The following is a 72,089-nucleotide window of genomic DNA, read 5'->3' as shown; positions in this document are numbered from 1 at the left end:
TTCCCCATCAAACCACCTGGTACGGGGCAGGAATTAGTGACACAGTGTCGTGGGGAGGGCATGTCTGTAAATCACAGTGGATGCCTGAGAGTGGGCAGGGAGAGGATGGGTCAGAGCCCAGGGCACCCAACAGGGGCACCAGGAGGAAGGAGGGTGAGAAGGAAGCTGGCAGGTGGCAATACTGAGACTTCCAGCCTCCGGCTGACACAGGCTCTCTCCCTCCAGCTTGCTTCCTGCTCGTCTGCCCTTGGAGAGCTGAGTTAAAGGACATTCAAGTTCACATTAAGGTCATACTTTTGTCCAAGCAGGGATATTGACATCTTCAAATACCTAAAAATCCCTCTTCCAGGTCACAGGCGATGTCAGTGACAAAACAAAACTGAGGACCCTGGACTCCCAGGGTCATACATCCATCTCCAACCATATTTCCCCTGAAGATTCTAAAGGGTCATCATTCATCAGAACAGTGAACTCACTGAGGGTAATTTGTTATATCGTTCACCAAGTCAGAGGCCAAGTGTGTTAATACTTTTTGAAAAAATTGAAATATAGTTAATTTACAATGTTGTGTTAGTTTCAGGTGTACATCAAAGTGGTTCCGTTATATACACATATATTTTCAGATTCTCTTCCATTATAAGTTATTACAAGATACTGAGTATAGTTCCCTGTGCTATACAGTAGGTCCTTGTTGTTTATCTATTTTATATATAGTAGTGCGTATCTGGTTTTCTTTTTAATATTTATTTATTTATTTAATTTTTGGGTTGCCCCAGGTCTTAGTTGCGGCATGCAGGATCTTTCATTGCAGCACACAGGCTCTCTAGTTGTGGTGCACAGGCTCAGTAGATGCGGTGCGTAGGCTTATTTGCCTCGAGGCATGTGGGATCTTAGTTCCCCGATCAAGGATTGAACCAGTGTCCCCTGCATTGCAAGATGGGGTCTCAACCACTGGACCACCAGGGGAGTCCCTGTACCTGTTAATCCCAAACTCCTAATTTATACCTCCACCCCACTCTTTCCCCTTTGGTAACCATAAGTTGGTTTTCTATGCCTGTGAGTCTATTTCTGTTTTGTAAATAAGTTTATTAGTACCATTTTTTTAGATTCCACATATAAGTGATATCATATGATATTTGTCTTTCTCTGTCTGGCTTACTTCACTTAGTATGATACTCTCTAGGTCCATCCATTTTGCTGCAAATATTTTTTTCAAGGCTGAATGAATCCCTGTTGGCTTTTTGAAGTGAAGATAAGAATGCAAACCCAGTAGTGAGGGAAAATTTAAGACCGAGGCAATATTAGTAAATCTTAATTGCTTTATTATTCATATTGACAAAGCAAGCGAAGGCCATAAGGAAAAGTACTGCAGGAGCCATTGTGCTGTTTTGTACCAGTCTGTGTAAAATTTGTCGCTTTGAGCTTCCTGATCGCTTTCAGTATTTAGCTACGCATCCGTGATGTCTCAACAAAACCAACGTCTGCCTCAAAGTGGCCTTTAAAGTGATTTTCCAGGTTATTTCAATGTGTCTCTCAGGAGGAGTGTAATGGCGCCTAATCCGAGGTTACCCTTCAGTTCATCAGTGCAAGTTTTTAAATTCAATTCCTCTCTCCCCTTCACTCCCTACCCCACAAACTCCTGACCAGTGTTTTGGAAATATATAGGATTTTTCCTGGAGGAGAAGCAACGTTCTTGGAATGTAAATGAGAACTAAATGTCAAGCTTTAAAAAGGACAGTATGTCTTCTCAAATATGAAACAAGGGGCATTTCCAACAGAACATTTTTCTTCTCTTGACCTTCAGTTCCACGACCTACTGGAGGTCATTTCATTTAAAGCCCTCGGAAGAGAAAGTGGTTACATTTTTACAGACCTGCATGCCCAGGAGCTAGAGAGGGAGACAGGCAACTCACCTAATCTTCTCCTCAGAAACTGCTCCAAAGAGCTCTTGAATGATCGTGAAGACAACTTAACAGGAGATTATGCTTAAAGAATGTGTATACATGTATAATTGAATCACTTTCCTGTACAGCAGTAATTAACACGACACTGTAAATCAACTATACGTCAATTAAAAAATTAAACAGTAGATTATGCTTCCTTACAATGAAGTACAGTAATAACTGCTCAATTCTTAGAATGCCAGTCCTCATATTTTTCCTGAAGGAGAGCATACAAAATACAAAAATGAGGAATAATGATGCATTTTTAATAAAACAACAGATAGATCTCTCTCCTAATTTGACTACTTAAAATTATAAATTGGATATTATATGTAATCACAAGAGAAAACGTATACTGCTTGGTGTTAGTTTTGTCATATTTTATGACAAAATTTCATTGTCAGTTACTCGCTTGGCATTTTGCCCTGACCAATTAAAGCAATCACTTCATTAAAGAATATACTGTTAAAGAAACAAATGATAAGGGCAGGGTGGTCATTTTTCTAGTGTTTATTCTTGATTAAATCTACTAGTTTTACTGAATGAGACACTTAAAATGACCAAAAGACAGAAGCAGTATTTATTTTCCCAACTACTGGTAGATCATTTGAGTTTTAAAAGATACTCATTAAAAGGTGTATAGGGTGCGTGTGCATGTGTGTGCTCGTAGGTGGGTGTGCGTGTGTGCATGTGTGTATGTGTGTTTGCATGTGTGTGTATACACAACTTGGGGGTAGTGTCTGATTAGTGGTTGCACTTCTAAATATAGGAAGCTCTCCAAGTTCTCCTGGGACCCTTCTAGTCTCCACAGACAGAGAGATTGCTTACCACTTGGCCTAAACCAGGAATAAGAATGATTTGCTCTACAGTGGGCAAATGATCTGCAGTAAGATAAAAATAACAGTATCGACTATTAAGACAGTTGTCATAGGTCGTGCTTTATATTTAAAAGTTAGTTTCTGGACACATACTAATAGCAGTAATATTAGCTACTCACCCAGGGTGAACATATTTCAATAAACAGCAATGATGATAAGACAGTATCATAATTATGTACAAGGAATGAATGGGTGAACAAGGCAGCTAAAATCCTGCACTCTTATTTGTTGTAAATTCTCTGAAAATAAGGACAGGGTCGGTCTCAACTCTGGGCCAAGTCTCAACTCCTACCCAAAACTGAAGTACCGAAACATTTTGGTAGTAGTAGGAGATCATTGGTTATCTTTAAGGAAATGTTAACTCCTCGCCAGATACAATTCCTTACAAGGTCTGAGAGCACATTCCAGAAGGCTATGATTGTAAGAGGATCTCTTTATGACCAAGACCACCTCAGCTGTCATCACAGCTCTTTCTGTGAAGGTCTGAGCATGGGCCGTGTCTGGTGGTGGTCAAGCATTCTTGTGGGCTTTACTGAGCACGTAAATCTCTCACACTATCTTCCTGCACTTGGCAATGAGAAAAGAACACCTCAAATGTCCTCTTCTGTCACAACTCTACTCCCTGTTCTACAAACTGCCAAGAGGACGTGTAATTACCCAAGCTTAGCAGATGCTGACTGATGGCAAAAAGGACAGGAGCCCATCTCAGATAATGTTGGCTTAGCTGCTACTCTGCTATCTTATACCAGGAACACTTCAGAATTTTTTTCGCTGTCCTTCTCTTTGTTTGGGTAACCCAGTTTTGCTCTAACTGTTGTAACTTGACAAGAGCCAGGAAGAGAGCTACCGCAAAGACTACAACAGAACAGAAATGTGAGCGTCTTGGTCTTCATCCTAGAGAAAGAGTAACTGCACAGATTCACCTGTTGCCTCTACAGAGAAACGAGTTATTTCACTGCTATGAAATGTGAGTAACCGTAACTAACACAGTATTAACCTGGCTACTACAGAACTGCAGAACTGCAATGCAGAACTGCAGTTTAGGTGTGCTTTGTTATACAGCAAAAGCTAATTGATAAAAGCAGCAGCATTTTCTTCAGGTAAAATGCTTGAAGGTAAATATACTGCCATATGCTAAATTATATTCTCCATAAACTGCTTAACTTCTCACTAATGTAACTCGTTCATAAATTTTAGTAATAAACTTTCCTGAGAATATAGAATATATATGCATGTTAAATGTGAAGAGGGTAGAAAATTGGGAATTCAGATGAGATACATTTCTGAAAAGCCAACGTGATAAGATACATCCAAGTTGAAATTTATTAATATAAAATATGATGTCCTATATCTTTGGCTATATTTACAGCACAGATATAACATGTCTTCTTGTGTCTTGACTGAAGCATTTGAGGATAAACATTTAGGCCAATTTTTCCCCTCAGGGCAGAGGAGATAAGGGAAAAACACAAGGACATGCCAAGGTCACCTTGAGGACACCATTGGATACTATATCAGTGAAAGCTGCCTAACTGGGCAAGGCTGGGAAGGTGAGCAGACTGACAGAGTGGCCCTCTTCCCCACAATCCGTAGGGAATCCAGGCTGACGGAACTCTGTCATCTCCAGCATGTGGCATCATTATCCCTTGCCCCTAACATCCAATTCAGTCCTACATCCCTTGTCTATTTCACTGGGCTAGAGGGGGAAGGAGCGTGAAGGATCTTGTGTAGGAGATACTCATGTAGCTTTGAACTAGCTCAGACAACAGCTTGTACTCAGTTACCTGGCTATCCAACTTTAAGGGAGGCTGGGAACTCTAGTCTGACTATGTGTTAGGAAGAAAGAAACGTGGAACTTGTCAAGTAGTCAGCCTTTCCCACCGCAGCATCTCATAGGTGTGCACACTTGCCCAGCACTCCTTCCCATCCTCATCTTCTGAGGACCCACTGCTTTCCCTGCTCCAATCTTTCACTTTATTTATTTTTTATTTTTGCGGCACGCGGGCCCCTCACCGCTGCGGCCTCTCCTGTTGCGGAGCACAGGCTCCGGACGCGCAGGCCCAGCGGCCATGGCTCACGGGTCCAGCCGCTCCGCGGCACGCGGGAACCTCCCAGACCAGGGCACGAACCCGCGTCCCCTGCATCGGCAGGCGGACCCTCAACCACTGCGCCACCAGGGAAGCCCCAATCTTTCACTTTGAGTGAGTCACTACCATTAACGTGCAGGAGGCTGCATTACTCAGTTGCAGAGAAAACTGTTGCAGATTAGAAATTGTTCAGGTCCATTAACTCAGAGAGCTTTATTCAGTACAAATCAATAGTGGATATGACTGCAAACAAGCAAAAAAAAATCATTGATATCAACATGACATCCAGAATGAGAGAGATGTGACACTTTTTCTTCACCGATTATCTCAAACATAAAATATTTCATTCAGTTGTTTGTATCACATTTGCAAAAGGATAAGATGGATCACAGAACAAAGCCATAGGAGAAGAGATAAAAGAACTGGAGTTATTCAGGTAGAAGAGCAAAGAAGGATGAAGGAAGAGGCTATCATTGCCTTTAAATGCATATTTTCAAAAATCAGCTTTTTCTGACTACAAAACTACCAAAGAGAGAAAAGAAACTTCACCCATATTCCCACCACCCCAAGACAAGCACTATTAACATTACTTTTTATATCAATCTTTCTGGACTATTTTCCATGCATAATCTCTTAAGATATTCTTGCATTTTATCTATTTCTCTAACTTTCGCATGCTTTGGTCAATTATATGGGCATAGCGTTTGACCATGGTTTTAAAAAGTCTTCACAAACACGTTTTCTAAGAACACATACTGTTTCACTGTGAAGATATTTTATAGACACTTACTTACTGCTGACTCAGATTGCTTCCAAGGTTTCACTATTTTAAATATCACCTGTATGCATCTTCCTGTGCAGAAGCCTTTTTCCAATCCAGTTAATCAAAGTACTGTCTACAAAGTCTTTTCCTACATATGCTATATTGTTTTATAATATTTTTCTCCCACTGGTAAATGGGAGGCTAGGAACCCATGTTTCATCAAACCTTCTCTAGCATTTGGTATTGTCTAAAAAGTACTTTCCGATGGAGAGAGAAAATTCATATCTTATTTTGTTTAATCTGCCCGGGTCCCTGCATCCCCTCCACAGCTTGATGAATGCTCGTGGGGCTGAGCATATGCTTGTAAACTTCCCCTAAAGAGCTCCCCTGTAACAGATACTGTGCTGCCTTCTTCTACTAACACGCCCTACCTGGTGCCCAGCGTGAGGCAAACACAACTTGTCTTGGTTGTGGACCCTCCCAAGGTGGAGGAGGTGGGAGACATCCCCACTGAGGATGGTGACAAGTTATCTGTATGGCGCTGGCTTGTTGATAGCCATGAGAGGTACGTGGCCTGAAGTCCATAGACTGTGGAAACCCTGGTAAGGGATACAAAGTCCCCTGCAATTCTATCCCTTGACTCGATTCAGAGTTGGTAAATCCTTCTGAGCCCTAAGGATAAAAAGGAAGAGAAAAAAGAATTTCCATATCATTCCCAGGCAACCTTTGGAGTGGCTAGAGCAGTCTAACCACTTAGACCTGAAGCCTTACGTTATGCAGTGTAACCCAAGGACCTTCTGCGGGAAAACAAGTATGAGTAGAGCGTGACAACACATAGAAAGAGAACTGCACTCCTCTGAGTGTATTATACCCAATACCTGGAGGAATTGAAGATAGTTCGTTTTAATGATGAAGTACTTAGATCAATGCAGTTGATGGAGACCCCATATTAGAAAATAGGAGGTGATAAATGCAGGACCCTCAGTTGCTGAAAGAATTTTCTAAACTGACTAATAAAATAATTAGGGGCTCTGGGGAATCTTGTTCACATTATCAATCCGAGGATACTTCTCCAAGTATCCAACCTACAGAATCTAATGGGTTTAACATGCAAATTTTGATCATTTGCAGTTCACTGGGAGCCCATTAGCTCTTCAGGGAAGCTGCTTTTTAAGCAGTGACACAGGGATCCAGGCTGAGTTTACCTGAGGCTGTAGCTTCTCAACTGTGGCCAAGCCAATCAACATGGAAGGGAAAGTGGGAGACAGAGGAGGCACAGGGCTCTCTGACATTTAATGGCCGGGATGACATAGTTCACTTCCTCCCATTTCCCGCTTACCAGTATCAGCTCGTGGTACCATCCCAACTGCAAAGGAAACTAGGAAATGGAGGCTGGTCCTGAGTGTGTAATAAGCATTAAATATCTCTGCTGTAACATTTTTATAGGTTAGGAGGAGCGAGAAGAGATACTCTGCCATAAGAAAGTCAAATTTGGTAATGTTAGACTTGGGTGCCTAACACCCATATTCTGTGCAACATTAATCCGGGATACAGAAGAAAAGAAAATGGACCTGTTTACATATCAGTAGCTAGACTTATAACCTTTTGATAGCTGCTCTCTAAGCTCAGTTACATCCATTTATATCTCCTATTATAAATGATAAATTTTATTGGTTTTCCTAATCTCCTTTATTTTATGTAGAGAGCTTTAACAGTCATTAAGGCTGATTATAAATGTACTTGTTAAAGTTTTCAATCCAATTCAAGCATGAAGTGGGGTTTATGATATTTCTACCACAAATCTCATTATTAAGTGATTGTTTCTTCCATCCAACATTCTTGTTTTCCCTGTTAGTTTTAATTAAAAACCCATTTGAACCACAACCATAGCCTGACTAATATAATACATCAAAAGCTCTACGCTCTGTGAGAAATGCAAGAATCAACTCTCCAGACAGCCTCATGCTCCTGTCATAACACTGTGCTTTTTATGAGCAGTACTTAAGAATTCAGGGAGAAGATTCATGGAGCTCATTCATCAATTCACATTTAATCGTATCGCTATAATTTTAGAAGTGTGCATGTGGTTCTTAAAGTGGGTGATGAGCTTTCGGTGCAAATTATTTGGGCTACTTTCAAGACAAATTGTGAGTATAAGGCAATGACCCTTAAACAACACCCAACTGGCATGATAATAAATTAATATTATGTCAAGTAAATGATGCAATTAACTATTACTTGCCTTCTTTTCTCTGAGAAACTTTTCTCAACTGTACTTGAAGAGCTTTTAGTTTGCTCAAATTTAAACAGAAGATTTCAACTCTTCAAGAATAAGAGCATGTCTGACAACCTATCTGGGAACGGTTGTGAAGTACTCCATTATTGTTTATATATATTATATGCATGTATATATAATGCCCCTCGAACTGGAAAGTCACATTTTGGTATCTGTAAGAAAAGCAATAGACTTAATATATTTAACCCAGTTGTAAATCGCAGGGTCTTTCAAGGTCATGTAGTTGACCCTTGTACTCACTGTGTCATTCCTTCTATGTTGCCACCAGGTAGTCTCCTGGCTTCTGCTGGACCGCCTTTAACCAACAGGGGTCCATGATGCCTCTAAGCTATGCACCGTTAGAGATAATTGTTGGACAGAAGTTCACCTTTTTTGAACAAAAACTTATCTTTATATAACTTCTTCCCAACTGATCTTAATTGTACTATAATATAGTAGTAATATTATATTACACATATAATATTCTATAGTAATATAATATCTCTCCCCCTGATAGCTGTGATGTCTGCCTTTAATCTTCATCTAGTCTGAAGCCCGAATATAATTAAATGCCGCAAACATTAACATGAGATGGTCTGGCCACTCCCTCCTAAACAGACTGTCCTCTGCATTAGTGACCCGCAGCTGGTGATGGGTACACACACCGGTTGGGGTGGAGAGAGGACTCAGGGTTGCCTGAGAGGTGAGGAGGGATTTTTCCCTGTGTGGTTCCCTCCCTCCAAGATTTATCCCTGAGGAGAAATGCCCTTTCTTCTGTCCAGGAATGACTGCTGAGTGAATCCCCATAATTAATGGAGTTGGGGGAAAAGATTTACTTAAAATATACTCTGCAACTTGATAACACACTCTTCTAATATGATGCCCAGATTTTAGTACAGAACTCCAGGTGTAGTTTGATCATTACAAAATATAATAAAGCTACTCTCTCCCACATTATTTTCTACCTGTAGTAATTTAGCTATGACCTGAGTTTTCTCAGGCTTTACAAACCTATACATATAAATGGTTTCTTATTCATAGTAAAAATACACTGTACTCAATACTCTGTAATGACCTATATGGGAAAAGAATCTAAAAAAGAGGGAATATGTGTATATGTATAGCTGATTCACTTTGCTGTACAGCAGAAACTAACACAACATCGTAAATCAACTATACTCCAGTAAAAATTTTTAAAAAATAAAATGGGGCTTCCCTGGTGACGCAGTGGTTGAGAGTCCACCTGCCGGTGCAGGGGACACGGGTTCGTGCCCCGGTCCAGAAGGATCCCACATGCCGTGGAGCGGCTGGGCCCGTGAGCCATGGCCGCTAAGCCTGCGCGTCCGGAGCCTGTGCTCCGCAGCGGGAGAGGCCACAACAGTGAGAGGCCCGCGTACCGCAAAAAAAAAAAAACTCCAAGACAGTGAGAAAACTTATGTCTCACCTCCTGTTGCGTGTGGTCAATGCCCCCTCTTTTTTTCCAGGCACCAGGCATCATGTCATCAACTGACAATCACTGTTGATCTGGCCAGGTCTGGGCCAGGTCTTGAGGATGTTACAAAGGAAGATGAGGTTACAAGCCTTTGAGAACTGTCAACTGAAAAAAAAAAAAATGCACAACCTAAAAGTTGAGAGCTACGTTTTACTCACAGGACATTCTGAGGATTTCAAGTCCCTGACACAGCATCTCAGATAACTCTGAAAGACTCCTCAGAAGAGGCAAGGTGGTGGGGGGAGGGTGAAGCCAAGAGATATAGGAGTTCTTGCAACAAAGACGACCAGGTAGTTGGAACATCTAAAGATTACTGTTAATTAAGGAAAAGCAGATATCTCAAGTTAAGGAACTTAGCGCTTTTCTGTGTGTGAGAGGATGCAAAGTCTGGGCTCACTGAAATCGTTCCTTTGACATGCACCTCAGCTCTCTGGGGCCAGTATCCTGTGTTTTCTCATCCTGAGTTTCCGCAGGGCTCACCCAGGGAGTGGCTGCAGTCTGACGGCTGCTACATGGCAGGTATTCTTTCCTTCCTGCATTCCCTCAGGGCTCACCTTTGGGGCGGCTCTAATGTGATGGCTTGACGGCTGCAGCATCCTTTGTTTATGGATATGGTAGGCAACGATTTTCATTCACATAATCATCCCCAAAAATAAAACAAATGGCTTTAATTTAAAACACATTTAGTCAACAGCAGCCCTATGCCAGCTGGTGCAGCCCGACTAGGCTGGTCAGACCAGGCACAGGTAAGCAGGGCTGAGGAGCTGCCTCTGAGGCCAGAGCCCCTGGAGGGATTTGGTGGGAGCTGATGTCAACCCCTCCTCGAGTCTTCCTCAGCAGCCACAGGACAGTGGCCTAAGGCCAGAGTCTTGGAAAGGGAGAGGGCATGGGGAGGGAAGGGTCTTGGAAAGGGAGAGGGCATGGGGAGGGAAGGGTCTTGGAAAGGGAGAGGGCATGGGGAGGGAAGGGTCTTGGAAAGGGAGAGGGCATGGGGAGGGAAGGGTCTTGGAAAGGGAGAGGGCATGGGGAGGGAAGGGTCTTGGAAAGAGAGAGGGCATGGGGAGGGAAGGGTCTTGGAAAGGGAGAGGGCATGGGGAGGGAAGGGTCTTGGAAAGGGAGAGGGCATGGGGAGGGAAGGGTCTTGGAAAGGGAGAAAGCATGGGGAGGGAAGGGTCTTGGAAAGGGAGAGGGCATGGGGAGGGAAGGGTCTTGGAAAGGGAGAGGGCATGGGGAGGGAAGGGTCTTGGAAAGGGAGAGGGCATGGGGAGGGAAGGGTCTTGGAAAGGGAGAAAGCATGGAGAGGGAAGGGTCTTGGAAAGGGAGAAAGCATGGGGAGGGAAGGGTCTTGGAAAGGGAGAGGGCATGGGGAGGGAAGGGTCTTGGAAAGGGAGAGGGCATGGGGAGGGAAGGGTCTTGGAAAGGGAGAGGGCATGGGCAGCTGGCCCTGTCCCACAGGGGATCCTGGAGTGTGCAAATAGAGGGGCCTCCCTGTGTCAGCCAGTTCAGGGGCCAGGGGGGCCCAGCTGCCCCACCCAGGGTTCCCAGTCCACAGGGAAGGAACTTCCTTAGCCAGAAACAGCCCATGAAGTTGATGTCTGCCAAGAGTCTGTAGCAAGTGGAAGGAAGAAGAGTCAAACGTGGTCTTCACAGTGTTGAGAAATGCAGGTAATGAATGAGAATTCTTGGTGGCCAGAGTGTGTTTCTTTGATTGTGTGAGACTGGATCATGTTGGTGGAGAGTTATGAATATTATGCATAATTAGGAAGACAACGCAGTTCTAGAGTGAGTGGTAAAGGTGAAGCACACCATAGAGAATTGGCTGATGGAGGAGGCTGGAGGGGAATGAGGGTCACCTGTATGGGGCCGGGGGGCTGCTGGGACTTGGGGCACAGCAGAAGGGAAAATAGCTTCAGCAACTGAAAGAAACACCCCCTGTAACAATCTCACCCTCTTATTCCACGGAAACAAAACTGTGCTTTTCTTTTGCATCTTTGTTCCCTCTAGTCTCAGCCCAAGAGCTCTTTCCCGGACATCGCAGCTCTGGCTGAAGTCACCTTAAGCACTCAGTTAGGATGCCAGAGGAGCCCCTTTCCCAATTCTGGAGTGAGCATTTGTCCCCTCCTTCTATGTGGCCATAGCCTTGCTGTGATTAATGTAGACAATTGGCTTCACTTTTAAATGATGCCCTAGTTTTTCTTATCCAGGTTCATCTTTGTAGGATGCCAAGTCACAAATCCACCAGACGGGGGGACTTTATCACCCGCATGATTGATACTCATTTGCCATGTGCTCCTTTGAAAGGAATACGGGGTGACCCATTCCCCAGTCATCTGCATTCTAAGTTGACTAAAGGAAGGGTTGTCTTTTCTCTCTTGATTCTTCTGTGTTTATTTTGACCTTCATAAGTCAGTGGGGAGAACGAGCTTGCAGATTGTGCAAGACAGGAATTGAAGATATTTCTTGCCCTCTTAAAACATTCCACCAGAGCAATCTTGTTGGGACATGCAGTATGGCATGCCCATGACCATGGCAGAAAAGCCGATGTCAGCTCTACCCCCGCCCTACTTTGTCTCGAAAGGGTTACATTGGCATGATATGCACCATCTATTTCTTGACTTGGCCTGTTGGTCCTTCCTTCCTTCTCCCCTCCCTCCTTCCTTTCTTGCAAAAAATCAGTTTTATAATGTATAATTTATATACCATAAAATTCATTAATTTTAAGAGTTTGATTTGCTGAATTTTAACAAATGTATAGAATCAGGTAACCACTCCCACAATTAGAGAACACTTCTGTCACCTAGGGGTCGCTTGCAGTCAACTTCCTCCTGCTAGCCCGCCCCTGGATGTGGGCAGTATAAAAAGAGCGTGGCACCATAAGGTCCCCTAGGGCTTCCTGTTCTTTATCTACAGTAATTGCATTCTGCCGGTCATTTCCTAATTGGTATCCCGGAGAATCAGGAATCCTGAAAATCTGTCTACCTTTCGCCCACTTCTTCAGAGGCACCCGCTGAACCCACCACTTTCATTGACTAGCCCCATGTATATCAGAGATAAGTTTGCTCCATGTTTCCAAAGGTATGTCGCTCTAACTGACATCTCTTCAGAGGCTGAAAGAGAGCAGTCTGAGCTTCAAGAGAAAGAGATGCACATCTGAAATTAAATCAGGTAAACTCTACCTCCTCCCTTGCTTCCTATTACCCTTTGACCTGATTTGGATAAGGTTTTATATCTGAGAGATGGTTACCCCTATTCTACTAACCTACGGGAAGAGGAACAGATACAGAGTTGAGAACAACTCAACTCAACTCAACTCAACAACTCTTCCCTGAGAACAAGGCCCAGGGAAGAATCGGGGGACAGGCAATGGCCGTGTAAATGTTGGCATGGGGAGGTGAACAAAACACGTAATAAATTCTTTGTTGAGTATGCGTTAAGCGCAGTGCTGGGTTCTGGGACGCCAACCCAGAATAGGCTGTGGGTCTTGCCCACAAGGAGCTTACAGTCCAGGAGGGGAGGCAGCCAGGTCACCAGGCAGTGATGATACGATGAAATGCACGAAATGACAGAGGCACCCCGTTTGCTATAGGAGCAAGCGCACAGAGCATGAAGTCCAGGGACGCCTCCTGGGCACCGTGATAGCTAAGACCAGGCTTGAAGAACATGCAGAGTATAAAACCCAAGAATTTGTTTTTCAGGGCTGTTCATGGTAGTAAGCGACTCATAGTGTAGAAATTGGAAAATATTTAAAATTAAGTCGTATCATTCAGAAGCGCTCAAGAAGTGAGAAAAAATTTTAAGTGCGATCTGAATCAGATTATATGCAAATCTAAAGTGATTTAATTTAAATTCTAAAAGACATGGCGGGTGGGGCAGAAGGAGATCGTGCCCTGTAATGGCACAGGCACTGTGGCAGGGGCTGAGAAGCCAGGCTCTGCATCTGAGGGGCCGATGCTCTTGCTGCCTTCCCAAGGAGGGAAGAACTTGTAACTTCATACTGATGTATGAGGATGTTAAAATGTTCCTTGAGGGACTGTAGTAGGTGGGTCATGATGGCTATAGCTGTCCACGGCCCTCCGCAAAGGGAGGCATCGGGCCATTGTTCTTCAAGTAACTATGGCTTTTATCAAGTGTGGGGATGTCAAATGAAAGTAATCTTGCTACCTTGGCTAAAATGACTCAACTAGTGCCAAGTACACCCACGTAGAGGCATTACAGAACTACACCATGAGAAATAACTTGGCATGAAACACTGCTAGTATGAGTGGCCCCTTCAGGCTGGTGTGAACACGAGGCAGGCAAGAAAAGGTGGATCACTGGAGCTGCCTTTGTATTCCACAGGACTGTGAGTCATCCTTGAAGTACTCTGTGATCCGCTGAATATTCCAGTTTTAGAAGTACTGAGACACAGAATGACTCTAAGTTGCTGCGAGGGTCCTGGGGTTCCTCACGACTGCAGATATTCTTACATAAACCCTTATCACTGAGAGCAATCTGGGTGTGTCTCACCTTTTCTAACTACAAAAGCCTTGAGGACAGGCAGGGTGAATGGGGCTCTAGGGTAAAGACAGATGAGCAAGAGACTTAGTTCTGCTAATACGATAGGTGATTCTGGAAGACACTTTGTAGCAGAATATAGTATCATTAGTAAGTTCGCGCTGCAGAAAAATGTATTTTCTATTTGCTTTGGGATTTAGATGAAGAAATCAAGTTGTGAAAATTGGCTTTATGACTTAATTGACGATGTGGGGATATTGACTGTCAAAAGAGGTGAAGGGTTTGAGATTTCACCCTACCGGCAGCTAGTAAGTTAGCCTGCCAGTTTCATGGAAGCTGGAGGAGAACACGAGACTCCTGGCTCAGAGACAAAACAATTGCGGCATTCAGAGTGTCAGCATTCCCACTTGTTTCTCAAGCCCCAATTCCCACAGGGTGACACTTAGAGGGTCAAGACTCCTGCACGCATGCATAGTGGCTTGCCTAACAGGAGAGGAAGTTTGAACTTAGGGACCCTGAATCTTTTATAATTGGTAGTAAGCGTGCCTGCCATTATTTTTGTAGAGGAAACAAATAATAATGTACAGGAAACAAATGTGTCTTTCTCCCTGGAGGGAGATTCCATCTCTGTCTTTCCAAGCTCTTTGCTGTACAATCATCCTTGCAAAGATAAATCCTTGAAAAGGGAGTCAGTGCCTCTGATGGAAAGACAAACAGAAAACACAGAGACTCACAGAGAACTGTCTCCCAACAGTGACCCATGAATAGAATCATGAAATTGATTCAGAGGGTTTAAAACCACAGAAGGATATTTCAGGTCATAGGGTAAGCACTGTTTAGTGAAGCTCTCTTTTGTTATAGCTATAAAGTGAAAAAAAATTTTTTTTACTTTTTTTTCATTGGCAAAAAGTTTGAGACACATAGGCTAAGATATTAAATTATAGAGTTCTTACATTCCGGGTGACATGACTTGGCTTGAATTATACTAATCTGTGCAATAGTAATGTGTATTACGTTGGGGTTCTTCTGTAATATAAATTTTGAACACAGTTCCATAGACTATATATTTTAATCATATTTGATAAACACATTCAAATACTATTTTTTGCAAATCAGAACATTCCAGATACTAAATATTTTTTTAACTAGATGGGTTGGTTTTTTGTTTTAGAGTTTTTTGATGTGGACCATTTTTAAAGTCTTTATTGAATTTGTTACAATATTGCTTCCATTTATGTTTTGGGTTTTTGGCCACGAGGCATGTGGGATCTTAGCTTCCCGACTAGGGATCGAACCCACACCCCCTGCATTGGAAGGTGAAGTCTTAAGCACTGGACCGCCAGGGGAGTCCCAACTAAATGGAGTTGTAAGAAGATAACTTTACCTTATTTAGGTTTTGGGTTGATAATGGGCAAAATGTGTAATATGAGCTCAGACTACCTACAGAAGAAAATAAAATGTTGGACATTTTACATTATGAACTGAACCGATGCTTTGCCAGCACTGGATTTAATAAAGAACACACACAAAAATTAACAAATATTTGACTTCTCAACAGCTCCAAAGCTAATATTTATTTCAGCTTACTTGTATCCTTGTGAAACGGATGTTTTGAAAAGACAAAATGAATGTTGGGTCTTTAATGTATCTGCTAAATTCAATATTTGAAAAAAAATACTTTACACAATAGACAAAATTTTGTTAAAAATCCAGTTTCAAAAATATTTACTGAGTTCATACATGCAAAAGATCTGAGTTAGGTCAACAGATATAAAGATATGTAAGATACCTACCTGGCTTCATGTTGATCATATGGATTATAATTTCAAAGGGTAGAAATTATATCCAGTTTTCTATTGTACATACCGACAACATTGCCCCTATTTTAAATAAGTTTTAACTATTATTGTAGCTAAGATCAGGGCTGCAGTAAGGGTTATAATGCTAACGTATTACTTTATACGAAGTGAAAAACTTACTCATTTAGTTGAGTATTTCTAAATCTTGGGGGAAATCAGTTTTAAGAATGGACATAAATGATGTTTCAGAAACTGACCATCCACAATCTTAACATATGCAAGACACTGTCCCAAGAATAGTATGATTTACCAAAGAGAGAACTTTAGTGGCAGAAGCAAACACCATATCACTGGATCTACTAGAAAATAGAATTATTGATTTTATAGGATTGAATCATTTAAGGGAAGAATATACAAATAATACTCTTTTTGGAAGTTTAATACTTAAACGTGAAGAAATGCCATCAGTTTGTTGTTTTGTTTTGCTTTCTCAGAAAAGTAGTAAAGCCACTGTTACCTAGGATTCTCCTGGCCTGAACTTTTAACTAATTTAATTGTCCCCATAAAATGCACGTTTATACAAAAAAAGAAAAATACAAGGAAACTAACTGGCAGAGACTTACCACAAACACGCTAAGTTTCTCCAAGGTAAGTGTGGGGGTCAGGAGGCATTCAGACAAACCAAAATATGCCCATCATTTAAGACGTTAATAACGTTTCATAAACGGGTCTGACTTATTTCACACACGATGCAGAGCAGAAGGCGAAGTGGTACTTGTAGGAGGAAGGTAGTAACAACACCCAGGCGTTCGGGAGAGCTCCTTGTCAGACGTCCTCAGGACTGTAGCAAGTCGGTTAACTGAGAAAACTCAAAGTGGGGAATTACAGAACAGATTAGACATCTTAGGCGCTTAGAAGATGTAAATATATCATCATTTGTCTATCTTTTAGTATAAGGCAGGGCTTTCTTTGCTAGCACTTGTTGCAGTGTCAACTATATGGGTGATGCATCGTCCAGGGGATGACCAGATTGGTTTCTTTAAGTCCAGCAATCTGATTTCAGCATCAGTATGAACTTCCACAATTCTTTTTCTTCACAATCAGTTTTTGCTCCAACACCTAATTTGATGGAAATTTTTGTTTTTGGTGACTCGCCTTAATCAAGATACTTAACGCTTTCAGCTTTATATTTATACTCATGTTTGATTCTCTTATATGATATTTAATTTACGTGTAATTATAATAATAAGCACATGGCAAAATGGGGTTGAAATAAACAAAACTAACTCTTATGGTATATATAAAGTTTTACTAGTGGGAGTGAAAGGGGGCAGGTGCCCCAAGAGCACACACCCTTACTAGGTGTGAGCACATAGAGAGGAGTATGTGTGAAGCCAGTTAAATGGAAGGTGGTTAAAGAAGTTTCTGCTCTAAGTCAATGTTCGTTGCCATCAGCACTTATACAGAAGAAATATTAGTTAGTCCTCATATTTTTCGACTCCTAGAGCAAAGATTATTTTTGAAAGATCAGTTTGCCTCAGTTCACAAACCTATTATCTTACATTTACTTTCATATAATTTTCATTAGTATGTATGCAGTTTTTCAAGCTTCTAGCAACTTGTTACTGAAACCGCACGTTTCTTTCAATCAAATTTCTATGAAGTTTCAACAGAGGAATGGATAAAGAAGATGTGGTACATATATATAATGGAATATTACTCAGCCATAAAAAGAATGAAATAATGCCATTTGCAGCAACATGGATGGACCTAGAGATTGTCATACTAAGTAAGCCAGACAGAGAAAGACAAATATCATATATCGCTTACATGCGGCATGTAGAAAAAAAGGGTACAAATGAACTTATCTACAAAACCGAAATAGAATTACAGATGTAGAAAATAAACTTATGGTTACCAGGGGGCAAGGGGGGCAGAGGGATAAATTAGAAGATTGGGATTGACATATACACATTACTATATATATAATAGATAATGAGGACCTACTGTATAGCACAGGGAACTCTACTCAATACTCTGTAATGACCTATTTGGGAAAAGAATCTAAAAAAGAGTGGATATATGTATAACTGATTCACTTTGCTGTACAGCAGAAACTAACACAACATTGTAGATCAACTATACTCCAATAAAAATGTTTTTAAAAATTCCTATGAAGGTTCTAAGACAATATCGCTGTCCCACGTGTAAATTGTTCTTCTTGTCATAAAGTTTCTCTTAAGGATTACATGCTGCCTTTTATCAATATCTATTAGCTATTATCAGCTGTTACCTGAATACTGAAGCACTTGGAACTACGATCTTTAAACTCACTTTCATTCTTTGCATGTGCCTTGTCATCTTCTCTCTCAAGTCTTAATCCCTTTCCTGCAGTATAAATGCCTCAGAGCTTTAAACATCTCTGTGTCTCACGAAGGCTTTGTAGAGTGCCACAGTGAGCAGAGCCCAGTATTCCTTTCCACTATCCTTGGAATATACTATTGATTATTTTTACAAACCTCAGCCAGACTTTCCAATAATGCTTTTAATATTTTCATAACTACTATGCAACTCACATCTTTTGCTGATCTCATGGTGCAGTTTGAGGTGATTCGGTTGAGCTGAATGAAGCCTTCACTTCAACCCCGGTTTTTATATTTATCCCTGGATTTGGTAACCATAATTACCCTGTGTGACCTTCACTTTCAGCTGTCTTTGGAAAGCAGCATTGCTTAATTGTGAAGTTGCTCCCCAAAGCTGACAAAGACAGTGCCAGTTCCTTAAGATTTGGTGCCGTCAACACTCCAGGAACTGTTCCTACATTGATTTGTATTTGTACGTGACTTTGTGCTGTGATTATAAGCGAGGAAACCAAGCAATCAATAGTCTTTGTTTATTGTATCTGTATAACCACAAGCAAATTCTACAGGTGCTCTGAACTCAGAGGAAGTGGTAAGAGTCAGCTGTCTCTACCAACTTCCTCACCAATGGATGTTCATAATCCATTCTGTATACCTAAAGTTTTTAAGGTCGTTAATATTAAAGCTCATTTAAAACCAATGACTTCTGGCTGTGAACAGTAAAACCGGCTGCATTTTAAGTTGATTTTGTGTAAATATTCTAACACTTAAAATGATACTGCTCACCTTAATATTCACTTTCAAGATGGAGGATAAACTTACTAACGATTATAATACTTATTAAAATTTAGTAAGCACTCATATTATTGCTAAAATCAGTGGCATAGTAGAAGGCAGTTACTTCTGTTAAATGCTTCTGCAAGTACATTTGAAGGGCCTACATCGACCCAGAGATTACATACTCTAGACTGACGGGCCATCGTGAGACAACCTTTATAGTGCAGGCCATTCCTCTGCCCCCTCAGCCTCTGGAAGGTACTGTATGGGGAAGGTGGATGTGGCAGTGAGGCAAGCCCGGAGTGTTTTCTCACATCGTGAAAGCCCAGAATCAAGGTAAGTTCTTCACCTGCCTACAGGATGGTTTATTTTGGGGGGGTGAAGGGAAAGGGAAAAATCTATGCAGACAGACAAATATAAATGCATAAACGTTTAGACTGGGGTGCCGAAAGAATAAAAAGCCAAGTAAAATTCCTCCCATCCCCGCCCAACTCCCGCTCCGCCTGGAAGAGCGCCGAGAGGCGATTTAAAGCTGCAGGCTCTGCCTACACAAGCGCCGACGGAAAAAAAGCATAGGTTTCTCTTAAAATGGATTGCAACGTCCCCCGTCTCAATAATCAGAATGACGGGACGTCTAGACTGTCCCTATGGCTCTATTTCAGATATACGCTGTCGTTCAAAGAGAGATTTAATTTAAATTTCCACACGGCACTCAGCATCCTTCCGTGCCTGGGAAGTAGCTCCGCCATATCCCGGAGTGATCTGAAAACCCAAACACAGCCGTCCGACCGGAATCACTGAGGCGCCGCCGACCAACACGACCCGGAGCTACCGGCCGGCCGCCCCGCCTCCGGTCGCCCCGCCCAGGGGGTTGGGGCTGGCTCACCCCGCCCCTCACCAGCGCCCCGCCCCCTTGCGTAACCCGGATACACACCCACGCTCCCCTTTCACCTCACGGCAGTTGGCTAACGTGTAAGCCAGGCGCGCGGGCCGGCTGAGTAAGTGGGAGCGCGCCGCCCCGGGAATCGGGCGTGCGGAAAGGCGGCGAGGGGATTCTTGGAGCGGCTCGGCCTTTCCCGGGAGCGAGCGATGGGGCGCGCGGGCGCCGGGGAGCGGGCGCCGGTGTAGTCCGCGCGCTGCCCGACCCGGGAGCGCGGGCAGGCCTGTGAGGGCTGCCGTCCCGAGGGCCCGGCCTCCCGCCATGGCCCCCATGGGCATCCGCCTGTCCCCGCTGGGGGTGGCCGTGTTCTGCCTGCTGGGGCTCGGCGTGCTCTACCACCTCTACTCGGGCTTCCTGGCCGGCCGCCTCAGCCTCTTCGGCCTGGGCGGCGAGCCGAGCGGCGGGGCGGCGGGGCCCGCGGCCTCGGCCGACGGGGGCACGGTGGATCTGCGCGAGATGCTGGCCGTGTCGGTGCTGGCGGCCGTGCGCGGCGGCGACGAAGTGCGGCGCGTCCGCGAGAGCAACGTCCTCCACGAGAAGTCCAAGGGGAAGACGCGCGAGGGGGCCGACGACAAGATGACCAGCGGGGACGTGCTGTCCAACCGCAAGATGTTCTACCTGCTCAAGACCGCCTTCCCCAACGTGCAGGTGGGCGTCGCGAGCCGGCGCTGGGGCGGGGGGCGGAGCGGGGGCCGGGGCGCGGGTCCCAGCGCGTCGACTCCTGCAGCAGCCCCAGGCGTTCCGGCCCTGGCTCCGATTTCGCAGGTCCGGAGATGGAGACGCAAAGGTTTAGGTGCTCAAGGTCATAACAGAGAGTTCTTGGAAGAGCTGGGTGAGGTCGCGGGGCGTCCGACTCGGGGCGCGTGACCTTCTGGCCCCTCCCCAGGTGTGCGCGCCCGCTTGGCACCTGGGATCTGGAGCTTTGGCTTCTGGGTGGGCCCTGCTCTCCGAAGGCAGAGAAAGTTAACTTCGCTCCCTGCCGCAGGCTCTTCTGTCGAATGAAAGGGTTGGACTAGCACCCCCAAGGCCCTCTAGCCTCCTTTCATCTAATTGCTGGAAGGGTCGTGACTGTAAAATACATGTTTTCCGGCGGACCTGCTAGGAACCAGCTGAAGGCCACGGAAGACGTCTTGCGGCAGAGCTCTGGGTGTGCAGGACATGTGTGGCTGGGGCGCCCACGATTTACTTTAGCTGTGGTCTCATCAGGACCCTCTTACTGGCATATATTTGGGGGGCCCTTCAAGGAAGTGTTTCGAAGTATATTTCCCAGCAACTTCAGCCTTCTATCCCGTATTTACTCCAAAGAGTAAGGATTGAAGAACGTTTCTGGGGAAGGAATTGACCTTTTCTTAGGGAAATCCAGACATTTTGGATTTGTTATTAATACTTTAAACTTCATCATTTCAGCGCTGTTGAATGAATAAAGCTTTTTAGAATGTATTACAATCCAGAGGAAGAGCTACCATAGTGTGGCGGTACTTTCTATGTTTTAGCTCACCTAACAGTAGATTTTGGCGACGGGGAAGAAAAATTGTTTCCAGTGGAATTTTATTGATTAGATAAACAGTGAAACGTAAACCCCAGCTTCTTTGGAAGGTATCTGACCTTTTACTGTTGTTCTTGTAAGACTTAGGAGTATTGTCATTGTAGAATTACATATCTTGTTTAACCCTCTCTCCAGTCTGTTATATTACTGCTTTTTCATTCTTTGGTCTTTTTTTCTTACTTTTTTTTTTTTTTTGTCTTTTTAAAAATTTTTTTGCAGTGGGAAGGAACTTTGGCTCTCGTATCACGAGCTGCTGGATACCTGATGTAATTGACATGATAGTTCTCAAACAAAACATAGAACACTTCAGGTTTTTCTTTTGCCCTACTGTGCTTTATCGTCACAAATAATACTTATCTTGTGTTGGCTTCTGGGTGTAAGATGTGCTTGTAAAATTTCTTTTTCACTTCTCCGAAGCACATGGTGTTCCCTAAGAGTTTGTGGAAAAAAACGGGAATTTCAGAGAAGTTGATATATGCTAGTTATAAACAGTAGTGATAGTAACCACTTATTGAGTGTATTTTAGGTGTCCAGATCCTGGCTACATAGGACTTGGCTTGATCCTCACAGCAACTTTAAGAAGTAAATTTGATTTTCCCACTTTCCACGTGGGAGACCTGAGACTCATGACACTCCTCTCCACAGTTTATATGAACTACCTTTAGGAGGCTACTTAAAACTTGTAGTATGATTTTCTGGGGAAAATTTAAAATTGTAGAAGCTTAAAGGCAATAATAGTGAAATATAGCAGAGAGTTGACTTTTTAAAAAACGCCAGTACAAAAATATTCTCAAATATTGGATGTGTATATCCATATGTACACGTGTGTTCAAATGTGTACTCCACCCCACTGCACGTCTATCAAAACTTCTGCCTTGGGTAACTTCCGCAGGATTCTGCATTTGTTTTCTCCCCTCTTAACAAACGCTGGGGGAGTAGCTGCCACGGGTGATGAGCTGCATCTCGTTAAAACACAGAAACTAAACTTTTTACAGACGTTGAAGTCTGCTTTATGTAAAATAACTTTTTGTTTTCTTGTGACTGAATGTTTGCATGTACGTCTTTTGCGTGTCTTTTTGTGTTCGTGTTGGATGGTGATTAGTGGAATAGAGGAGGTTATGTTCACTTACACAATGTCACAGTAGGATGGTGTCATGATGAGCTGTCTCCTTTTGTCAATAAGTTGTTAGACTAGAGGCCAGATGTTACTGCCATCTAGGTAGTGACTCAGCCCTACATTCTTTCCTGTCTCCTTCCCTTCCTCCAACACCTAGAAGTACAGTCTTAAATGTCTAGTTGTTTTTGAAGCTGCATCTGAAATTTTTTGGTGAGGATCTTAAGTCGAATCCCACTCAGTTTATGTCCCCATGGAAAATTAGCATTGAGAAACCACAGATCCTCTCTTCTTTTATCCTGGTGCCCTATGCAAATGGAGAGAGGTCCCTTTCTCCCATGACTTCCCTGTCTGGAGTCAGAGGCTTGAGCTCGCCTCTCTTAATTGTTCACTCCTTAGTAAGAGGATATTGCAGGTGGCACTCACTCTCAACTGGACAATTTTGCCCCCAGGGGACAGTTGGCAATGTCTGGAGATTTTTGGTTGTCACAGCTGGGGGCAGAATGCTATTGGCATCTAGTAGGTAGAGGATAAACATCCCATAATGCACAGAACAGTCCCCCTTAATGAAGAATTATCTGGCCTAATTTCTCAATTGGTGCCGAGGTTGAGAAGCCCTGCTCTAAAGCAGTGCATGTTGGACTTCTCTGGTGTTCCAGTGGTTAAGACTCCCCTCTTCTGGCGCTTCTACTGCAGGGAACCCAGCTTTGACCCCAGGTGGGGAACTAATATCCCACATGCTGCCCGGCGTGGCCAAAAAAAAAAAAGGTGCATATGCTGTCCTAAGAAAACTCAAGTTTGGCCTAGGATCTCTGGATTCCCTTTTGCCTTCAGTCTTTCTCACGTTTGGGATCTTGGGAGAGTTCTCAGGGCAGCCTTTCTCCTCTTCCTAAACACATTGGCAATGCTTGATTTCATGGTGTGAAAATAATAGTAACTGCAGCCATTTGTATGACACTGTCTCTCATTGTATGCTTGTGGATAATGATGAAAATGAAGGCTGACGATAGTTTTCTGGAGTGGATTTGCACTACAGAACACATTTAGATTTATAGTTTTGGTTTAATGTACAGGGAACTCTCTTTTTAAGGGGCTCCTGTCCGTAATTTGTTAAAAATTTTTGACAGTGATTTATTTGAAGATAAAGCATGATACTTCAAGCTGGTAGGAGTCTTGGGTCTGTGCCTTTCTTGACCTCAGGGATGAGAGACTCTTCTCTCTCAACAGGAGTACTCACTGGAAAAGTTTGAGAAGTGCTAATATAGTGCAAAGAACACTTGCCTTAACGTCTTGTCCTGTCACCAGGCTAGGTGATCCTGACCAGTCATTTAACTTCTTTGGGCTACAGTTTCCTCTTCTATAAAACTGAGATAACTAGTAATTTGATAATTAGTACAGACATAAGCATCACAGACAGAGAAAAACCAAGTTCAAAGGAGCAGGCGGTATAGAGGTGGTAGTGTAGTAAATTCAAGTAGCCTGATGAACTTGAAACAGATGCACATGGAAGACTTACTGTGGAAGAAACTAGGAAGGTAGGCAGAGGCTAGATCCTGTGCTAATCTCAAAGAAGTTTGAACCTGATCTTTAGTTTAATCCTAGAGTACTAAAAGAAGGCCAGACTTACCTGACTTTTCTTGAAGCCTACATGATGCCATACGTTGTTTGGGCTTTGGGCATTGAGAGGTGAGTGAGACCAGTTAGGAGACTGTTTAACTAGACTTTGGAGAGATGAGGACCCAAACTCAGGCAATAGGAAAGCTATACTCAGCTTGTTTTACCAACCAACATTTATTTAGTCCTCAGTAAGTGGCAAGCCCCGAATTAAGCTTTTTCTTACCATTATTAATTTACTCTTGACAACAACGTAGGAGGTTAAGTGCTATTACCTCCATTTTGCAGGTAAATAAATTGAGGCTTGGAGAGGCTAAATAATTTGCCAAAGGTTACACAGGTAGAAAATCATCTTAGGCTCACAGAGATTCACTTAATGGTCTGGGAATTATCTCAGGTCTGTATAATTTTGTATATAAGGCAGCATAGGAGTAGCAAATAAAGTGTACTCTTAACTACAGTTTTTTAAAGGTTGGAAGAGCTCATGGTGTAGATGCTTAGAGAATGGTTTGAGGGGGTAGACCAGTTAGGAGGCTTTCTCAAGTGAGAGATGATGCATTTTGAATTGGGGGTCATGATTGTAGAGAGGAGGATATATGTGGAAGGATATGAGAGAATTTCTAGGGATGTGTGTCAAAAATGACTTCTGTTTCTGGCTTTCACAGTTGGCGTTTTGCTGGTGGTGAAGGGCAGTGGAGGATGACAAGTGCAAGAGGGCACATTATGAATATGCTGTCTTAGGCTTGTTAAGTTAGAGGTGCCTTTGAAAGGTCCAAGGGGACTTGTTAAAGTGGTCGTTGAATATATGGGTCTTAAGCTCTGAAGAGACATTTGCATTAGAAATATAAATTTGTGAGTCATCAATGTTGTAATATTAATTGAAACCAGTTTTGGACAGGGGTGCTTCGGGAGAGAATACAGTGTGAAAGGGAAGATCAGGGCCTAGGACCAAGAATAACGAAAACTGAAAATCATCATTTAGTAAGAATACTAGCAGCCAGCTTTTATGAAGTGCTTACTCTGTGTTAAGCACTGCACTGTTTGTTTGTTTTGCCTATTCTATTTCATTGATTCACCCAAAGAACCCTATAGGAAGGTGTATGTATCACCCACTTTTAGCAATAAGGTAACTGCAGCTCAGAAAGATTAAGTGACTAGCCTAGGTAAGTCACATACCCAGTAAAATGAGGAGCTGGAATGTAACTCAGGTAATCTGATGTAGAACACATACTCTTTATAATGGCTCTGTGTGCAGGTCATTGGTAAATTAGATGAGAGTTCTCTTGGTGTCTTGATGAGAAGGAAGCAAAATTTAAAACAATGGGAAGTAAGGAAATGGAGACATTAAGTAAAGACAAGTCTTTCGAGAAATTGGGCTCTCAGGAACTTGGCTAGGGTATTATCTGGGACTAAGAGAAGGTTCTGTGGATTTTTTGTTTCATATGTTTGTTTTTAAAGTGTGAGACACCAGAGCATGTTTATTTATAGGGATATATTTGAGAGGTAATAGCTGGCAGTAAAAGGCTTCTCTACGTAAAAGGAGAAGAAGACAGCTAGAGAGCTATATATATCCATTTAGAAAATAGTTATCGAATGCCTACTGAAAGCACAGTGTGAAGCATTCTATCTAAAAACTTATTAGGATATAATGATTTAGGGAGAAATGCAGTAAATGCTACCTTCTTAAGGCACTAACCAAAAGTTTCCTTGACCCCAGAGTAACTGAACTGTCATATGAATGGCACTAATTGTATTTTAGGGTCTTGATTTCTTATTCTTCAATTCCTTGGTGAGGACTGAGACAGGCAGTAGTGATGAGAGTAGATTGAGTGGAAGGTCTTACAGGGAAGAAATGAAACTGCATTGATGAAGAATAATGTTGTCAATCAAGAAGTATTTATGTAGCACCTACTGTGCCAGGCCCTGGTTTGGGCACTGGGGATAGAGCTATAGTAATGAAGGAAACTGGGTCCTTGAACTCGCAGAACTTATGTTCGAGTGAGTCAAGATAGATAGTAAACATATAAACACATACGTCAGATATTAATGAGGGCTTTGAAGAGAATAAGATTTTGTGGGGAGAGGGGTGGGGTGGGGTGGGGCCCTGCTCTGGCCATGGTGGTCAGGGAAGGCCACTCTGGGGCCCTGTTTAGGGGCTGAGAACTGAATGACGAGAAGCAGGCAGACCATCATGCAGAGGTTTGGGGAGAGTGTAGATGAACAGAAGAGTACAGGTGCAAAGGCCCTGAGGCCAGAGGATCAGACGAGGGCACGTGAGTCTGGAGTGTAGTAAATAAGGGCGCAAATAGAGAAAGGTTACTGGAGCCAGATCATCCCGGACTTAACCTTGTAGGTGATGGTAAGGAGTCTGGATTTTATCTCAATGTAATGAGAAACCATTGGAAGGTTTTAAGCAGGGAGTGACATGATGTGATTTAGGAAGATGTCAGGTTGCTGGGTTGAGAAGTGAAGCTTCAGAAAGGCAGTAATTGATCTCTTTTATTCACTATTATATTCCCTTGCCCAAAGCAGTTTAGAATATGTAGTCATTAAATTGTTGTTGAATGAATGAATGAATCAGTGAATGCACGATTGGAGGCAGAGCAATCAAAGGCTATTTTTGGAATCCGAGTGAGAGACAGAGGGTGGTTCAAACTAGGATATATTTCTTGGTATACATAGTGACAGGTATTTAGAATCGAGAGCTAGAATTTCCAGGGCTTACTGGCTGGTGGAATGTGGAAAATAATTGAGGAAGACTTACTGGTTTTGACTTTAACAACTGTTGGTAAGGCTGTTTACAATGGTGGGAGTGTTTATTAAATTTGTAGGTGTGACGTGGTAGTAGCAGGTAACAAATAGCTGTTGTGCAAAAACAGATCAGGTAATTGTGCTGATGTTCTTATTCTCTTACTCTGTTTGTTTCTCCCTTACCTGACTCTCAGTGAAAATCTCTTCAAATAAAGTTCTGTAACTTGTTAGCACATACTCAGTTGAAAGAATATGAAGAAGCTGATGAACTCCAAACAAAAATCTTAATCATTAAGGCACAGTGATAGGGCTTTCCTGGTGGTCCAGTGGTTAAGAATCCACCTTCCAAGGCATGGGACGCAGGTTCGATCCCTGGTCAGGGACTAAGATCCCACATGCCACAGGGAAACTAAGCCCACGCGCTGCAGCTACCGAGCCTGCACGCCACAGCTAGAGAAGCCCGTGTGCTGCAACTACAGAGCCTGTGTGCTCTGGAGCCCGCACGCCACAACTAGAGAGAAACCCATGCATAGCAACAAAGAGCCCATGTGCCGCAATGAAAGATCCTGTGTGCCACAACTAAGACCCGACACAGCCAAAAATAAATTAATTAATTAAAAAAAAAAAGGCACAGTTGTCGCCACTCAGACTTGGCACTACCGTTTTTGTAAAACTGGAGTGATCAAGACCCAGGAACTGCTTCTCTTTTCTTGGCGTCACATCCATTATTTGTTTTAAGTTTATTCTGGTTTTTGCATGTTCTTACTGCTGCATTCATTCACTGAGGTGGCCTAGCATTGTCATTAAGAGCGTGGGCTCTATACCCAAAATACTTTAGAGTGATATTTGCAAGATGGTAGTATAGGAATTCTCTATTGTCATTCCCTTATAGAACATTGATTTTGGCAGTCACCCACGGACAAGAGTTTCTTTGTGGGAGGCTGGGAGTCCAGCAGAGAAGTCTCAGCACATTACTGAGACAAAAAAATCCAAAAGTAGATGCATTGAAGAGGGTAAAAGGAACATTTTCACTTTTCTTACATTGCCCCTCTGTCAATGTAACACAGCTCAGTGCCAGGAGAGAGAGACCCCTTCAGCCTGTGATTTCACCCACAGGAGTGTGTGAGTGAGTGCCTGGCTTTTCTAGCCATGCAAGACACTGGCCAAAAGGCCTACTTTTTTTTCACCTCACCTAGATTACTGAGGTGATCTGCAAGTCTGAGGGGTTGGGAGAAACTGTGGGAGCACCTAAGTCAGGACTCAACTCATCAAACGGATGCTACTAACCTCTTTGCAAATGCCGTCAGGAAGCCTGCCCATGAGCCACTGGGGACTCCTTACCTGCAAACCCCCCCAAATGGCCTGTGAACACCCCCAACAATACATGCTTCACCTACACCACCCACCCACTTTGGCCTGATTTTGGCACATGCTCCCACAGACCATGAGATTAAGCCTTTGCAGATGGCTAGTGAACAAATGCAGAAAGTCACCATGACTCTGGGATGGGGAAAAGGCTCACAGACTTGAGCATTTCAGGACACCACCCTAGAGAAAACAAATGAGAAGCTCTCGGCACTTGGCCTGGCTTTAGGGGATTGAGATAAAGCAAACTATAACAAGGGATGAAGAAGGTCAATCTGTAATGATAAAAGGGTCATTTCATTAGGAGGATATAACAGTTGTAAATACCTGTGCACACAACATCGGAGCATCTGAATATATTAAGCAAATATAGATCTGAAGCTAGAAAGAGAGTAATGCACAATAGTAGGGACTTCAGTACCCCACTTTCAGTTACAGATCATCCAGACAGATCATCAAGAAAGAAATAATAGACTTGCGCCATAGATTGAATGGACCTATCATACATATACAGAACATTTCATCAGCAGCAGAATAATACACATTCTTCTCAAACTCACATAGGATATTCTCCAGGATAGATCACATATTAGGCCAGAAAACAAGTCTTAACAAATTGAAGAATATTGAAATCATATCAAGCATCTTTTGTGACGACAATGATGTAAAACTAGAAGTCAGTAACAGAAAGAAAGCTGGAAAATTTACGAATATGTGAAAACTAAACAACACTCAGAAAAAGTCAAAAGGGGAATGAAAAAAAATATATTGAAGTAAACAAAAATGGAAGCACAACATACCAAAGCTTATGGGATGCAGCAAAAGCAGTTCCAAGGGGGAAATTTATACAAAAAAAGAAAAAAGCCTACATTAAGAAAAAAGAAAAATCTCAAATAACCTAACTCACACCTCAAGGAACTAGGAAAAGAAGAACAAACTAAGCCCAAAATTAGCAGCAGAAAGGAAATAATAAAGATCAGAGCAGAAATAAGAGACTAGAAAAGCAATAGAAAATATGAACTGAGATCTGGTTTTTTGAAAAGGTAAAATTGACAAACCTTTAGCAAGACTAAGATAAGAGAATACTCAAATACATAAAATCAGTAATGAAAGCATAGGCATTACACATGATACTGCAAAATACAAAGGATCATAACAGACTACTATGAACAGTTATATGCCAACAAATTGGATAACCTAGAAGAAATGGATAAATACCTTAAAACAAAAACCTACCAAGACTGAACTAGGAAAAAATAGAATATCTGAACAGATCTGTAATTAGTAAGATTAAATCATTAGTCAAAAGTCTCCCAACAAAGAAAATCCAAGGACCAGATGACTTCTTCAGTGAATTCAACCAAACATTTAATGAAGAATTAATTCCAGTCCTTCCCAAATTCTTCCAAAAAATTGAAGAAGTAGCAACACTCCCAGCATTACCCTGATACCAAAGTCATACAAAGACACTACAAGAGCATTACAGGCCAACATCCCTGATGAATATACATGTAAAAATTCTCAACAAAATACTAGCAAACTGAATTCAACAGCACATTTGAAGGATTAAACAGCATGATCAAGTAGAATATACCCCTGGGATGTAAGGACAGTTTAACATATGCAAATCAGTCAAGGTGATATACCACTTGAACAGAATGAAAGATAAAAATCGTATGATTCAACATACTTCCATGATAAAAACTCTCAACAAATTAAGTATAGGAGGACTATACCTCAACATAATAAAGGCCACATATGACAGGACCACAGCTAATGTACTCAGTGGTGAAAAGCTTTTAGTTTTCCCTCTAAGATCAGAAACAAGACAAAGATGCTCACTTTTACGACATCCATTCAACATAGTACTGCAAGTCCTGGCCAGAGCAATTAGGTAAGTAAAACAAATAAAATGCATCCAAATCAGAAAGGAAGAAGTAAAATTGTCTCTGCAGATGAGCCAATCTAACATATAGAACACCCTTAAGACTCCACCAAAATACTTTTGAAGTAATAAACAAATTCAGTAAAGTTGCAGGATACAAAATAAACATGCAAAAATCAGTTATATTTCTGTACACTAACAACAGTGAACTATCTGAAAGAGAAATTAAGAAAACAATCCCATTTACAATAACATCAAAAACAATAAAATATGAATAAATTTAACCAAGGCAGTGAAAGACCTGTATACTGAAAACTGAAAGACATTGATGAAAGAAATTGAAGAAGATACAAATAAATAGAAAGAGATAGCTTGTTCTTGGATTGGGAAAATTAATATTGTTAAAATATCTGTACTCCCCAAAGCAGTCTTCAGATTCAGTGCAATCCTTATCAAAATTCCAATGGCATTTTTCAGAGAACTAGAACAAACAATTCTAAAATTCATACGGAACCACAAAAGACCTGAGTAGCCAAGCAGGAACAAAGCTGGAGGCATCACACTTTCTGATTTCAAATTATATTACAAAGCTATAGTAATCAAAACAATATGATAGTGGCATAAAACATACACATAGACCAATGGAATTTAATATAGAGTTCAGAAATAATCCAGTGCGTATACGTCCAGCTAATCTTTGACAAGGTGCCAAGAACACACCATGGGGAAAAGATAGACTCTTCAATAAATGGTGCTGGGAATGCTGGTTATCCATATGCAAAAGAATGAAACTGAACCTTTATCTTACACCACGCAACAAAAATTAACTCAAAATACACTGAGGATTTAAGTGTGACACATAAAACCTAAAATTCCTTAGCATGGTCTTAGCAATGATTTTTTTTGGAAAAGGCACCAAAAAGCATGGAAAACAAAAGCAAAGATAAACAAGTGGGACAACATCAAACTAAAAAGCTTTTTGCACAGGAAAGGAGACAGTCAAGTAAATGAAAAGGCAACCTATGGAATGGCAGAAAGTATTTGCAAACCATATATATGATAAGGGGTTAATGTCTAAAACATGTAAGGAAGTCACTCAGCTCAGTAGCAAAAAATAAATAATTCAATTAAAAAATGGGCAAAGGACCCAAATAGACATTTTTCCAAAGAAGACATGTAATTAGCCATCTGATATATGAAAAGGTGCTCAACATCACTAATCATTAGGAAAATACAAATCAAAACCACAATGAGATATGAATTCACACCTGTTAGGATTGCTTTTATCAAATAGACAAGAGATAAGTGTTGGCAAGGATGTGGAGAAAAGGAAGCTCTTACCTTTCATACTGTTGGTGGGAATGTAAATTGGTACAGCCATTATGGAAAACAGTGTGGAGGTTCTTCAAAAAAAATTTAAAATAGAACTGCTATATGATCCAGCAGTCTCATTTCTGGATATATATCTGAATGAAATGAAATCAGTATCTGGAGGAAATACCTGTACTCGCAAGTGCATTGTAACAATATTCGTCATAGTTAAGATATGGAAACAACGGATAGATACGTGTCCATCTATGCATCAATGAATAAAGAAAATGTGATGCACACACACACCTAAAGTGGAATACTATTCAACTTTCAAAAAGAAGGACGTCTTGCCATTTGGGACAACATAGATGAACCTGGAGGGAACTCTGCTAAATGAAATAAACCAGACAGAAAAAGTAAAATATTGTATCACATTTATATGTAACCGCAATGAGAAGCCCACGCACCGCAATGAAGAGTAGCCCCTGCTCGCCACAACTAGAGAAAGCCCGTGCACAGCAATGAAGACCCAACGCAGCCAAATTTAAATAAATAAATAAATTTATTTTTTAATAAAGCAACTTTCAGGCTTCCCTGGTGGTGCAGTGGTTGAGAGTCCGCCTGCTGATGCAGGGGACACGGGTTCATGCCCCGGTCCGGGAAGTTTCCACATGCCGCGGAGCAGCTAGGCCCGTGAGCCATGGCCGCTGAGCCTGCGCATCCAGAGCCTGTGCTCCACAACGGGAGAGGCCACGGCAGTCAGAGGCCCACGTACCGCAAAAAAAAAAAAAAAAGCAACTTTCAATTATAACTAAGATGAATAAGTTCTGAGGATCTAATGTGCAGCAAGGTGACTGTGGTTTATATTACTGAATTATATACATGAAATTTGCTTCAAGAGTAGATCTTAAGTGTTTTCACCACAAAAGAAAAAAGTGAATACATGATGTGGTAGATACGTCAATTTACTTAATTGTGGTACTTACTCCACAATGTATGTGTATATCACCTCATCATGTTGTACACTTTAAATACATTCAGCTTTGTCAATTACACCTCAGTGAAGCTGGGGGGAAAAGCCAAAATATGTCAAGGAAAGTCACCCCACCATGATATTTATATATGTATATGTATATATATATACACACACACACACACACACACACACACACACACACACACACACACACACACACACACATATATATCTCATATATGTATCATGATATATCATATATATATTTTTTTCCTTTTCCCCAAAATGGATTGTTCTGTTTCCAAGAAGGGGTTAAAAAAAGTGTAGGGATTTTGATTGAAGTTGCTTTAAATCTGCAGGTTACAGATGGGAGAATTGACATCTTTATCATTGTTTTTAAGTCATATTGTTTTTAAGGCATAATTTTAAGTCTATTGTCACTTTTCTCTTGCTGACTCTTATAGTTACTTGTGTTCAGTGTTCCATAATATTGTCAGTCCATTTTCACACATTTAGATCTGTTATTTTTCCTAAATATTATCAAGTTTTAAATAGCTTGTTTCCTTGATGTTTAGTTTCTTTTTATATTTCTCTATGTTTAGATTCTCTGTCCTGCTTACACAACAAGCTAATTTCGAATATTAGATTGGAAAGCACTGGCAGACAATGTCGCTGGAATTTCTTACATATTTTCATTTTTCATTGGCATTCCTTGAAATAAAAATATTTATCTACTTTCAGTTTATGGGATTTTGTCTGAATTGTTTTTCTCTATTCTGTTTTTCCAGGTAGTGATTTTTTTCTAACGTTAAAACTTTTTTAACTGTCAGTTATTTTTAATGCAGATAAATACTGAGGAACACGTGGACGCAGCTGATGAGGAGGTTATCTTATGGGATCGTAAGATTCCTGAGGACATCCTAACGGAAATAGCCACTCCTCAGGAAGTGCCAGCGGAGCGTGTTACTGTCTGGATTGACCCACTTGACGCTACCCAGGAATATACTGGTAATTTTAAATTAAAGCTGATCTCAGACTTCATGTTGCCGTTATGTATCGGAGAACCAGAGCAAGGGCAGGTGGTGTATTCCTGGTGGCAAGTTCTTTACCAACCTGACACAACTTTTCCAATTAGATTTTAAGACGGAGAGCTGGATTAAAGCGCTGTGGTATGCAGCTTCTGGAGTGGATCAATTATTCTCAACCTTTTTTTTCCCTCAGATCACTGTATTATGGCATCCTCCTCTCATTGTGTCACTGATTCTTTAGTGAAGGGAAGTTTCGAGCAGTCACAGCAACAAAATAGTTCCTATCGGACCCCAGTTTATTGAAGTGTTGATTTACATATTGATTTACTTATTGAGGTGCTCGTTATTGAGGTACTTATTTATATAGCCAGAATACAATATTCACTTGTGATTTTTGGAATTTAGGTTTTATTCCATATGCATCTGTTCTTGGAATTCAAGATAGTAAATCCTAGGCACCCAGGGAGCAAGTAAACAGCAAAACAGCATTACTTCTCCCACCTCCTATTGCTGTTCTTTTCACCTAGTCCTAGCTCCTGTTTCACTTCTGTGGATCTCTCTCAGTCCCTATTTCTTACACAGAGATATATAATGTTCTGTGTTTGCTTTGTTCTCTTGGTGCGTGAAAGTTGATTGCTTGTATATCTGTTCTTCTAAACGGTGCGTTCTCTGAATCTGGAGGCTTCTGCTTTTTCACCTTCGCAGTCTAGCGCTTAAGTACGGAACTTGGCCCCAAACAGACACTCAGTAGAGAACTATTTGGAGAACAGGGAGAAGACACTAGGTGTGTATATCTGATAGTAACTGAAACTGTAAAACAATATTTTGCAGAAATAGTAGAAATATGGAATATTGAGGGGTTTGTTTGTAAAGAGTTTTTCCTAGAGTGCAGTTGATTTGATGATATAATAATGATGATATTTAGTGAGCACATCCCTTGCACAAGGACTATTCTAAATGCTTTTTAAAATTCTAAATGCTTTAAAAATTGAATTTTTAAATTCAATCCTAAAATTATTTTAATAATAATTTTTATTATTGGATTTTTTTTTTCTTGTAGAGGATCTTCGAAAGTATGTTACTACTATGGTGTGTGTGGCTGTAAATGGTAAACCTGTGCTAGGAGTAATACATAAGCCATTTTCTGAATATACAGGTAAGAAATATGCTAGAGCTTCCAAGAGTTAACGTTATTAAACCATTTGTCTGTAGTATTTACTGTCCTGTTGGAATCTCAGCTGTAGCTCAGTAATTGTTAAAGTCAGTCCCCTACCCTACCTCACCCCCTCCCTGGATACAGTGAGGATTTTATTGTTGGTACTAATAATATATGGCAAAGCAGAGCTTTCTAAACCTTGTTTAGAGAACAGAAACTGTGTTAAATGAAGATGAACGATTCTTAGTGTGTCGGGGAATACAACTGGGCATGGACTCGCCAGCAGCTGAGTTCCTCTCTGCTTCTATCATGCTGTTGCTGGGTATAAGGTCCAGGGCTCTTACACATTGGATTCTGTGTACATTCTGAGATCCACCGTGAAGTGGACTTAGCCCAACCTGTTGTCATATCAGGAAATGAGCTTGATATTGCGGTGGTTAAGGGCAGTGCCAGTCTCAGCATTACAGCTGGGTTGTATCACTGTGAAAGTCTTACTCATCAGGCCAATCCCTCTGTAGGTCTGGACGCCCTTCCGAGCTCCTTTAGACCCTTGCTTCCCCACTTTCTTGATGCAGTAATGTTTGTTAGCTTCCTGCAGGTGACAGGTCAGATCTATGACAGTCGTGCTGGGAGGGGGAATATGGAAGGCCATGCCAAAGAGCTTGCCATTCAGCTCAGGAATGACCTTGCCCAAAGCCTTGTCAGAGCTAATGAATCCTGGGATGACATTTTGGGATCTGCACTTTGCCAGAGAGGCTAGTCATGGTCTTCCAGATATCAGTGATGGTGTGCACTCTGGGTTACAAGTCCACGATGACACCATGAATTTTCAGGGTGGTGAAGTAGAGGGAAACAATTAGTGGTATAAGCAGTATTGCTGACAGTCTGAAGGGAATCCTCATACTTTTAATTGGTAACTCCCGTCAAAAACTTGAGGCTAGGATTATGGCCCTTTTGACTCCAGTGTTCTCTTTTTTTTTTTTTTTTTTTTTTTGGCGGTACACGGGCCTCTCACTGTTGTAGCCTCTCCCATTGCGGAGCACAGGCTCCGAACACGCAGGCTCAGTGGCCATGGCTCACGGGCCCAGCTGCTCCACGGCATGTGGGATCTTCCCAGACCAGGGCACGAACCCATGTCCCCTGCATCGGCAGGCGGACTGTCAACCACTGTGCCACCAGGGAAGCCTGATGATGAAGTTCTTGATGGGCTCAGTATCTACTTTGCCAGTATTGAAAGCAGCCCTGATGACCAGTTATAGTAGGCTGAATAATGTCTCCTTCAAATTCACATCCATCCCTGTATTAGTTTTCTAGAGCTGCCATTAAAAATCCCATAAACAGTGTGTCTTTAAACAGCAGATATATAGTCTGTCACAGGTTTGGAGGCTAGAAGTCCAAAATCAAGGTGTGGGCAGAGCCATGCTCTCTGAAACCTACAGGGAAAAATCCTTCCATATCTTTCTCTTAGCTTCTGGTAGTTTGCTAGCAATCCCCGGGGTTTCTTGGTATAAATCCAGTCTCTGCCTCTGTCATCGGTGTGTGTTGTGTCTCCCTGCGTGTCTGTGTCTGTGTGTCTTTTCTTATAAAGACACAGTCATGGTAGATTAAGAGCCTACCCTACTCCAGCATGACTTCATTTTAACTAATTACATCTGCTAGTAACTTATGATCCTGTTTTCAAATAGAGGCAGGTTCTGATGTGCTGGGGGTCAGGACTTCAGCATATCTTTCGGGGGAAAACAGTTCAACTCATAACAACCCAGAACTTCAGAATGTGACCTTTCTTGGAAATAAGGTCCTGGCAGATGTAATTAAGGTAAATATCAACATGAGCTCATCCTTCATTAGGGTGGGCCCTTAAGCCAATGAGAGCATCCTTAGAAGAAACAGAGAGCACGCAGACATACCAGGGGTAAGACGATGTGTTAGGAGGCAGGGCCTGGAGTGATGCGTGCAAGCGGGGGACACCAAAGACTGCTGGCAGCCACAAGAAGCTAGGAGAGAGGCACAGAACCAGACCCTCCCTTCGAGCTTCCAGAAGGAACAAACCCTGCCAACTTTGGGATTTTGGACTTGCTGGCCTCCAGACTGTGAGAAAATAAATTTCTCTCATTGTAAGCCACCAAGTTTGTGGTAATGTGTTATGGTAGCCCTAGGAAACTAACACAGTGGGCATCCGTATAGTTTTATCGTTTACTCCAGCCTCATCCATCGTGTCTCGTTGGTGTGGCTGACACTGCATAAAAATGCTGTCTGTCAAGTGGAGAGAAATAGAGACAAAGTTAATTTTTTATTACTCTAGATGATTTGCTTTGCAGAATAACCTTGTACTCGAATTCTAGCTGCTCTGAGATAGGCTAAACGTATATATGAGGATTGGCTCTGCATTTCAAAACGAAATCTGCTTTGTGTTATCTGACCTTTTAACTCCTTTTCATAATTCAGGTCGTTTTTTTCAGTTGACAGTTTGATGAGCTACAGAAGCTTCATGCCATTACTGTGGTAGTGTGCCTTAAGATTAATTATATAATTGCTTAATGGTTTATGGATTGCCTTCACATATTTCATTTAATCCTTACCAAGTTAGTTATTATACAGGTTAGACTTCTAGTTGAAGCTGTGTAATAATCTGCACCAAAATACAGGAGATTGAACAAAACAGTTTATTTCTCTCTTCTCCAGCAGCCTGTATGTCAGCAGACCATGGCAGCTCCCTGGTACCAAATTCTCACACAAATTCTCTTGCTGTTTTGCTGTACTAAAGTTAGTTGCCCTCATCTGCATGACTGAGGATGGCTTACTGCTTCATCCACTTTGCAGCAGTGGAGAGGGCTAGAAGGCAGACGCGGAAGATGTTTCCCACTAAGGGTTTGACCTGTAAGTTGTACACATCACTTCAGCTCACATCCATTGATCAAAACATAGCTGGAATCCAGCCACAAGGGAGGTGAAGAAATGTAGTCTTTATTTTCAGTGGCTATCCAAGCTGAAATTCAGGGGCTCTGTCCCTCAGGGAACACAGGGAGAGTGGATATTGGCGTGTAATGTAGCAGTACTGCTACACTTTGTCCAGCTCCTGAGGGAGGGACACGGTTACTACTAGCATCGCACTTACAGGTGAGAAAATGAGACTCAGAAATTTGATATGTTCCTCAAGATCATCCAGCTAAAGCAGAGGAGTCCACCCCAGGAATTCCATGCAAATGGTGTATCACACCGCTTTCGGAATAATAACTCCATGAGTCCTAACGTGTGTAGTGTTTACAAGTTTATGTTCTCGCATCTGAACCTTTCGATAACTCTGGGGGACAAAGAAAAATGTTGTCTCTCTTGTAGATGAGAAAAGGGCCTTAGGCAGCTCTCATCGAGAAAACCATACAGTTTAAAATGTTACTGTAAGAGCCATCCACTCCTTATTAGTATCTTACATTTGTTTAGTATTTTCACAGTTAGTGAAGTGTATTGACATAAATTCATTTCAGTCTCAAAGTAACTCTGGAAAGAATATAAAATAGGAAATAGGTGACTTTCTTTTAATAAAAAAGAGAAAACAGGCACATAAAGGTTGTGTACAGGGCTTAAGTCTTTGAGATCCTCTCATTCTTCTGACAGCGTCCCTCATGCCTGTTTCTGTCAGTTAGGACTGCCTTTAGCTGCGTATAAAATAAATCGTCTTTGCAGTGGTTAGACAAGTAAGGGCTTTACTTTTCTCACCTAATTAAGACGGCCCAGGGTAGGAGTGATTCGGTGGCTTCTGATCCTCTTAAATGCCTGACTCCTCTTTCTGCTCTTTCTTCTTAGAAGGTGGCATTTTGTTTGCTTGCTCACAAAAAGGGGCGATTCTGGTTACCATGGCTCTATTCTAGGCAGGAAGAAAGGGCAAAGAAGAGGGACAAAATATCTATCTTAGATATTCTATTTGGAAAGACTGACTTTGAAGTCCTCCGCTTCATCTCATTGGCCGAATGTCATGTGGCGCGCTTAGCTGCCAACAGAGCCTGCTGCCCAAAGAGAATTAGAAGTGGGATAGAGAAAATGCAGAGAAAGTTGATATCAGAGAGGCCGATAGGTCCTGGTCTCCACATCTGTTCATGTTAGGAGGGAGAATGGCGATAATAAAACCTCCATTTTTAAAAACCTTTATTCCATCAGAATATACGATATACCCCCTCATAGGCTTAGGAATATAAGGTGCTTGCTAGTCAGCAAACATTCCAAAAGCATCAATATGCCCTTAATTAGGTGTGGGTTGACCTTCCATTCCTGGATCGAAGGTTTGTTTGGCTTGTGCCCTCTTTGGGACTATTGTTTTCACATCCAGACTGTATATTGATGTTGGCAGAGTACAAACTGTCAAGTATTGTGTATTTACCAGAATTTAGCTACACTTGACCATAATGGGAGCTAGATATTATTGTTGCTGGCAACAGTTAGAACAAAGCTGATCAAAATTCTTCTCAGACTTAATTAGAATTAATTCACTGAGTGAAATACTTAAAAGCAAGAGATACTAGAATAGTACGTATTTTAATGAAGTAATATATAAGTAGGTGTAGTATAGCCACTCAGTGGAAATTTGTAGCTATAAAAATAAGCGATAATGTCTGAAGCATGTGTAGAAAAGTACCAACCACTTTCTATTTCCTACTGGACTTTTTGTTAGCATGTCTTATAGACTAAACATATTCTGTTGGCTGCTGTTTTAGCTTATCACTGCTCTTATCATCAACATCAATCGCTTATATTTATTTAAGCACCTACTGTATTTTTTTAAGGGGCTTGAAATAATTTTGTCCATATAAATGTTATGACTGAATGTCTTGAGTTTATGTGATCTGAAATATATATTTTTAATATTAAATTAGTAATTCTTATCTAAAATTACTCTTGTACTATCTACTGAGATATAGTCTTTATTCTCTTACACAATACTGACCTCTAGAGATACAGCATTGTAAATTCACTTCTTAATAAAATTTCTTTTGATCGTCTCTAAAAAGAATTTAGAGGATTTTTTTGCTTCTCATTTCTTATTTTACTTTTATTACGAATAATTCAAAAACCCAATTATAATGAATTTTCATGTACTCCATCCAGATTTAACAGTTGATAACATTTTTATATATTTGCTTTTATTTATTTATTCATTTATTTATTTATTTGCCTATGTACTTTAGAGAAAATTACAAGGATCATGACATTTTACCCCTATATATTTCAATATGCATGTCTAAAAAGAACATGTTTCTAAACAAGAACAGTACTATTAATATAATAATAAAATTAAGAAATATTCCATAATTGACCCAATAGTCACATTTCCCCCAACTGTTCCTAAATTGGATTTTACAACCTGTTACCTCAGACCAAAATCCAGTCAAGGACAAGCATTTCTTTTGGTTGTTAGGTTGCTATGTTAAATTCTTCTAATCTAGATCCTAGAACAGCCCCCAGTCCCCTGTATCTCCAGACATTGACTTGTTGAGATCAGGCCCCTTGTCATAGAATGTCCTGCCTTTTGGATTCTTCTCATTATTTTCCCAGGCTGTTGTTTAACTTGTTTATTTTTCATCTTCCTTTTCTTATAAAGTGTAACAGATCTGGAGGCTTGATTGGATTAAGGTTAAATATTTTTCTCAAGAACACATTTTAGGTACTCTTCATGTACTTCCTACTGCATCACATTATGTTACATATGTGTCATCTCACTATTAATGATGTTAATAAGATGGTTAAGGTGTTCATGACCAGACTTCTCAGTTATAAAATTATGGTGATTCTCTTGGTATCAGCAGGTAATCTAGAGAGAGATTTTGGCATCATTTGAAATCAGGATTCCATTAAACCTTCCATATAATAGTTTTAAGATCTATTTAAGATATAAAATGGGATTTTCAATTCTGTTGTTTTTTTCTACGTATGTCAGCTGAAGTTCTGTAGAGAAAGTTCTCCATCAACTTGGGGTTATTTATTTACTGTAAAACATGGTTTCTACTCAAAGACACTGTACTCTTTTCCTTTACCAGTTTTTCAAGTTAGGGTTAGGGTAAAAACCACCTCCGGTGCAAACAGATGTTATTCTGGGGCAAGAGTAGACATTCTCTCTCTCTCTTTAATATCCTTATCTCCTGGATTTTTATATATTCAATGTGATTCAAACTACAGTTATTATTTTTTAAGTTTAATTTGTTCTTCTGTTGTTGCATTTTTTAGTAACACTTTAATATATACTTTTCTCTTTAAATAACCACTATATAGTCATCTTCTTCAGGTATTACCTATTGGTTCTCTCCTAGCAGCAGCAATTAAATTAGCTTAGTTTAGCCTTCTTGACCAACTATCCCCATGTTAGTCAATCATATTTTTTTGATGTTTATCTTTCTACTCCACTATTCAAATCTTCAGATTTAAATGGTGTCCTTCAACTCTCAGTAATCAACTATGAGGTAACATTTCTACACCTTTTTCCTATCTTTGTCTTTCTCTTAAATCCACAGTTACACTTATTCAGTGCTTACCAGCAGTACTTCCGCTGAGAGTTCCTCAGTCATCCTTTGGTTGGATAAAGCCTGTCCTCTAATAGATTACTTTAGAAGAGCTAGCTCATGAATGCCAAATTACCTGAGTTCTTACATGGGAAAAGCTTTTTCTATAGCGTTGACACTTGGAAAGACCACTTGGCTAGTTATAAAATATATGTATTTTAAAACTGTATTTGTTTCCTAGGGAAGTTATAACAAATTACCACACAGTGGGTGGCTTAAAACAATAGAACTATATTCTCACATTTCTGGGGGCCAGAAGTCTGATCTCAAGTGGTTGACAGTGTCACACTCAAGAGAAGACTCCTTCCTTGCCTCTTCCAGCTTCTGGTGGCTCCAGGCATTCCTTGGTCTGCCTTGGTTTGTAGACACTTCCCTCCAATTCATGTCTCCTTCTTCACATTCTCTTTGTCTCTGTATTTCTGCATTTCCTCTTCTTATAAGGATACCAGTCATTAAATTTAGGGTCCACTCTAATCCATTATGACCTCAGCTTTACATCTGCAAAGACCCTATTTCCAAATGAGGTCACATTCTGACGGCTCAGGGTAGACCTGAACTTTGGTAGGACGTTATTCAACCCACTATACACTGTTTTTTCTTGGTTAAATGGTATAAACTCTTGAACTGGTGTGACATCTGTGTAGGCATGTGTTGAATCTTGACAAAAAGGCTTATAACCTGATTTTCTGTTCTTTGTAAGTAGCTTGGTCTTTTTGCCTGGAATGCCAAAGAACATTATCTTTAGAGTCTCATAAAAGAACTATGACTTATCTCAGATTCAGAGTTGGCATTCTGGCATTCATGAGACATTCCATATTATGTCTCAATGTGGACATTTAGGTTCTCTTTATTTCAAGGACATTTTCTTGAGTCATAATTTTAAAGATTAGTTCTGCTTCATCTTGTTTTTCTGTTTCATGGACTCCTAATGTATGTATGCTGACTCTTCTTTCATTGGCTTCCACATGGATCACTTTTACTCTGGTCCCTTTTATGTGTTTACTTGTCTCATTTATTTTTTGTTTTTCTTATTGCTTTCTATGCTTTTGGGCATTTCTATTGTCCCTTGTGTATCCTGTGATTTAGTACTAAGCCTTTAATGATTTTGTCCTTTTGTTTGTTTGTTTGTTTTTGCGGTACGCGGGCCTCTCACTGTCGTGGCCTCTCCCGTTGCGGAGCACAGGCTCCGGACGCGCAGGCTCAGCGGCCATGGCTCACGGGCCCAGCCGCTCCGTGGCACGTGGGATCCTCCCAGACTGGGGCACGAACCCATGTCCCCTGCATTGGCAGGCGGACTCTCAACCACTGTGCCACCAGGGAAGCCCTGTCCTTTTTTTTTTTCTTCACTTTATTTCCTGTTTTATATGAGTTCCCATTTCATATCTGCCTATTGTTTATTTACCTCTTCTGATTTGTTCTTTTTTATTTGTTCCATAGCATTCTTTTTATTTTTTTGTTGCTTGTTTATTTTTAACTGTGTTGCAATGTTGCATTATAGTCTTAACTCTGCTTTGTAGAAATTTTCAAGTAGCCTGAAATGTTTTAGTCGTCATTCCTTATGTTTTTTTCTTTTTCAATAGACATTGCAGTTCTATATTTCTTATTTCTATTTGATCCAGTTTCTGTGGAATTGGGGGAGGGGTGGTAGCAGGACAGAGGTTTGGGTAATTCTTGGTTTACGAGCTTTCTTTAATGTTAGTGTGAGGAAGGCATTGTCTTTATTAGTAGGCCTCTTTTTTTGTTGTTTTCACATTTTTTCTTTCTTGTTTGACCCTTTCTTGTTTCAATAGGGCCCTTACCTTCAACCCCGTCCTTCTTTTTAGTCCTCTTTGCCATCTTCCAAATTGGCTCTCTTAGAGAAACGTCCTAACAGATGTTGTTCTTCATCCAGTATGCTCTTGAGACTTCACTCTTGTTTCCGTGTCTTCTCCGAGCCTCCTTTACCCACTGCTTTGTTGCCAAGTCTCAGGCCTCCTTTCAGTAGTGCTCATTTTAGATGGGACCTTTCCTTCTGGGGAGGGATTCTGGCTATTGCTGTCTGAGTTTGCCACCACTTCCATGAAGCTCCTGCCATGTTCCCTATACAGGGTCAGCTGCGGTACTTACTCTGCTGATCTTTGGTATTTACTCCCCTTCTTTCTGATAAATCTGTGTTTATAGCTATCCTCTGTCTCCTACTTATTCTTCAGGTATTAGTTAACTCTGTTTTTGTTCTCTTTGTTGCTGTGTGTGGTTTTGGAAAGACGTGGGAGAAGAATCTGAGAGACTGCTGTCAGCTTGGGGAACTCAGAAACCTAGACTCTGTTCATTTTTAAAATTTTTTTCTGCAGCCAGGAGTAAGTGGTAACGTAGCTGCCTACATTGCTAGCTGTGGTGGACTATATTTTATCTCACAGTGAGTGACTACTAGAATAGTAATCTCATTGAGATATTTATGAGGAAGTTTGTTTTCTTGTATAGTTTGGTAGTCAGTAAAGAAAACTTCAAAACCAAGAAAAACATTTCAAGCCATCTCTGCAATCTCCTCACCTTAAAAATTTCTGGTCTACTTTGAAATCTAGTGCTGTTTCTTTTTATACTCTCTGATGTAGCAGGTATGTAAACCTAACTCTCTTACCTCTTTGACTGTTTTATATTTATAAAGCTCATTAGGAAATTGAGCCAATATACAAATAGTTGAAACCATGAATATATCAGACAAAAAGGTAGTATAGAAGAAAAGTCGTTTTTAAATTTTGAATTATGTCATAGGTTGCCGCAGGTTGTGTTGCCCAGGAATCAGACTTTGGGGTGTAGATTAGAGTGCAGGATGTTTACTAGAGAGTGCTCTTGGGATCAGATTTGTGGAAGGGAGGGAGGGAGGTAGGAGAAGTTGAGTTGCAGCATGGTCTCAGTGAAGACTCAGCAGCTGCCCTACAGGGAGCTCTGGAGCCCGGGCTTTCTTAAGCCGAGGAGTTGATAGTCACTGTTTCTGGTTGGGCAGGATTGCGTAGCCTCTTTTAGTTTTGTTTTAATATGTGACTATTGTAAAAAAAAATAAACATATTACTCTTGTACTCAGAAAATGAAAGCTTCCTGTTTTGGAAAAAAGTATGAGTAATTCTTTGGAAGAAGTTTTTTTTCAGTCACTCTTGGTACTTTGAGTTCTGGTTTTAAAAGCTTCAATGCCATTACTGGCTGTTACATTTTCTTTCCAGCTTGGGCGATGGTAGACCATGGGTCAAATGTGAAAGCCCGCGCTTCTTACAACGAGAAGACCCCGAGGATCGTTGTGTCTCGCTCACATTCAGGAATGGTCAAGCAGGTTGCTCTTCAGACTTTCGGAAACCAGACCACAATCATCCCGGCGGGTGGTGCTGGTACGTTCCTGCTCCCCTGCGGTGCCTGTGCAGTGTTCCCTGTGGGGCCAAGGCCATGTCAGGAGGCACACTTGGTTGTCCCATCCTTGGGAAGAAAGTGAGAATGGACAGTGGGCTTTCAAGACAGGCATGGTCTCCTACTTGGTGATCTCGAGAGTGGGATTCAGTCATACGTGCCTCCTTGGTAGAGATAGTCTCACAATAGAAACAGTCTCACAATGGTGATTTCTGTTCCTCGAATACTACAAAAGCATATTTCTGACATTGATGGTGGTTATATATATGATCTGATGGTGAAATAATTGTGCTATTAGTTTAACTGTAAGAATAGCAAGGAGAGGAAGAAAGATCCAGCACATCACAACGCTTTATTTAGCAGCAGGGTGCCAGGAATCATCAGAAGTGTTACTAGAATGGCCAACCCCTTGGTCACTGTTAACGCCCCTGAACTCCTCAGCTTTCGTGTCTGGGAGGAGCCACAGAGTCTAGTGCCCATCCAGCTTAATGCAGATCCTGTATTGTTGCATTCCCTATGTTCTAGCTCAGGGTCAGCTGACTTTTTCTGAAAGGCCCAATAGTAAATATTAGGCTTTGTGAGTCACATGATCTCTTTTGCATACTATTATTTGATTTTTTTTTAACCGTGCTTTAAAAATACCAAAAAAAAAAAAACCAAAAAAAAACCATCTATAGCTTGAGGGCTGCACAAAAGCAGGCCGTGGCCCAGACTTAGCTCCTGGGCCATTTGCCCACCTTGTTTTGAGTGTTGTTTAATATGGCAGAAGTGTTGTAATTCAAACAAATAGCAAATTAGAGTCGGAAACATTTGTGTTTGAAAACCTTTTCAGCAGAGTAATAAAGGGAAAAGTAGTGCTTTTAACCTTTAAGCCTAATAGTTTTCGTTTACTGCTGACCTATACGTGTCTTTCTTAACATGGCTTTATTGTTTTCTTACAGACTCTCAGTTTGGTTAGGAAAGGTGATATCCAAAATGCCCAGTAGGAATGGGATAAACTAGATTTTAGACCCAGTTTCTTCTGGGTTTGTTTTATTTTATTTTTAAAATTCTGCCTCATTACAAAAAAGACTTAAGATAGTAGCATTATTTTGTGCTTTCTTCTTTCAAATCCAGCCTTCCTGGAGACTCAAGGGAAACCTGTGGGTGTTTAGCTTTAGTTTAGTAGTCCATAGGAGACGATTCATGTTGAAGGTATCACCCCGTAGCAGACAAGCACAAAGTGGATTTAAATTTAAAATATTATAGGCATATATTTGTTTGTATTTGAGAACAGCTTAATAAATTACTTTGCAGTATTTTTTTTTGGCTCATCTGGGTTTAATGTCTGCACTATTACTTAAAAAAAAAAACTTTTTAAAAATAAGTTTAGACTTAGCAGTGGCAAAGATAGTACAGAGATCTCCTGCACACCCTGTGCTGTTATTTTAACAATGTACTCAAAGCAGTAAGCTCCTTTCTTCAAATCTTCCAGACAATAACCTAAATTCTGTGTTTATCTTGTAGGTTATAAAGTTTTAGCACTCTTGGATGTGCCTGATAAGAGTCAAGAAAAAGCTGATCTATATATCCATGTGACATATATCAAAAAGTGGGATATATGTGCTGGCAACGCCATCTTAAAAGCCCTTGGGGGGCATATGACTACCCTGAGTGGGGAAGAAATCAGTTACACGGGTTCCGACGGCATTGAAGGAGGGCTCCTCGCCAGCATCAGAATGAACCACCAAGCTCTGGTCAGAAAACTCCCCAGTCTAGAGAAGACAGGACATAAATAAGCCACGCTGGTCACAGGTCACCGCTCCTCCAGAGCTGAACAGTCAGCCTGGAACGCTGGAGGCTTCAAAGCATTGGTGGAGACTGCATGGTTAAGGCCATCCCGAACTTTTTAAAGTATTTATGAAGCATCAGAGACTTATTTTCCCTGTAATAGGATGCAAGATCAGGGAGAATGGGTTGCTTCCTGTCTCAAGTATCGTCTTTATTTTTGAGACTATTTTCGTACAGTTGTCATACACAAGGCGCATATATATATATTTGTGAATTAAAATCTATAGTCGAGTCTACATTGTTATGAGTCACCATTTTCACACAATATCATGAATCTTCACTGTTAGTACTTTCATATAGAATTGGGCTGAAGAAAGGATTGATTTTGTGTAGATGTTTAATATTACTTTACAATTATATCTCATTGAAAATAAAATAATTGGGGGTTTTTACCCCTAGTTCAGATGGAAAGCACAAGAAGCTACAAATTCATTAATATGCAACAAATTCTCTATCACTTACTGAATATATTTCTTATGGATTAAAATAGAAAAAGCTTAAATTGTTTTTTTTCTTTGAAATTTTAATAACAGGTTCACCAGCTAGTAGCGAGTATAGATATATGATGGTTGCGTTGTAACTGTAATTTCTGTGTGTGTGTGTTTTGTTTTGTTTTTATAAAGAAAAGTGTGTTTGTACCTATGGGTTCAACACTTCTGCCATCTTGCTGGTAGTTTTCATTTGCCCTGTGGACGGTGCATGGTTCCATCCTTTCCCTCTTGACCAGCATTTAGTCTTTAACTTGTAAGGTTTGGATTAAGGTTTCAGGGTTAGCATTAGAATTTGGTATATTTTCTCATTAGGGATAAAATATGCTGTATAAGGCATTATAAAAATATAAATGATCCTCTTATTAACTGAAAGTTATTTGACATTATGTGAATTGAGCTAGCTTTTATTATTTTCAAAAGCCTTGTTATAGTACTTTTTAAAAAATTTGCCAGGTTTGTGTATAGAGATTCTCTCATTATCAAGAATAAGTTAAGGTTGCTTTTGCCGTGGTTAGTTTTACCATTAATAAATGGATCTAACCTAACCAAACTAAGTATTAACTTTTGAGATAATTTGTATCTTCCCTTCAGATTAAAAAAATGAAGATTGGAGTTACTTTTTGTTGAATTTTTTTCCTATTCAAGTGTGCAGAATCTGGTTGGAAGAAAGGTTGTGACATATTCACTGTGTCACTGTAATTTGAACCTTGCTTTGTAGGATATCTTCCATTGGGATGTCTGATTTCTCTCAATGTGATAGCTGGAAATTTCAGGTAAACAGTAGCATTATTTCACGTGACTTTGCTATGGTTTTATTCCATAACACTGGTAAGGAGAGGCATTTCTTGTGGTTTCATGGTTTCTTTTCTTTATATCTTTCTTCCTTCCTCTCTCTCTCTTTCTCTCTCTCTTTCTTTTTCTTTTTAGATTTTGTAACCCTAAATCAACTTTCCATTTATTTTCCTATCTTGGAGGTAAAGTTGACCAAAAGATGGGCATCCTCACCTGGTGGAATGTGCTCACAACATTAGGTTTGCAAATTACACTGTCCAAGGTCCTTATTCCTCACTGGGGAATTGGACCTAGTGTGATACACACATTACCACCCAGTCTCTAGCAACTGGTCACCAATCTGGTAGGGTAATGGGCCTTGATAGGTAGGGTTTTGTTCATGAAAATTCATTCAAAGTTTTGGTAGTTGGAACACTTGATATTTAAACAGGACTTAGGAATTCTGAGCAGAATATTAGAGACTGCATCTTTTTTTGCAACGAGATGAGGAAATCCTTTTTCTCAGGAGGGATGGCAAAGGCATATGCTGTTTCCAGAGTCCTGTAGTACAAACATTTGTTTTCATTGTAATGTGTCAAACTTAGGGAAAAGGGACTAGCATATTAGGAAATGGGACTAGTTCATATTAGCAAGCATGGTGCTTTGGTTTTATTTTTAATTTTGTTAAACCGCATGTAGATAATGACTTTGTGAAGGGCTTTGTTGTGTGCAAAAATTAAGATATTGGCCGACAGTTAAATGCATCATGTTTGTGATTTGTTGGGTATAGTATAGTACTAATGATTTTTAAGTGCTTTTATAAAAATTTCATTTTAAAACATTTTGTTTCTTAAAGTCAGTATACATTATAGAACTAATGTAAGTACAAAGAACAGTATTTATATTTATTTATGTAAGACATTATTGTGCCAGGACATACCAGCAAAACACCTTCATGAATAAGTGAGACAGATAATATCTCCCAAGAATGACATAATACAGTTATTTCTAAAATGTTTACTTTTAGTGATCCTCACCTCCCCAGTTCCTTGTCTCCCTTTCCCTCATCTTGACATTGATAACCTCAGGATCCATCAACTGTCCCCTTCCTCAGCCCCTCTTTGTCTCTACCTTGTTCCCTATCACCCTAGCCTGTTGATTAATGTTCTCCTTTTATTTCTGTTTCTCTTTCTTCACCAGTATACTCTTCCCCAGCACTTAATCCCCGAATTGTCTCATAGACCTACATCTTCACGATTGGTTGCTGAAATCTTAGGGCAGAACGGAGACGCTAGTAAAGTTCCGATGGAGAGTCGTCCTGGCAGAGTCCTAGCTGAAAATGACTTTTCAAAGACTCCTCAAAAAGTAAAGGAAAATCACCTTCAAAACCACAAAGTAACTGTCAAGTATAACCCAAGTCCTCTGTCTTTACAGAGCGTTTCTTCTGACCCATCCTTCAAAGAATGAAAATGCAGAAAATACAAGAGTTGGCTGTGCTCTGCCTGCTGGAGAGAACTTGCTTTCTCTATGAGTTTTCATATTGTATCCCTATTTCAGTTGAGAGTATCAGAGCCTACAAGATGGGTCATGTTTGTCTTTGTTATTCAATTGTCCCCTTTCCCCAATTTTAGAGTTTTTCTTTGATTCTAAATATTGAATTGTTTATGGCTGTATAATGAAGTAACAAGCGTCTTGGTCTGTGTGTTTTAAGTAGTAATTGTGCAAATTCTTCCTGTTTTCTGGGTGCTTCCTTTGAATATTGTGCAAATTGAGTCAGAGGCAGTGGGAGGGGCAGTGACTAAGAAAAGACTAGGGAAGAAGGAAGCCCAGGGGAAGGGTAGCCAAGGGAGGATGCCAAGCAGGCATCTGCCCTGTCTCAGATGTTTAATTCAGAAGTTGGATTTTACTCGGGCTTGGAAGGTGACAGCTGTCTCTCCTAGCTTAAACATAAGTAAAGAAAGCTGGAGTGCCACCCCCTGTTCCTCAGAAAAGGAAATATCCAGCTTGCCTCTCCTTGATAACAGCTTGAAAATGGCCTTCTGGAGACAAGCTCTGGCAGGTTTAAAACAGGAACTGTTTGGAATCTAGTTGCAACTACTTCTCCTGGCTGTGTGGTGGCTGCTTGTGGACAGAAGCAGTGATTTTTCAGTTTAGATCTTGGTTGAATTTAAGGCTTATTTAATTATTTTCAGCATATGCCTACAAAAGTCTGCCTTGTAACTGTTGTGTAAAATAAACCTATGGTTTCATTTTTATCCTAAAAACAAGTTGTGCCTTAACAACAGGGCATTGTATGTTAATAAGGGAAAACAAAATTCTTTTTAATAGATGGGGAAAACAGGAACTTTTGCCATTAAAATTCAAGTTCTTTTTATGTTTTTAATGTTAGAGTTGGGGAAAATTCATTAAAGTTAAATAAAATTAATATAAAATTATTTTTGCATATACAACTAAAGTGCATTTTTATAAGAACTGGCATCTTGATGTATATAGGTCTGAAATGATACTTCATCCTTTGATTTTTAATTTGAATTAATAAGACCATGATAGATATTTTTTTTTAATTTTACCCTTAAACTATTTCAGTGTGCTATTATATCTGTTCTAGTACTCTGAGTCACTTTGGTTCTAACAACTATTTATGGTATCATGTCAAGAATTTCTTAATGTTAAAAAATACTGTATGTCTGTGACATAAACCAGAATGGTTCGTAGATCGGGGAGGGTTCGGATTAGCATTTAGTAAGAGGGCAAGAAGAACTGAACTTTGTACTTCAAAAGGAGGTTTTGGTTTTATGAGGTGCTGGTCATAATAAGTTGTTTATTTTTATTTCGTCAAAGCCTGGCAGGTGTTTGCATTCCAATTTACCATTGATAAAGGCTTACAGGGAAGCTTCTTTTTTAAAAATTATTTTTTAAAATGAGTGATGAATTAATTCTGTGGGAAAATGAGATTTATAAATATTAGTTTTCCTTTAAGATAAAATAATATAACCCAAACTTTCAGAAGTTAAGGATGATGAATAATATTACAACTTGTTGTGTATTGTGTTTGTAAGGGTTCCCTAAAGTATTAAAATTCAGGTAATTTGTGTAAATTGCAAAAGCAGAAACTGTGATGTTTGATTAGTAGTATGTTGCATTAGAATTCTTTTTGAGATGTATGTTATACATATAGTAAACTATTATTCAGACTTGTTCATCCTGTATTTTTTTAAAATAGGAGATACAGCACCCCAAGTCATCTTTAGATCAGTCTACAAAGAGTTCATCTGTCTCCCCAAATTATCTCTTCTAAGCCCTCTTCGTCATCTATGTTCAGTTAAGTTTGAAATGTTTATAGACTTTAATTTGTGTGTAAAATATGGACTTCAATTTCCATTGTGCCCTTGCATCCACCCTTGGCAGTAGCCAAAACTATCTTTATAGTCTAACGGGAGAGACTGTGTTCTGCCATGATGAACTGTGGTGCTGCCAGTGGTTTTTTTTCCTCTTTTGATGGTTTTACTTAAGCTACTAAATGGATATACACAAGCAGTTGAGTTTACACTAACACTATGAAACGGTATTTCCCGTCTATGTCCCTGCCTCTTCAAACTTGGATGTGGTGGGTTTTTTTTTTTAATCATTTTCGCTTCCTAGTCAATCTCTTATAATGGGCTAATGATGACAGGGATTAAAATAAAACTAAATACCTTTGAATACCCCTTCCCCTCTCACACACTGAAAGCTGTGGAGGAACTAGACCATTTCCGGTTGCCAAGACATGCTTAGACACCAGAGTTGTCTTTGCTTGGCATGCTATCCCCTGCCTCACCCACACCACCTAATTTAAGAGGGTCCCGACTTAAGCCTCCTTCCAGGTTTCTGAGCAGGCTTTTTGGCTTCTCACCCGTAGCCCTCACTTCTACACGTGCTGTTGTAAACTTCTTAAGGACAGGGATGACGTCTTGGTGATTTCTGTACTTCCACCTCAGCCTCGGCAGCTACCCCAGTGTCTGGAACATATTAGGTGCTTAATGTCTGTCGAACTAAATGGAATAAAGGGTTTCTACTAGCGTCAGCGTTTCTCGTGCCTCAGTTGTGTAAGCTGGTTGTTTGTTTTCCTCTGCAAATATTTATGTTTTATCACCCACACACCCTAAATTATTTTTTAAAGTTTTGTTTTCTTTCCTTCAGATACTACCCCATGGCCAAATAGCTCTAGAAAATGTGGTTGCCTCCGATGACATGATCATCCCAAACCCTGCCCCTGGATATACTTTGCCAAACTGAACTTTGAGTTTCCTGAATAAATTGGTCGTGTCTGAAAGACGGTGTGCTGCATCTACTTTTTTTCCTTTTCTAAAAAAATTTTTGCTGTGATGAAATATACACAACAAATTTACCGTTTCAACCATTTTTAAGTGTAAAATTGGGTGGCATTTACATTCACAGTGTTGTGCAAATATCACCACTATCCATTTGAAGAACCTGTTCAGCCCAAACAGAAACCCTGTGCCCTTTGGACAGTCACTCCCCATCCCCCACTCCTGGTACCAACTATACTGCTGTCTGTCTCTGAATGCTTCTGCTTTTTTTTTTTTATTATTAACAGCTTTATTGGAGTGTAATTGCTTTACAATGATGTGTTAGTTACTGCTTTATAACAAAGTGAATCAGATATACATATATCCCCATATCCCCTCCCTCTTGTGTCTCCCTCCTACCCTCCCTATCCTACCCCTCTAGGTGGTCACAGAGCACTGAGCTGATCTCCCTGTGCTATGCGGCTGCTTCCCACTAGCTATTTTACGTTTGGTAGTGTATATATGTCCATGCCACTCTCTCAGTTCGTCCCAGCTTACCCTTCCCCCTCCCCATATCCTCAAGTCCATTCTCTATGTCTGCATCTTTATTTCTGTCCTGACCCTAGGTTCTTCAGAACCTTTTTTTTTTTTTTTTAGATTCCATATATATGTGTTAGCATACGGTATTTGCTTTTCTCATTCTGACTTACTTCACTTTGTGTGACAGACTCTATGTCCATCCACCTCACTACAAATAACTCAATTTCGTTTCTTTTTATGGCTGAGTGATATTCCATTGTATATATGTGCCACATCTTCTTTATCCATTCCTCTATCGATGGACGACACTTAGGTTGCTTCCATGTCCTGGCAATTGTAAATAGTGCTGCAATGAACATTGTGTTACATGACTTTTTGAATTATGGTTTTCTCAGGGTATATGCCCAGTAGTGGGATTGCTGGGTTGTATTTTAGTTTTTTAAGGAACCTCCATACTGTTCTCTGATAGTGGTTGTATCAATCTACATTCCCACCAACAGTGCAACAGGGTTCCCTTTTCTCCACACCCTCTCCAGCATTTATTGTTTGTAGATTTTTTGATGATGGCCATTCTGACTGGTGTGAGGTGATAACTCACTGCAGTTTTGATTTGCATTTCTCTAATGATTAATGATGTTGAGCATTCTTTCATGTGTTTGTTGGCAATCTGTATATCTTCTCTGGAGAAATGTCTATTTAGGTCTTCTGCCCATTTTTGGATTGGGTTGTTTGTTATTTTGATATTGAGCTGCATGAGCTGCTTGTAAATTTTGGAGATTAATCCTTTGTCAGTTGCTTCATTTGCAAATATTTTCTCCCATTCTGAGGGTTGTCTTTTTGTCTTGTTTATGGTTTCCTTTGCTGTGCAAAAGCTTTGAAGTTTCATTAGGTCCCATTTGTTTATTTTGGTTTTTATTTCCATTTCTCCAGGAGGTGGGTCAAAAAGGATCTTGCTGTGATTTATGTCATAGAGTGGTCTGCCTATGTTTTCCTCTAAGAGTTTTATAGCGTCTGGCCTTACATTTAGGTCTTTAATCCATTTTGAGTTAATTTTTGTGTATGGTGTTATGGAGTGTTCTAATTTCATTCTTTTACATGTAGCTGTCCAGTTTTCCCAGCAGCACTTATTGAAGAGACTGTCTTTTCTCCATTGTATATTCTTGCCTCCTTTATCAAAAATAAAGTGACCATATGTGCATGGGTTTATCTCTGGGCTTTCTATCCTGTTCCATTGATCTATATTTCTGTTTTTGTGCCAGTACCATACTGTCTTGATTACTGTAGCTTTGTAGTATAGTCTGAAGTCCAGGAGCCTGATTCCTCCAGCTCCGTGTTTCTTTCTTAGGATTACTTTGGCTATTTGGGGTCTTTTGTGTTTCCACACAAATTGTGAAATTTTTTGTTCTAGTTCTGTGAAAAATGCCATTGGTGGTTTAATAAGGATTGCACTGAATCTGTAGATTGCTTTGGGTACTATAGCCATTTTCATAATTTTGATTCTTCCAATCCAAGAACATGGTATATCTCTCCATCTGTTTGTATCATCTTTAATTTCTTTCATCAGTGTCATAGTTTTCTACATACAGGTCTGTTGTCTCCTTACGTAGGTTTATTCCTTGGTATTTTATTCTTTTTGCTGCAATGGTAAATGGGAGTGTTTCCTTAATTTTTCTTTCAGATTTTTCATCATTATTGTATAGGAATGCAAGAGACCTCTGCATTAATTTTTTATGCTGCTACTTTACCAAATTCATTGATTAGCTCTGGTATAGTTTTTCTCCCAGTGTATTTCTTTTGTTGGAGCATTTAATTCATTTACATTTAATGTAGTTATCAATATGTATGTTCCTATTACCATTTTCTTAATTGTTTTGGGTTTGTTATTGTAGGTCTTTTCCTTCTCTTGTGTTTCCTGCCTAGAGAAGTTCCTTTAGGATTTCTTATAAAGCTGGCTTGGTGGTGCTGAATTCTCTTAGCTTTTGCTTGTCTGTAAAGGTTTTAATTTCTCCATCGAATCTGAATGAGATCCTTGCTGGGTAGAGTAATCTTGGTTGTAGGTTTTTCCCTTTCATCACTTTAAATATGTCCTGCCCCTCCTTTCTGGCTTGCAGAGTTTCTGCTGAAAGATCAGCTGTTAACCTTATTGGGATTCCCTTGTATGTCATTTGTTGTTTTTCCCTTGCTGCTTTTAATATTTTTTCTTTGTATTTAATTTTTGATAGTTTGATTAATGTGTCTTGGCATGTTTCTCCTTGGATTTATCCTGTATGGGACTCTCTATGCATCCTGGACTTGATTGACTGTTTCCTTTCCCATATTAGGGAAGTTTTCAACTATAATCTCTTTAAATACTTTCTCAGTCTCTTTCTTTTTCTCTTCTTCTTCTGGGACCCCTATAATTCGAATGTTGGTGCATTTAATATTGTCCCAGAAGTCTCTGAGGCTGTCCTCAATTCTTTTCATTCTTTTTTCTTTATTCTGCTCTGTGGTAGTTATTTCCACTATTTTATCTTCCAGGTCACTTATCCATTCTTCTGCCTCAGTTATTCTGCTACTGATTCCTTACAGAGAATTTTTAATTTCATTTATTGTGTTGTTCATCATTGTTTCTTTGCTCTTTAGTTCTTCTTGGTCCTTGTTAAACGTTTCTTGTATCTTCTCCATTCTATTTCCAAGATTAAGATCATCTTTACTATCATTACTCTGAATTCTTTTTCAGGTAGACTGCCTATTTCCTCTTCATTTGTTTGGTCTGGTGGGTTTTTATCTTGCTCCTTCATCTGCTGTGTGTTTCTCTGTCTTCTCCTTTTGCTTAACTTTCTGTGTTTGGGGTCTCCTTTTCACAGGCTGCAGGTTTGTAGTTCCCGTTGTTTTTGATGTGTGCCCCCAGTGGGTAAGGTTGGTTCAGTGGGTTGTGTAGGCTTCCTTGTGGAGAGGACTGGTGCCTGTGTTCTGGTGGATGAGGCTGGATCTTGTCTTTCTGGTGGGCAGGACCACGTCCGGTGGTGTGTTTTGGGGTGTCTGTGAGCATATTATGATTTTAGAGAGCCTCTCTGCTAATGGATGGTGTTGTGTTCCTGTCTTGCTAGTTGTTCGGTATAGGGTGTCCAGCACTGTAGCTTGCTGGTCATTGAGTGGACCTGGGTCTTAGCATTGAGATGGAGATCTCTGGGAGAGCTTTCGCCGTTTGATATTACATGGAGCCGGGAGGTCTCTGGTGGACCAATGTCCTAAACTCAGCTCTCACACCTCAGAGGTGCAGGCCTGACATCTGGCCAGAGCACCGAGGCCCTGTCAGCCACACGGCTCTTGAAGGAAAATCACGAAGGTTGCTTTGGAGGCTTTTGAAGACGGGAGCACAGGATGAAACCTAAACAACCCCACAGAAGCGCCCTTACGACATTTTGCCCGAGTGGCCTCCGGACCTTGCCGTTCCGGGAGGCCCCGAGGCCACAGCAGAAATGAGAGTGCAGGCCTGTCTAAGCAGGCCCCAGGGCGGCCCAGAACAAACTCATTCTAGTTCCTCCTTCCACTTGCTTCCCTCTCCTACACGCCAGCCTAACAGACGCCAGCTTCAGCTGGACCACGACCAACCGGAAATGGTTCAAGAAGCCCCCCTGAATGCTTCTGTTCTAGAACTCTTTAATTTTATGGGACTCTGTCTTCTCTCTCACCATTTACACAAAAATCATCTGTTTGAGAATAGGTGTACGTAACAAACGTACCGCCAGCAAAACTATCAATTGAATATTCGATTGTTTTAAGTAAGATGGAGGGAGGCTAGAAAAAGAGAGAAAGAAGAAGAGAACAAAATTGTAGAAAAGTAGTAATAGGAAAAGTATGATGAGAAAGATACTCAGGGTGTTTGTTTTCCTCAAGCCTTGTAGATGATAAAAATATGTTATCCACCCCCTTTGAGATGTTTTCATTTTTAATCTGGTTTCTTCTGAGTATGAATAAAGCAGGCTTCAGGAGCACAGGCCCTTTCATTCTATCCCTGGCAAACTGCTTGACTGTCCTCACTGACAGCTGCTTTTTGTTCCCTTATTTTAATTTCTTTAGCTACACTTTTAAAATATAACTCTACACTTGAAAAATGCTTTTTTTTCTGAAAAGCATGATTTTTCTCTGAAAAGCATGATTTTTCTGAAATTTTGCTTGTTAAATTTCCTGAGGATTTCTTGAAAAAGTATTTGTCAGATTTGCAGATTAGCGTTTCCGGTTTGACAAAGCTGAGTGTACAAATGGCAGAGTCAGGGGGATGTCTGGGCTTGCTCTCGATCTGGTGAGCCCTGTCCCAGCTATGAATTTCTAGGCGGTAGATGTTCTGGAATTCTCTACCACTCCTTCCACACCCACATGGGCTCTCTAGGCTACAATTATATATACGAGGCAGAAAATACCTGTTTGAATACTAACAGAAGCAGATGGCTTCTGGACACTTAGAATTCGGAGATCCATGATTTTACATTGTCTGAGACCTTTGCTGTATTGGTTCATATTAGATATTCCATAAATATACCTTAATAATTGCATTTCTTATTATAAGTAGTTGGCTCAGGCAAGGGCAGTGAAGCAGGGTGTACTTTGTTATCTAGCACCACCCCTCTTTTTGCGGGGGGCGTGTTAAATCACTGGAGAGATGAAATTTAAATCCCTGGCAACTACTTCAAATCCAAGACATCTAGCCAAAAAATATCAGGAATTTTCACAGTGGCTAGTAACCTTCATAGTACATTTTCATTTCATGGAATGTTACGGATCGCCTCTGGTATTTTTGTTGCTGTACCTGTTGCCAAACTGAGGTTCAACTGCTTGCCACTCAAAAGCCAGTATTTCAAGAGGCAAATGTCAGTAAAAAGGAAAGTCACTTTAATCAGAAAAGCTGGCAATCTCGGGAGAAGGCGGACTTGTGTTCTGAGACCAACTCCGAAGGTTCTACTCAGCCATGAGAATTTTTAAAGGGAAAAATGGGGGGAAGAATCTCAGTGAATCACTGAGGCAGGAGGTTGGATTCTGCATCATTCTCCACGGCCTGCAGACTGGCTGACCCTCTTCAGATGTTATCTTGTCCGTGTGATCTGCCTGCAGGATTGCTAAGGGGGCCGCTGGGGGTAGAGAGCTAGTCATTTTTCACCTGCTTCATTCTTCATTCTTACTTCTTTTTAGCTAGGAAAATAATCAACAGGTTAGGCAAGGTATGGTGTAGCGTTCAGGAAAGCGTAAATCGGAATTAGTTTCAATTCTTAGTGATCTCATTCCTATAAGTAGGTTTTTAAGGTTAGAGGGGGCAGAAATGGGAAAACAAGAAAGGGACAGAAGAGCTGCTTTCGTGCCTATCATATATCCTGACGTGAAAAAGAGATGTTCTGTTCCTGGAAAACCAGCATAAAGCAGTAGCACCATCTCCTATCACCCTCTTCTCCTCCCAAAGTAAGGAGAGAGGTCTTAGAGTCAAGCATGTTGCATTGGAAGGGGCTTTGTCATGGATTCTATGAAAACAAGTGGTACCTGAGAAAGTCAAGATCAAGGAAGGTAAGGTGATGAAAAGAGATCAAAGAGCACAGCAGATATTCAGCCGTCGTTTCAGGAAGGTAAGTTGGATGCATCACGTACAAAGGCAGGGAATCAGGTTGTGTCTGGGAAGAGGGTTAGATAACGTAGATTGTATGGCATCTTTACATTTCTTGTTTCAACCTCACTGGAAGCCCGGAAGGGGAAGGCAGATATTCCCGTTTACAGGTGGTCTTCCTTAGGTGGCCAACATCTACCTCCCAAACTGCCTGTCAGGATTGAATTCTACGTGGGTGATCTGCTCTTGCTAGAAAATGTCTTTTTCCCCTTTTGGTTTCAGCGACCGCATTTTCTTCCGGTTTCCCTTCTGCCTCCTTGTGTACTTTTCATTTCTTTCCTGGGTCCTCTGCTGCTAGCCGTCGCTTCAACATTTACTTCCAGAGGTTCCATTCTTGAGCTTTTATTCATCATACTCAGCGTATTCTCCCAGGGCCATTTTCCACTATTACCTATGTGGCAATGACTCCTAATTCGTATCTCGCAGTTTGAATTTCTTCAAGACTCTGGACCCGTATTTCAAAATGCCTATCTTTAACTGAAACTCATCATGTTCAAACCTATATGTAGTACGTTTTTTCCTCTGACTGTTTTAAGATGTCCTCTCTATCATGGAATTGCATTCCTTTGATGGTGATGTACCTTGGTGTGGTCTTTCTGTTTATCCTGTTTGAGGTATAATGACCTTTTAAATATGTGACTGGATACTTTTGAAAAACGTATGCTCATTATGTCTTCAAATAATATTCAGCCCTCCCATCTCTCCTCCTGAGATTGCAGTTACTTTTATGTTAGATTGTTTAATATTGCCCAGGGACCATGGAGATTCTGTTCATATTTTTTCTTTTTTTGGCCACACCATGCAGCATGTGGGATTTTAGTTCCCCAGCCAGTGATTGAACATGTGCCCCCTGCAGTGGAAGCATGGAGTCTTAACTACTGGACTTAACTACTGGAAAGTCTCTGTTCATTACTTCTTCAGTCTTCTTCCCATTGTGCTTCAATTTCCGCAGTTTTTATTGTCACATCTCCCACTTCTATTGCCTTTGCAATTATACACTTGCAAGAGCTATTACTCTTGAAGTAACTAATCTATTATTAAGTCTATCCAGGGAATTTTTTATTCTGAGTGATTTTTAGCTCTAAAGTTTCCCATTGGTTATTTTTTATACTTTCCATCTGTCTCCTCATTTTATTCATGTTTTATTTTTGAACATATTTATAATGTCTGTTTTAAAGTCTTATCTGATAATTCCAACAACACTGTCATTTCTGGGTCTTTTCCATTGGTTTATATTTTCTTCTAATTATAAGTATTATTTTCGTCATTCTTTGCATGTTTCAGTACCTTTTGATTTCAAGAAAATAAATATCTTGAGCAATGAAAGAATTTTTTCAACACAATTTTAAATTAGCGTAAGAGCGTATGCATTTTCTGGAAGACATAATATTTACTCTAATTTATTTTTAGTTATCTTGTTGAATATCAATATTTTATCATTTGGTTGTTGAAAAAATCAGAAACTTTTGAGACAATAAAGCATGGTCTACAGCTATAGTAGTCTCTTCATTGTCTTTTTTCTTTTAACACTATGAATGATCAAGAGAGTTATAATGAATTAAAATTGATGATTATTGTTTTGAGAATTACTGTGTACTTTTGAGATTATGCATATGTAGTCTAATCAAAATTTCAGGATTACTATGAGGCACATGATTTAAACTATGTAGTCACTGGAGCGTAAGGAATTTTATATCCTAGTCTTTTGTTTCCTGAAGGTGAACCTCCCCTCTCTTTATAATTTGCATGAATTTGAGTGGTATATTGAATTTAAAAGCTATTTATATGGTAATAAGCAGAATAACAGTAAAGTTTGTGCCTGAGCTCCATTACTTGTGAAGGCAATAAAAAGTGTTTTCAGCCAGAAAAGAATAAATTTATTTTTGCCCAGAAAGAGCACCAGTTTTCATCTTCAGTTCACTCAGAGACAATGTTTAATAACTCCAGCAGTTTGCTGAGTATCGAAATCCTGAAAAAAAATCTCCAAGCAAGTCAAGAAGGTGGAAGGTCTACTTCTTGAGAGAAAAGTCTCGGGCTTCAAAGGAGAAAGAGATTAGTAAAGGCTGGAATGCACTGGATGCAAGAGAAGATGTTTAAGACAGCAAATAACTAACATAAGGGCTTCCCTGGTGGTGCAGTGGTTGAGAGTCCGCCTGCCGATGCAGGGGACACGGGTTCGTGCCCCGGTCCGGGAAGATCCCACATGCCGCGGAGCGGCTGGGCCCGTGAGCCATGGCCGCTGAGCCTGCGCGTCCGGAGCCTCTGCTCCGCAACGGGAGAGACCACAACAGTGACGGGCCCGCGTACCGGGAAAAAAAAAAAAAAAAAACTAACATAAAAGTCAACAAAAAAATTTAAGACTTTGTGACTTCCAGGCAGCAAGACAAAAAGTAGCCGACGCCAACCACTTGCTACACAGCACAATGTGCCAGGGCCTTTCCCTTCTGGGAGGGAAACTGCTTCCTGTCCCTCCCCTTGTGAGCACTGGATCTGTTCTCAAATGCTCACACGAGGTGCATGATCTAGCTGTAGATATGCAGCAATAACTAGGAGTGATTCAGTTTGGGACTGCTTGAAAATAACAACTCTCGGAAGACTACTTCCTACCCTGTGAAACGAGAACTCCACAAGCTTTAGGTAATGTATGTTAATCATGGACAACAGCCATAAGTGCTGTTTGGAGGGGCTCTAATTGTAAGTTATTATCCCGTCTCTCAAAGAACTGTTAAAACAGCAACAACACTTTGTGGCAGGTACAGCAGCCCAGAGAGATTTTTCTTCTTTGGGGAGGCAGTGTGGTGCAGTGGTGAGCTCAGGCCCAGGAATCAGATGACCTCATTCACATCTAGTTGAGTGCCCTTGGACAAATGACTTATCCTCTATGTGCCTCCGTTTTCTTACCTGTAAAATGAGAATAATGACAATATTTCCCCATAAGGCTAATCACAAGAAATAAAGTCCCTGATTAAGATTAGCTACTTAAGATTAGCTATTAGCTTAGCTAATAGCTAATCAATTAGCTATTAAGATTTCACTTTCTGAACCTGTGATCTTCTGTTTCTCTTGGAGGGTTCTCTTTGTGACCTTCCCTTCTTTAGAATCCGTGTTCAGCATCATATTGTCACAGAAGGGGAGGTTTTATTTCCTTGCCTTTTGGAGAACAAAGATCCTTTCTCACTGGGTACAAGCTGGCTGCCCACTTGGAAGAGATATAGATGCTCTCATGCTTTCTGTACAGGGGGATTAAACACCCTTCCTGTCTTCTGAAGCCCCAGGTTTATTTAATCATTTCACACAGATCATCATAGAAGCCACACACATTTGAGAAAAGCACTGAGTGATTAATAATTATACAAAATCCTAATCTACATACCTAATTGAAGAGGTTGTCAGGAATTGTTTGTAGGTAGAATTACCTGTGTCCCTGTTTGCTCAGAACAATCGTTGTTAATGCCTGTTGTCTGGGCATCTCATTCAGTCAAGTATTTGTCCCAGGATTTTATTTTTTATACGTATGTATAAAAGATATGTATATAGGTATATGTATCTATGTATATGCTTATGTATGTCTATATATCAGTATATATAAAATAAGAAATTTGTTTTTATATATACTTAGAAATAAACATTTAAAAACAAAAAATAATAAAATAAGGAACTTGTGATAGGGATTTGACCTTACGTAATTGTGAGAGTTGGTTAAACAGTCTCTCTAAAGTCTTTGTGCTGACGCCGAGTAACAGGGTCCAGTCCTATCCAAGTCACAGCATCAAAATCTGAAAACTCACGAGAGCATCCTTAGCACAAACCTTTATTTAAAAACACCAGAGGCAAAAGGAGGATTGGAGGCAGCAGTTAAGGAAGAAGAGTGGAATGTTTTCCGAGGCTGCAGCGGGAGGGGTAACTAGTTTGGGAGACAGTTGATTAAGGGCGGTTCTCTAAGGGGGACGGGATTGTTCTCCTGGATGGATGGCTACCGTTCCAGCAATTTGGGTTTTATCTGGTGAGGACCAGCTGTAGGGCAAGGACATGCAGGGGCTGCATGAAAACCTCTCAGTCCTTGTCTCCCCTGAAAAGACACCCGCTCACTGAGGGCGAGGATGCATCTCCTCTTGTTTGTGTTTGAGTGACCAGCGCGATGCCTGATGCAGAAGTGGGGCTCTGTGAAGGTGTGTTGCCCTAAAATAACCTGAAGAGAGACAAGGAGGGTGCTGGAGAACAGAGGAAACAATTAAAAGGAAGGTCACCAAGAAGCAGGAGTGTCTGTAGTAGGATGAGACAGACTTGACTTCAGAAAGGAGAAGACGTCCTTCTTTTCTCTGCGACAGGGCAGCAGAGAAGAATTCATGTCAGAATAAAAGTATCTAGTGTAAAGCATAAAGAAAACTTCCTTGGCATTTCTATTTCTTTCTTTTTTTTTTTTTTTGCGGTGCGCGGGCCTCTCACTCCTGTGGCCTCTCCCGTTGCGGAGCACAGGCTCCGGACGCGCAGGCTCAGCGGCCATGGCTCACGGGCCCAGCCGCTCCGTGGCATGTGGGATCCTCCCGGACCGGGGCACAAACCCGTGTCCCCTGCATCGGCAGGCGCACTCTCAACCACTGCGCCACCAGGGAAGCCCCATTTCTATTTCTTGTGGAAGTGGGTGTAGGGTGAAAGAGTTTAGCAACGACCATAACGATGCTATTTGAAAAGCTGGGGAGAAGGGTGTCTTTGGGAGGATATAGCAGAGACCACCTGCAGAAGCCCTGATTTTTGTTTGGGAAAGTCATGCTAAAGGAGATTTTTCCTATGTATATTCCTATCCTGTAAGGAGCTGTTGGTACCTAGACGTGCTGAATTATGGCTTGCTGTCATAATGTGCAAGGCCGTCATCACAGAGGTCAGAGAATATCAATAATATTGGTACAACCATTATGGAGAACAGTATGGAGGTTCCTTAAAAAACTAAATACAGAGCTACCACATGATCCAGCAATCCCACTCCTGGGCATATATCTGGATAAAACCATAATTCAAAAAGATACATGCACCCCAGTGTTCATCGCAGCACTATTTACAATAGTCAGGATTGGAAGCAACCTAAAAGTCCATTGACAGATGAATGGATAAAGAAGATGTGGTACATATATACAATGGAATAATAGTCATAAAAAGTAACAAAATTGGGTCATTTGTAGAGACATGGATGGATCTAGAGACTGTCATACAGAGTGAAGTAAGTCAGAAAGAGTAAAACAAATATCATATGATATTGCTAATATGTGGAATCTAAAAAAATGGTACAACTGAACTTATTTATAAAACAGAAATAGAGCCACAGATGTAGAAAACAAACTTATGGTTACAGGAGGGAAAATGGGGGAGAGATAAATTGGGAGATTGAAACTGACATATACACGCTACTATATATAAAATAGATAACTAATAAGGACCTACTGTATAGCGCAGGGAACTCTACTCAATACTCTGTAATGACCTGTATGGGAATAGAATCTAAAAGAGTGGATATACGTGTACGTATAACTGATTCATTTTACTGTACACCTGAAACTAACACAACATTGTAAATCAACTATATTCCAATTTTTTAAAAAAAGCCACACATTTCCCTGTAAAAAAATAATAATATGGAAAAGTTGGCTTAGAATTTGCAGTCAAGAATCAATGTACAAAAATGTAAACATTTATAACTGAGCTCCACTTAGGACATCTTTTTCTGGTTGACGGAGAAAATAGTTAAACTTGTGAGAAACTGAATCTACAAATGAATAGTGGTCAGATCACGCTTAAAAATAGAAACTGTGACCCACAACCTGCAGCAACTGGACCAGGAGTCAACCCTTCATCTACAATCAACAGCCCAGGACACCAGTGTCTATAAGTCAGACTTGCGGGACGCCAGACCCTTATCTCTAGTGACAATCAGGAAACTAGAAAATAACTTGCAACGATCAGCCCAAAATGTCCAGGACTTTAATAACGGACAGCTTCCCTAATGTTTGTGCCTTCTTCCAACTTAGGATGAGCCAGAGAAAGTCAAACATACACCGCTAACCAATGACTAGAAGACCCAGCTTCTAGTCAGCCTGCCTACAGCTTCCCCAGGCCAACAGCCTCCAATCAGGGCACCCCTGCCTGGAGCCTTCCCCTTTTCACTCTAAAACTTACGTGCTGCTCTACCTGACTTTGAGTGGCTGCCCAAACACAAGTGATGGCGGCCAGAAGAAATAGTGTTTGCTTTGCTTTTTTCATTTGCTTTGTCTTCTCTTATTTCCCTACTTGCCAACACAACACAGTACTGTCACTTCTGATACAGGACTGGGGCAGGTTAGGGTCCACACGCCGTCACGCTCAAGACATCTCCCCTTCTCTTGTGCCTCTGGCTGTTTGCTGAGGTGGTCCAGGTTCCCAGAAGTTTCCCTTACTGTCTGGGCATTGGAGATGGGCATCTGGTCTGAGAACCATTCTCTGCCACACTCTGGTCTCTACTGAGGCACCTCGTGCCATGGTCTTTGGGTGATGGCCTTTGTTCTTGCTGCGTCTGTGCCTGAGGTGGCCTGATCCCCCCCCATGACCCCCACCGGTGGACTCTGGCTGTCAGAGTCTACATGCTCTGCACTCCCCTGTTCTGACCGTGTCTTTGGGTTCACCAGCCTTCTGAGTACTTCTGTGTCCCTGGGGAGGCTTGCGGGACTCTCAGCATCTTTCCCCTCACCTTGCTGGTGTGCAAGGGACTCTGGGAGGCTGTGCTTGGGCCCATTCATCTCTACAGATATTTGTTTTGATCCCTTACTGCCCAGAGCTCTGGATCACTTCCTCCGTTCCTCTGCCATGAACACGTCCTCTGTTTACGGCTTCACCTTCACGGTAGAAGCGGAAACTCTTGTTCCAAGTTTTGTTTTGTTTTGCTTGGTGTTTTTTTGTTGTTGTTTGTTTTTTGTGTGTCGCCAACAGGACATTGTTAAGTGGCTTAGACTCTGCGAGGCTCCCACGCGGCTCCAGACTGGAGACCAGTGGTGTGAAGCAGGCAGTACGGGCTGCATAGTTAATAGAGAATGACGATGAAACACCCAGTTTGCGGGGTCAGCAGCGGCAAAGCTCGGAAAGGTAACGTTTGATGTAACGTGAGATTCTCTGCCCTTCCTGAGATTCCAGGAGCTCTCTGTTCTCCTCTGATCATTTCTTTTTAGGTTGAAGCTAGCTAAGCTGCGTTCATTTATTCACAGCTAAGGACCCTATCAGATACTTCTGCAACCGTTGTTAATCTGTCATTCAGGACCCCGTGGCCCCAACAAATGGGCCAGATCAGACATGAATTGCTAAGGGGCACATCCTGAGAAGGAAGACACCTTGGGCAAAGCATGTAAGTTCAAGGAGAAGCAGTTCCATGATGGTAAGAGGTGACCCAAGCACAATTCTGTTGGACTGGAGCAAGTAATAACAGTCGACAACCAGAGCTGTGCTATCTGAGTATGAAAGTGCAGGATGGAGCTCCCTGATCTGAAGCCCTTGAGGAGTTTCAGGCCCCGGGAGCCACCATGTTGAGTATTGCTTTGTGCCCGGCACTACTCTGAGTACCAGGCATTATCCCTCTCAGGTAATCTTCTCTGCAGCCTTCAGAAGTACACCCTCACTGTATAGATATGAACACGGAGGCTTAGCGATATTAAGGTCAAAGTCACATAACTGGTAAGTTTGGAACCATGACACAGAAATGGAGGAAAAGGGAGGGTGGCAGAGATATCAAAGCTCCTGCTTTGAAAAAAATCCCATGTTGCATTTTTTCAGCTAAGAATATCTCTTTTCATTACAAAGAGGAACATGTCAATGAAATAAAGGCTCTAATAGGGCTGCAAAGCAGACCCCGCCACTCATCTGAAAGGAAGGTGATGTAGGAGAGAACGGGACTTTGCTCCGTTAGTCAGTGGCCAGAACATGTTATTTCCTGAAAAGCTGTTTTTCCTTCCAGTCTTAGGGACTAGTGATCACCCAGCTGTGTCCACCTCTGTTCATGAACAACTCCCAAAGCCAACCCTCATCCTTGGTAGCCTGTAGCAATGTTGCTGAGTGAGACTGGATGGGTTTTTTGGTGTTTTTTTGAAATCTTAACATCTTTTTTTGGAGTATAATTGCTTTACAATGGTGTGTTAGTTTCTGCTGTATAACAAAGTGAATCAGCTATACATATACAAATATCACCATATCCCCTCCCTCTTGCATCTCCCTCCCACCCTCCCTATCCCACCCCTCTAGGTGGTCACAAAGCACCGAGCTGATCTCCCTGTGCTATGCGGCTGCTTCCCACTAGCTATCTATTTTACACTTGGTAGTGTATATATGTCCACGCCACTCTCTCACTTCGTCCCATCTTACCCTTCCCCTTCCCCATGTCCTCAAGTCCATTCTCTACGTCTACATCTTTAGTGCTGCCCCTAGGTTCGTCAGAACCATCTTTTTCTTGATTCCGTATATATGTGTTAGCATACGGTATTTGTTTTTCTCTTTCTGACTTAACTTCACTTTGTATGACAGCCTCTAGGTCCATCCACCTCACTACAGATAACTCAATTTCGTTTCCTTTTATGGCTGGGTAGTATTCCGTTGTATATATGTGACTGGATGCGTTTCAGGGCACCTGCAGTATTATTTGATTTTGCTGATGCTCTGCAAATTCTCTTATCCCCTCAGATGTCAGCCTATCCTCATCCAGGGCCATGTAGAAAGAGGAGGTAGGGATCTGTCTGTGGCAAGCGCTTCTCTGGCCTCATAAGTTTGCTGTTTTAGGGCAGTGGTTGCCAAGCAGGGCACCAGGATTGGCTGGGAACTTAGGTTTGCATCAGAAGCAGTGGTGCTGGAGTGGTCCGGCAATCCGTGTTTCATGCTGATGCCTGCTCACACCTGAGAAGCATCGGTTTGGAGTCCAGGTTAATTATAAACCCCAAGGTCATCTTCTTTTCTCTTTAATATGACAGCTTCATTGAGCTACTATTTACATGCCATACAGACTGCCCATTTAGAGCACATAACACAGTGGATTCTAGTATATCCACACAGCCGTACAACCACCATTACCATCACCTTTAAAACATTACCATCACCCCCCAAAAGAAGCCCTCTAGTGGCTCCTCCCCCATTTTCCCTTCAACCCCCAGCTCTCTCAGCTCAAGGCAATGGCACTGATTTTTTAATCTCTGTAGATTTGCCTATTCTGAACATTTCATATAAATGAGATCACACAATTCGCAGTCTTTTGTGATTAGCTTTTTTTCACTTAGCATAATGTTTTCAAGACCTATCCATGCTGTAGGCGTAATTCATTCCTTCTTATGACTGAATAATACTCCATTGTGTGGATATGCCACATTTTCATCACCCATTCCTCAGCTGATGCATATTTGGGTTTTAATTTGGTTTTATATTAAAACTCTAGTGCAATCTCTTCCTCTCCTCATGGAAAAATATCTACATGTGACGCTTTTGTATGTACACACATCAGTATTCTGAATTAATATTTCAGTACCGAGTGGACCACAAGTAGTTATGAAGGTTCTAACTGCACAGCTTTCTCCCCTGACGGATTTAGAGTCTGTAAGGCTATTCTTAGCGCTCCTATCACTGCCACCAAAACAGAAATGAATTGAATGTGTGGGATTTAATCTAATGCTTGTTTTCTGAGTTTCCGCTGTGGCCATCAGCAGGGGTAGCCCCATGGGTGCTGGGGGCTGGTGTCCAGCTGGTACCTAGCTCTGGGTCCTGAGCCAGTCTCACGTAGGGAGAGCTTGCATGTCACCTTTCCGGGTCTTGGGATTCCTGATCTTTCACGACACACTGGAAGTTCTTCAGACATTGTGGCCCCAAATGTTTGACTCAAATAGTGCAATAAGATCATGCCCGACTCCCCTGTTCAGTAGCGTGTCAACAAGGGGATTTGAAGACTGTGGGCAGGAGACGTATGTGCCTTACAGGTGGACAGGGAGTTCTGAACTAAGACATATATACACCTGAAGGGGATGCCAGATGTCAGGGAGAAAATATTCAGAGGACTTTCCTCTCTCAGCAATGCATGGCTGCCATATGAAACTGATACGAAGCCAGGTGACTAGTCTCTCCACAGGTGGACATTATCCACAAAAAAGGCCACAAATGTATCTCTCCAACTGAAAAAAATATTAATTCCTAAGCAACAGATAATAAAGGATACCTCCAAGAATTTATCGGTTATGGACATGAAACTCAACGTAATATGTTTCTGCATTTTGGAGATTTATGTTCTTAGAGACAGCTGATACGGAAGTCAAATACGTTAAATAAGCAAATTCATCACTGGGTTTTTTAAAAAATAAATTTATTTATTTATTTTAGGCTGCGTCGGGTCTTCGTTGCTGCACATGGGCTTTCTCTAGTTTCGGAGCACGGGCTCTAGGCACATGGGCTTCAGTAGTTGTGGCACGTGGGATTAGTAGTTGTGGCGCACGGGCTTAGTTGCTCCGCGGCATGTGGGATCTTCCCGGACCAGGGCTCGAACCCGTGTCCCCTGCATTGGTAGGTGTATTCTTAACCACTGCACCACCAGGGAATTCCTCTTACCTTCTTTTTTTTTTGAATTTTTGAATTTTATTTTATTTATTTTTTTATACAGCAGGTTCTTATTGTTCATTTTATACATATTAGTGTATATATGTCAATCCCAATCTCCAATTCATCCCACCACCACCCTTCATAACTGGAATTTTTAAAATGCTTTTTATTTGTTCATATAAATAAATAATAGAGAACTCTATTCTACATCCTAATTTAAAAATTGGGATGTAGACCATTTTTTTTTTTTTTTTTTTTTTTTTTGCTGTACGCGGGCCTCTCACTGTTGTGGCCTCTCCCGTTGCGAAGCACAGGCTCCGGACGCGCAGGCTCAGCGGCCATGGCTCACGGACCCAGCCGCTCCGCAGCATGTGGGATCTTCCCGGACTGGGGCACGAACCTGTGTCCCCTGCATCGGCAGGCGGACTCTCAACCACTGCGCCACCAGGGAAGCCCTAGACCATTATTTTTAAAAAGACTTCTAGAATTTGAGTATTTTGAAAGCACAGAACCGTTTTTAAAAGTCTCAGCTGCTTAATAACGGCAAGGACTATTTTCTTCCTCCCTTTTAAGTATTTTGGGTGGCTCTTATCAAGAATATCATTTCAGAGTTTGCAAAGTGCTTCAACATGGATTCACGTTTTCCTGAAAGAGGGGTGATCCTGTGACCTCGTGACATTTCAGAGGTCACATCTGATTTTTTATTTTTTGCCACTTGCACAAATATGCATTTGTCTTTCTGGAACAGTGTGAAGCTTGAAGCAAATGGAGAGGAAACATGATTCACAGTGAATTCACTGGTGGAGTCCAGTACGTCACGTGGCCTCCGTCTACTCTCTAGAACTTCTGGGCCTTCCTCCCAGCCAGTGCTGTTTGCCCTCCAATCATGCCTTGGGGATTAACATGAGAACATCAGGAAACAATGGATCACTCTTGTTGAACAGAGAGCAGAGTGGTTTCTTTCCCAAACCAGATTTCCGATTGTGAAACAAGATTTCCACAGCTCTGACCGGAGATCTTCCCAGATATGTCCTGGGTCACGTCTTATTTCACAGTAGGAATGCGAACAGCTTACATTTGAAAGTTTTTCTGTTTTCAGCGAATTCAGTTCTCTAGCTGGATTAAGATCTTTGGTTACATCCAATCTCCAACTGGCAGAGGACCAGACCTAATTTTTCAAAGAGAACATTGTCATGGAAAATGTTTTCAATAGTGGATATAGTTTTTCCCAAAGCTGCTCTTGGTAGGTAAGCAGTGGCGTCCCATGGGACAGGAGGACAAAGGATCTTTCTCCAATACACCTTTTATTCTCTGGGGAAGAGATAAAACATTCTTCAAACAGTTGTTTTGGACCGCAAGCCAAATAGTCTTGGAAACGTCAGAGGATTAAATACATCAACAAGAGGAAACACTGAAAATGGGAAGGTCTGTCGGACAGCAAAAGGATACCGCACTAAGAGCAAGAGGTGAATTTCCAGTAGTGACAGGTCACCGTCAGCCCCGGACTCCTGGAGAGTGGCAGGTGGACGTACTAAACCAGTGGTCTGTGTTTCATGCAAAAGTTCAAGAACAGTTGACCATCGAGGCAAGTCAGAGACAGGAGTTAGGAATCTCCAGAGAGAAGGGTGACGAGTATGAAAGTTCGCCCCCCAGAACTCGGGGACAGCAGTGCCTGCAATTGAATACCCCTCCACTTATTAGCTGCGTGATTTGGGGCAAGGTACCAAACATGGGGTTGTCGTGAGGATGAAATGAGATAAAATATGGGAGGATCTTAGAACAGTCACACGGCCCCTAAGGATCTCCTCTCTGAGCCCCTGTTTATGTTTGTCTGATCTGAAGGCTTTTACTCCATGCTGTACTTATTAGACAGGACTCTCTTGCTTTCTAGAGACAGAAATTAACTCAAATTCACCTAAACAGAAAATAATTCATTGGTTCAAGGGCCCAAGAAAGAAGGTTAGGGCTGAGAAGGTCGGCTGTTGAAATGATGTGGTCATCTCTCTCTCTCTCTCAATCCCTCCCTCTCCCCTTCACCCCCTCTTCCTCTCTGCTGCTGCCTTCTCTCCTTTGATAGACCTTCTTTCTCCACAAAATGGGGAGCCCAGACCCACATTCTTCCAGCAGTGCCCACATGCATGGAACAATCTTCCACACTCACCTTACAGAAAGTCCTGGAAAGAAATGTGATTGCTTTGGTTGGGTCATATGTCCTCACCTGTCCCAAACTCTCCTGTCCAAGGCGCAAGGCAGCATCTGTGAAGAAAAGAAGCAAGGAGGTTGGGCAGAGGAAACCATAGCTACTAAAATCCAGTCAATAAGGACTTCCCTGGAGGTCCAGTGGTTAAGACTCTGCACTTCCACTGCAGGGGGCCTGGGTTCGATCCCTGGTCGGGGAACTAAGATCGACCAAAAAAAAAAAAAAATCCAATCAACAAGATTTATCTGTGAGAATGGCGTGAGGGGACCCATCCCAGGTCAGTGCCCGGCTGTCAAGGGCACTGACAACCGTCTTGTTCTCGGGTTTCTCACTGTTCTGTCCTGATCGGGGGCCCGGGTCTCAACAAGATGGAGATCGGCAGCCACAGGCACCTCCTCCATTGCCTGAAGCCCAGCCGGCCACTCTTGCCCGCACCTTGCTCTTCTGGGGGGTGTTGGGTCGGGAAGGGGCAAGTGGGCCACAGATTGGACTGCACCCTGTTTTGATGCTTAAAACTCATATCCCTATCTAGTTCCCTGATCCTTCTTCTTCTGTAGACTTCCAGGAGTCCAGGCTAAAGCCATCACTACTCTGGTAGTGTGAGAGGCAGATGGCCTGCTCCCTACTGGGAGTCCTTGGTATTTGAAAAGCTTCTGTGGACTTCCCTGGTGGCCTGGGAAGAGTCTGCCTGCCAATGCAGGGGACATGGATTCGAGCCCTGGTCCGGGAAGATCCCACATGCTGCAGAGCAACTAAGCCTGTGCGCCACAACCACTGAGCCTGTGCTCTAGAGCTCGCTAGCCACAACTACTGAGCCCACAAGCCACAACTACTGAGCCCGTGTGCCACAACTACTGAAGCCTGCACGCCTAGAGCCCGTGCTGCACAACAAGAGAAGCCACTGCAATGAGAAGCCCGCACACTGCAACAAAGAGTAGCCCCTGCTCGCTGCAACTAGAGAAAGCCTGCACACAGCAACAAAGACCCAAAAACAGCCAAAAATAAAAATAAATAAATTTTAAAAATAAAAAAATAGAAAGCTTCTGTGCTTTCAGAGTACTAACATTTAGAAATGATTTTTTTAAAAAATGGTCTAATCCTAAGAATTCTCTATTATGATGAGCAAGTAAAAAAGCATTTTTAAAAACCTGGTGACAAATTTGTTTATTTAACATCCTTGACTTCTGCATCAGCTATTTTTAGGATTATAAAATTGTTTCACGTCTAGGACCAAAAATTCCAGGGAGGTTCCCCTTATCCTCTGTTGCTTAGAAATGAGTATCT

At 41.3% G+C, this 72,089-nt stretch overlaps 1 protein-coding gene and 1 long non-coding RNA gene across 3 annotated transcripts; both read left to right on the top strand.

Moving 5' to 3' along the window:
• Positions 1-19,811: 19,811 nt before the first annotated feature.
• BPNT2 (3'(2'), 5'-bisphosphate nucleotidase 2) lies at positions 19,812-47,407 on the top strand. 2 transcript variants are annotated; one of them, XM_060127352.1, is made up of 5 exons: positions 19,813-20,456; positions 33,216-33,378; positions 34,459-34,554; positions 44,297-44,458; positions 45,981-47,407. In XM_060127352.1, exons 1-5 carry the CDS (start codon positions 20,070-20,072, stop codon positions 46,250-46,252), a joined length of 1,080 nt encoding a protein of 359 aa, XP_059983335.1. In that variant the 5' UTR covers positions 19,813-20,069; the 3' UTR covers positions 46,253-47,407. The 2 variants fall into 2 exon arrangements, with proteins under 2 accessions (XP_059983336.1, XP_059983335.1); XM_060127353.1 differs by lacking the exon at positions 44,297-44,458 and having other exon boundaries at positions 19,812-20,456.
• A 173-nt stretch (positions 47,408-47,580) lies between these two features.
• LOC132507771 (uncharacterized) lies at positions 47,581-51,878 on the top strand. Its single transcript, XR_009536303.1, has 2 exons — positions 47,581-50,887; positions 51,746-51,878. It is a non-coding gene; the product is annotated as an uncharacterized LOC132507771 (long non-coding RNA).
• Positions 51,879-72,089: the final 20,211 nt, after the last annotated feature.

This window comes from Lagenorhynchus albirostris, chromosome 17 (assembly GCF_949774975.1).
Source record: "Lagenorhynchus albirostris chromosome 17, mLagAlb1.1, whole genome shotgun sequence".
In the NCBI taxonomy this organism is placed as follows: domain Eukaryota; kingdom Metazoa; phylum Chordata; class Mammalia; order Artiodactyla; family Delphinidae; genus Lagenorhynchus; species Lagenorhynchus albirostris.
This window is presented reverse-complemented; position numbering and strand designations above follow the sequence as displayed.

Bases quoted from the DNA above. Each gene is read 5' to 3' on its own strand.
- BPNT2 (XM_060127352.1), top strand. From the start codon at position 20,070: ATGGCCCCCATGGGCATCCGCCTGTCCCCGCTGGGGGTGGCCGTGTTC. The intron at 20,457-33,215 runs GTGGGCGTCGCG...TTTTTAATGCAG, and splicing joins CCGCCTTCCCCAACGTGCAG to ATAAATACTGAGGAACACGT. The intron at 34,555-44,296 runs GTAAGAAATATG...TTTTCTTTCCAG, and splicing joins GCCATTTTCTGAATATACAG to CTTGGGCGATGGTAGACCAT.